Source organism: Nicotiana tomentosiformis, chromosome 5 (assembly GCF_000390325.3).
Source record: "Nicotiana tomentosiformis chromosome 5, ASM39032v3, whole genome shotgun sequence".
Classification (NCBI taxonomy): Eukaryota; Viridiplantae; Streptophyta; class Magnoliopsida; order Solanales; family Solanaceae; genus Nicotiana; species Nicotiana tomentosiformis.
Window position 1 is genome coordinate 24838524 of NC_090816.1, and position 71760 is coordinate 24910283.

Consider the following 71760-nt stretch of genomic DNA (forward strand, 5'->3'; position numbering starts at 1 on the left):
TGTTCATTCAGCATAGCATTGCTTACGGAGGAGTCTTAGAGCGTTGGATGTTATTCCTGATGTCAGCTATTCCATGTAATACCATATTGTGCCAAGTGAGTTGTGAGACGGCTTGATTATTCGCCCATGTGTTCTGATCCTGAGTAGCTTGTGGTGTTATATGAGCAAGATGGCTCTCGAGATGTAGGTCATTTATTGCACCTTAGTCGTGCTTGGGTTTTTGTAGCGAATGGCACTATTCGTCTCCCCATGGTTGTATTATGCACTTGGAGAGCTTGTGGTCGATATTCTGGCATCACGTAAGTATAAGCATTACGGCGTGATGGGTATTTCCATATTGATTATTGTATGGATCAGGTGGCACGCTGCCATGGGTATATTGTTTGGATCAGGTGGCACGCCGCTACGTATATGTTGTGTGGATCGGGTTGCGTGCCGCAACGATATCATATTTGGATCATTTTGCACGCCGCAATAGTGCCATGTTTGGATCGGGTTGCATGCCGCAACGATGTCATAATTGGATCGGGTTGCACGCCGCAACAGTGAGCTTTTAAGTATGGTTCCTTATACTTATTTGTGTGTCTTGTTTCTCATCTCTGAGATGGATCCATAATATCGGTTTGGCCGTTTTATTCGTTATGCGGACTGGATGGTTGTTTGCCAGAGTTCGTTCTTCCCTATGGGTCATATTCGAGTTGTAGCTTGTTGGTGCTTTGATGGCGTTGTATGAGATTTTTAACGGTGTTTGAGGTGGCTATTGCCCGAGCAATTGGTACTGGGTGAGACGAGGTTATTGAACCTGAGATCAGTGCGATCGGAGTTATGTAGGGTATATGAAAGAAAAAATATCGTTATTCGGTTCAGAATGAGGTAATAGTTCTTGTCAGGAGGAGAGACTCCATGATTTATTGATTTGGCAGGTAGTTATGAGTTTCTACACATCTCTTTCATCGTGGCAGTATTGCGAGAGTTGGAACAGGGCTTATATGTGTTATAAGGTATATTGCGGGCATCGGATTCGTGAAATTGCAGTTATTGTGGTCGGATGATGTAATTATGGGCAAACGACTTATGTGGTGCATGGTGTGATTTTTGCATAGGTGCATGATCATGTTTTGGTACTGTATGCAGTGATTGATGTGGTGTTCGTATGTTAGAATCGGGTCTCGTGGAGAATTTCGGATGTTGGAATTTGGTTCTACGGCTTGTTAGCTAAGGTTACAGAGAGGATCTTCAGTCTGGCTCGAGCTAATATGCTCACATATATTGTGGTGGCATGGGTAGGTGCACGAGATGTTAATAGTAATTTTGGACAACTCCGAAACAATTCTTGGCACATTCGAGGACGAATGTACGTTTTAGTGGGGGGAGAATTTAAGACCCGACCGGTCGTTTTGAGCTCTAGTGCATCGTTCGGCGGTTTGAGGCTGTGAGTAGCTTCACTTCATATTTTATGACTTGAAATTGATTTAGATATATATATATATATATATATATATATATATATATATATATATATATATATATATATATATATATATATATATATATATATATATATATATTAGGCCGAGCCATATCACCTTGAGTTGTTGGCAAGTTATTTGAGAAATGGTAAAGGTTACATTCACTTTATGCTCATGTACTGTATTGTAAGCACGTGTCTCGTAATTCAATAAGTTCCTTCCTTTCTTCTGGAGCGGGCCGAATTCCTCGACAGTATAATAGATGCATCTATGGTTTGTGTCGGTCGACCCTCGGCAGTGTACACATTATTCTGGATAGGACAGTACGACCTCGGCATAATCATGGGTCACTAGCAGTCCGAGTATTCACGAGATTTTCCTTCCACTGATGTGTGGCTGTTTATATGGTATTCCTTATCCGTTTGATACTGGCACTTGATACATCTGAGTTGTTGAGATAGAATACGAGACTGAGAAATTCATATCTTTAAAAGAAATTTTTGGAAGATTATGTAACTTTCAGTTTTACCCCATTATTGTTGTTGTGCTTCATATCTGCTTATGATTTATCATATTGCTTTATTAGACCTCTAGTAAGTGTCGATGTCGACCCCTCGTCACTACTTCTCCGAGGTTAGGCTAGATACTTACTGGGTACGCGTTGATTTACGTACTCATGCTACACTTCTGCACTAAATGTGCAGGATCTAGCAGGTTCAATTGGTGGTCATCTTGACGCGTAGGCGCAACTATTGAGGAGACTTTATGGTGAGCCGCATTCCAGGCTACATATCGCAGTCCACCGAGTCTCCATCGTGCTATTTACTCTATCGTGTCTTATTTACATTCCAGACAGACGTTGTATTATTATTGTACTCCTTAGAAAATGCTCATACACTTGTGACAGCGGGTTTTGGGGTATTCTAGTTGATGCTTACGGATTTGCATATTATTATCACTCTATTTTTATGCATTACTAATTATGTATGTACCTGTAATTTTAAAGGTGTAAATTTCTTTACTTAATAAAATTTATTATTTCAAAAGTAATAAAATGCACAATTAACATGATAGTTCACCGTTGACTTGCCTAACGGCGACGTTGGGCGCCATCACGGCCTATAGTAGGCTTTGGGTCGTGACACGTTGCTTCCAAGTTTTCCCGTAGCCTTTTGCCTCTCCAATAATCTCTCGCTATAATGTATCCCCCTAAGAATAGGTTTAGAACCTCTTTTATACATGTTGGAGGCGTGTAGGGTTGAAACTACCAAGTCCTAGTCGAATTATGATGAAATCCGCCCTTGGGTGTCCCCCTCTGCGCCTGGCGCGAACCTGGACACCAATCTTTTCCACTTTTGTGCTATGCTGCCCTTGGCGTTTTGGTTGATGCCTGACGCGAACCTGGGCACCAAAGTCATACTTCCTCCAAATTCTTCCGTTTTTACTTCAATTTGCATGCAAGCTTTTCAAATGACTTCCAATTGACTCCTACACATATAAATACCATTATTAAGCTTGAGTCACAAATATTCACACCAAAGTTAACAAGATCGAGGCATAATGCAATACAAATTACATGCAAAAATATGAATTTTTAACCTAATATCAGCAACTCTTTAAAGTCACTACCTGGTGTCATTTCTACCAACAAAAAAAACCTTTATAATTAAGGCGATTGACTGAAGTAAATATGCTCAACTATTCGGTAGTTATATTGAGCAAGAGTATATAATTATTATCGTATGATGGCTCGCTTTCCCTATTTCAATGGGATTCCTCCCATTTTCTTTGTTAAATTATCTTATATTTAAAATTTACTGGTTCAATTAATCCATAGTTGCGATGAGTATGCTCACTAAAGAGATAAAGTGCTCCATGCTGATAGATTTTTTATTCCAAGGACTTGAATCAAAGACCTTGATTAATGGGGAAAGTAAATATGAGATTACTGGTTAAGGCCGTAAAGGTATTTCAACCATCATACCACACCCAATAGTGTGGTAGTACTGTTGTGATTCCTAGAGGCGGATCTATTCTTAGGGTGGGGATCACTGGCCCCGTATATGTATGTATTTTTAGGCAGTTGTATATTGGTTAATTTGGGGGGCCAAACTTTGACTTTTAATGCGTTGTCTGGGTTCGATTCTCACTTCATCATTTGTTCAAATATTTATTCAATAGTGGTGCTCCGCCATAGTATTTAACATCATAGTCAGTGATGATTCACATAGTTGTTTGAAATTTGATTTAAGGATCTCAACCCTATTTTCATCTGTATTTGTAGCTAAATATTTATTCATCGGTGGAAATGAAACTATGCATAGGGATAAACGGTAAACAAAAGAAAAGGACAGAGAAATAGAAGCATTTAACAACTTGGGTAAAGTGGAAATTTGCAGCTAAGAAATAGCAAAAAGAATCAATTACAACCAAAATAAACAATGTTTAAGCCTCAAGCTTAATTACTTTCAAATGTAAGTATTACTTTATGAGATATAAGATACAAATGTAGAGTTAACATCATGAATCTTCATGTAATCAATAGAACTCCTTTTACCATCCTGCTTGGGGAGCTGGAGCTGGACTTGGAACAGGTGAAAGAAAACTTTCAAACATCCCTATAAGAACAACAAAAAATTATGACTAAGTATAAGAATTTGATCAATTAAATGTGTGATGAAGCAAAGAACAAAAGTAATTGGCACTGACCACACAAAAGAAGGTTTTGAGGTGGTTGCCTCTCCTTAGCAGGGTTAGGATTATCGTCGAAAACTCTAATAAAAAGTTCTTGTCCTAAGTACCAATTCTTCAAGTGTTGTGATCTCAAGTTCCACATTCCAGGATTGTCAAGGAAAACATATACTGCTGTCCATTTTCCAGGGTAAACTTGGACAGTGGAACGAACAACAGGATCGAAGATGTTGTACGTTTCACGAGCTGCTGGTGTCCAATCTCCATTCCCAAATCTGGGAGAAAGAAAAGGTCATTACATGGCTCAAGTAATCAGTCGCTACTACAGTCAAACCTCTCTATAACAGCCTCGTTTGTTCCTATATTTTTTTGGCTGCTATAAGGAAATGCTCTTATACTGGACATATATTATAACATAGGATAAAATCGGCTCCGAGCAAAACTTGGCTTTTATAGTAAATGGTTGTTATATAAGGATACTGACATACTGTTATAGAGAGGTCTGACTGTATGTCTATTTGCTAGCAAAGCCGAGATATTCTATGTTTATTTAAATTCTTTAAAGGTGGAGATTGGATAAGGCTTACCCTACAACATGAAATCCAAAACCATCCAAATGCCAAGAGTCCATGACATCAAGATCATTATTGAAGACGATTTCTAGCCACCCTTTGTGGATCCCAGACACAACAGAAGCTCCATAAGCAGCAGCGTCATTCACCGAGTGAGTGGGAAATTGATCTAGTTGGTAGACACCAGATCCATTCACAAAGAAATCAGCAAGTTTCAATGGTGTCTCTGGTGTGAGATAGGATACGTTGTTGACTACATATCGTGGCCAGCCATTAATTTCACCCTTTGAACCGTGAAGGATAAAGGTTTGAGTCAATGTCACATTTGACACATTGAATGTTCCTTGTGGATTAGGCCTTGCAGCTCCAGTTGTCAGGTTCCACCTATAGTACACATTAACTACAATGTTTAATAAATGAATATACAACAACAACTACGCCTCAATATCATATTAATTGGGGTCAGTTATAACGTTCAAAGAAATGCTTACGTGATAGATTTGGCTTGATTGACAGAAAATTCGATATCAAATGGATCAGGGCCGGAAGGAAGAGGGCCACTAACTGTTGTCAAAGAATTGGCATAGTGCAGGATTCCTATTCCTTCAAGAGATTTGCTATCACTAGATTCATTACTTTTATACATTTTAGGAGTTGCTACCATGAAATAATCAGCTTCATTTTGATCAGCAGTAACGAGAACAGAATACGATTGGCCAACGTGCACATCGAGAGAATCAAGTGTTATCTGGTTTGTGTAAGACCCTTCTGTCTCAACCAAAACCATCTTGTGGTTTTGAATTCTGAAGTTAAAACTCATGACTGTTCCAACATTTGATATCCTGAATCTGTAAGTCATTCCTATATGCAAAATATGAAAGTAAAGGATCAGGGAAGGTGATGAGATATCAGATTCTTGAATCAGAACAAGATAAACTTTTGTTCTGTTTTACCTTTTGTTACAGTAAAAGACTCGTGTCCTTTAGAAATTGCGAGTGCATAAGGTCCTTTACCATTCATTAGGATTGCATCAGGGACATCGAAGAGCTGACTAGATTCCCTGTCTTGTACAGAGGACCTAAGAGACTGCTTATTGCAAGACACACGAGCAAAAAAAAAACTTTAGTTGATTAACGTGAAGGAAAAATCAGTTCCAATCTAGAGTAGTGAATATTATATAATTAATTAAATAAAAATGTGTCCTCTCTAACAGCTCTAAGTGTTTAGATGACATGGTCATATAATTTAACATGGTATCAGAGCATATATTCATGTGAAGAGGCGTGTTAATGATATAGTTAAGTAAATAAAACGTACCCTCTCTAACGTACAGTTAACTTTTTAGATGAGATAGTCACATAATTCAAGATAGAGATTATAGTGTTGTTTACCTTGTAATCAGTACTAAACCAGTCGCCAATCAGGATATCAAACTCAGCTTCTGGTTTTAGGAATGGGACAGCTATGACGTTGCGATTATTGACTCGAATTGGTCCATATCCTCCAGCAACCTTATGAAAGTTGATTGAAGGGAAGTAGGTGAAAGTTCCAATTTGGTCCTTAGCCTGAAACACATATGTCCAGTTTGTTCCAGGTTCAATTGCACAATTAGTGCCAGAAACTCCATCTTGCCATGAATTTAGCCTCTGTTGGATGCCATTCCTTTAGAAGAAGAAAAAAATAAACATTTTATTAATCCTCAGGTTAATGACTCATTTCTTTCGTATTGATACCAAATTATAACAGGCACTAAGAACATAGTATGTGCATACCATGTTATAAGTAAGGATTCATCCATGTTATTGAAGACATTCACATTTACAACATCATTAGTCGTCGCATTGATCAGTGGTCCAGGGAACATCCCATTTATAGTGATAACCTGTAGCATAGAATCACTTTCTTTTGTCATTCCAACAAGTCAAAAGTCAGATAAAGAAAACATCATTAATCCAATGAGTTTAAGTTATATACAGTGACAGTCAAAGAGTTCTAACACTATAAATGCAATTAATACTCTATTTTTCATGTTACCATATTAGACTTGATATCGAGAATTGCATGTTGTTGTAGACTTGTAAGTCTACTTAAGAAAAACTTATTTACACCGTCAGTGCACAGAACATAAACACTTATTCTTCGAACAAGTCAAAAATTGGATAAAGAAACCGTAAAAAAAACATATTAATTACGACAAGTGATCGAGAACACTTACAGACTGAGGAGATGACAAAGGATTGATAGTTGTATCAATGGAAACAATCCATTCATGATATATCTCAATGCAAGTTACTCCACTAAGAAACACAGCAAGTAATATAGCATAAACAAACAGTCCCTTAAGAAATGCCATCATATTAAAGGCACTAAAGAAACTATTCAGTTTTCTTTCTATGAAGGTAATAGAAAGAGTGATTTTCCAGTGTATATAGGAAAGGGAATGATACTGGTGAAGTTTTCTAAGAAAATGAACATGAATATTAGGCAAAGTGGACAAGAGAATAAGCCAAAATAGATTGTTTATGGCATCTGTAATAGTGGAATGCCGGCAAAAACATGGAAAGAAGAAGAAGTACATTTGCCAAATTGCAAGGCCTAGTTAACTCCGTGGTTCCTATCTTTGATTCCTCTCGTATTTTGTCTCCTTAAAATCTGAGAGCTAGAATGAAATATTCCAGCAAAATGGCCTTGGACAGTTTCAAATCTTTCATATTTTGAAATTTAAATGTGATCTTTCATATTTTTTTATTTATATCACATCAGATATAAAAACTGGGTACGAGTAAATATTAGGTGTAAATAAGTTTTTACCCTTGTCCAGAGGTTGATAGGGTCGCGACCCATGTCATCCACATAATTAGTCCACAATCCATAATCACGACCCATGTTTATTTAACATCATTTTGTAAAGTAAAGGTGTCAAAATGGGAAACTCGCAAGTTTGATTACCAGCTTGAAAGATCGGTGCAAAATTTAGGGAGCTATTAGGCTATTTTGCCCTTTTCATTTATTGTTTTTTCTTTTTACATGAAGTAGGAGGTCATGGACCTTAACTCCTCATAAGGTATTGGAGTAGGCATAAACATGGAAAAATGACATTATATAATCGCTCTCGAAATAATAGTCGAAAAATATATATTTATATATAAATATATATTTTGTATATTATATATAAAAAATATAAAAAAAATCATACACTTTTTTCAGCTACCGGATATAAATAATTTTAGTCGCAGGCTAAAAGTGATCTTTGTCCCATAAACATTCTTGTATAAAGATATTAGGCAGAATAGCATGGTGGACACTTATATTTGTTGGCATTTGACATCCCAATCCCTAAACTCAATAAAGTTTTATCCAGGCACTTATAGTTATTTAAAGCCAATATTTTAAACCCTTCTCACCTCGCGTGTTCTTCAAATCTCTGACATGGATGACACATCAATAGCCGCGTCAAGTTTTCTGTTACACATCATTATTAATTTATTTTTCACATTATTTTAAAATTGTTCATTTTCTTTTTTTTTTATACCACCATTCCCTCCACCTTCCTCCTCCCTCACAATTTTTATTTTCCATTATTCCCAATATATTTATCATTCAAATTCGTTATATTTAATCACAAATCTTAAAAATCTCCTAACCACCACCGTGTGTGTGACCCCTCTTCGACCATCCTTCACCTACAAAGCTTCTTCACAACCAACACTCCACCATAGCATCACCAATCAACCACCAAAAGAAGAACCGGCCATCAAAATGACCACCCGAAAGACCAACATCACCCAAACAATTTTGAAATTTCACTACAGGAAAACTAGAATATAGGTTTCACCGAGCGATCTTCTTTCACTATTTCTATTTCTTTTCTTTGCAAAGGCTATCTTCCAAAGTAGGGAAATGGGAATGTGAGAAAAAAAATTCCTCAAAAATTGCTGCAAATCTGGTAGATATTTTGAATCTATGGCGATGAGGGTTGTCATTGTTTGGATGAAAATATGGTGGGAAGGGTTCTATTGTTGTGGGTTTTGGGTTAAAATGGGGAATAGGAGTAATATGAAGAAGAGAGGGAGATAGAGAAAAGGGGCGTGGGAGGGGGATCCTTGGTGGACGGCAGAACGTAAGAGAAAGAGAAAAGTCACCTATTTGACCTTTTCTTTCTTTTTCTAATTTTATTTTTTGCATTTTTCTTTTTTTTTTCCCTATTTTAATCATAATTTTTTTACGTTCACAATCCTTATACGCGTGAAATACACGATTTTGTCTTGTTCAGCAATTAGGTTGACACATAAACTTGGTCAATAGCCAGAGGCAGAGGCGAATCTAGGATTTGAACCTTATGGGTTCCTAGTATTTGGGCAAAAGTGATACTTTAAGCAAGTGAGAAAGTTTTTTAATGTTGGCTGGTTAGTTTTTAAAAGAAAAAGAGAAACAAAAAAGTGCCTATGGGTGTTGTTTGGTGAAAAAAATAAAAGTGACGTTAAGAAGTGTTCAAAGGGATTCGAACCCCAGCCAAATAGGGAGGAATATAGCTTAAGTTGGTTCCTTCGTTTCCACTGGACCAACACCAGATTTTGCTTATGGGTTCCAAACTAAAAATACTTATATATTTAATAAATTAATCAATACAAACACAAGGCTCGGATAAAAATTACTGGGAACCCGGGAACCCACACCCGATACTATGGATCTGCCCCTGGTAAAAATTTGCGATTGATTCAGTCACTGACCATAATTAAAAAACTAAATACAAATTAAATGTTTCGATTGATTCCGTCGGAAAATTAAATAATAAAATTAATTTTTAATTAATTATTCTGACTAAAACAGTCGTAAATATTGAATATTAATTAATTAAAATTTTCAGAAATTCTCCATTTGCGACTCATTCAGTCGCAAATCTTAATTAATTTTTTTTAGAAATTCTCAATTTGCTACTGAATCAGTCGCAAATCCGGGTAATTTCTGGTAAAATTTGCGACTGATTCTGTCGCAAATCTGGATAATTTTTAGCAGAATTTTGTTGTATTTTTAATTACATCACCTGTCAAATAAAACAGCCAACCAAATACCTAACAACCAACCAAATACCTAATATAACAATCCAAATCCAATATTTACTACAAAACGAACAGTAATATTTATAACAATCCAACCATCTAATAAAACAACATAAATTAAACATGTCTCTAACTTCAACTCTAAAACATTCAAATTGCCTAGTCAGACTCGGTCTCCTCCTCAGGCTCAGACTCGGACTCCATTGCAGCTCCTTTCTTGCTTTTCTTTTTTAACAATTTTTGGATCAAAACCTGAGTTGCTTGAAATTCTTGCGACATTTGATCCACTTTTTGACGCATAGATTCCATATCTTCTTGGAAAATTAATGCCCCAGTGAATAATGTTGCTGGTAGACGACTGGAGGATGGTTGTACTTTAATCCCTAGACTCGACCTTTATTTATTATTTTCACGAGAAATAAAGAAAAGAAAGTAAAAGAAGTAAGAAAACAAACAGGCAACTTTCAAACTAAAATAAATAATTACATAATATTTATACCTTTATTCACGCCACCAGCCGCATGTGTACAAATTGCAGTCATATCCTCCGGGGCCGGCTGAGTTTCTTCAGGTTGAAAATAATACACGTTATATAAATAAAATAAACCAAGAGGGAAAAATAATATAGTGTTGGTGTTGGGATAATACAAATGTCTCTGAAGCACGCGATTCAACCCATCCTTCTCTTGTGTCGTCCTTCTTCTTCTTCTTCTTCTTGTGGGTCTCCGCAAAGACCTTAGCATAAGTCACATCTCCCCCGCGTTCCTTTTCCTGAAAATTAAGAAGTAATTAGAGATGTGTGTGTGCGCGCGCGCGTGTGTGTGCGCGTGTGTGTTCAATTTGCATACTTGTAAAACTAAGAATATCCTTCTCTTGTGTCGTCCTTCTTCTTCTTCTTCTTGTGGGTCTCCGCAAAGACCTCAGCATAAGTTACATCTCCCATGCGTTCCTTTTCCTGAAAATTAAGAAGTAATTAGAGATATGTGTGTGTGTGTGCGCGCGCGCGTGCATGTGTGTGTGTGTGTGTGTGTGTGTGTGTGTGTGTGTGTGTGTGCTCAATTTGCATACTTGTAAAACTAAGAATATTTTATAATAAAATTACCATTCTCAAACGATGGGTTAAAAAATTAATAGTTACTCCAGTATGCAACGCTCCACCCTTAGTAGAAGCTCTGTTTAACTTTGCTTGTTTACTCTTCTTCTTCCACTCAAGGGTGTTCGACTACGCCAAGAGCTGACTCCAGATATCTTCACGTATCCAATCAGGCTTGGTGCCACATCTCCTAGCAACATGATGTGAATATGTTATCTGCTTTTGTACTCTCTTCTCGAAGTTCTCATTCACCAGATTTTCTAGTGTAGGCTGACATACGCACCTAACTTGCAAAATTGAATAAATAATATTAGACGAATGAGGATAAGTATTAATAAAAATTAATGTATTCTTTTCTTAAATTGTTGCCACATATTCATTCTGATCTGGTATAGTACCTGACTCCAGGAATTTCACTGCTCATGAAAAAATGATTTCATAGATTCCATCACCATATGCTCGGCCTGAAAGGATGGGTCGAATCGCGTGTATTGCCTCTAGAGATGCATCATCCTTATAGAATAATATGCAACCATTCTCATAGCAATGAATCCTTTCTGATGAAAGATCCAACTTGAAAACTTTTTTTTTTTTTGCCGTGTAGAAATCTTTGAGTAGGTCAATGTTATGCTGATAAAGTTCATTCATAAGTCCAATGATAGAATTCATGCCCAATTGAGAAATAGAACTATCCGACTTAATCTGAAGTGATCGAACAACAACAGATAACTTGGAATGCATTGAGCCTTCATACAACGGACAACTAGCTTCCTCTAACTCTTTGAAGAACTTCTTAGCCTCATCATTTGGTTCAGATTGAGCCCCCGGGAACATCTCAAAGGCATCCTTCATCATGTCATTGAATCTAGAATTTTCAACATTATTCTCCACTACGGGACTACCCTCCTCACCACCAAAAGAATTATGAAAATTAACATCATTTACGCTATCAAGATTCTCCCCATGAGCAGTCCATACATAATAATTTTCCATAAAATCCTTTTTAAAAAGATGACATGTAACAACATCTTCTCCCAATAACTTAATACACTTGCATTTCACACAAGGGCACCTAATCGTTCCTTCAATACGAAAATCATTAAGTGTCCTTACCTTAGCAATAAATCCAGCAACCCCTTCTTTAAATCCATCCCTTAACCCCACACGATTAGGATGATTCCTATTATACATCCACTTACGATGCGCAAATGACATCTACACAAATTTAAAAAACTTAAAATTTATAAGATATTTAAAATTATTTAGTTTATTTAAAGTAACACTCGAAATCTTATATTTATCCCTATTCTATGTTATATAAATCTCTCAAAATATAAATTAAATTTAAATAGCTTCTTATATGCTCATAAAGTCCACACATGGATAATAATTTGCCAAATCTATAAATTCCTTTTAATGCAGCAATTATTAATTTTTAAATTTAATATTAGTCCATTTAATAAATTAGGAAGCGATAATAAGCTTAACTTCTTAAACTTAAAATTAAAGTTTTAAATTATAACTATTTAATACAATTCAAAATCATTCTTCTCTAAAGTTAACAATTTCACATATACATAAACTTCGCAATTGTTAAAACCGCGTATAGGTACTAACCTCAATTTTAAAAGTGAATTTAGTTTCACGCTTAAATATTAATACATCTATGGCAATTCTAAAAATAAATCTATGGCAATTCTAAATAAACATCTATGAAAATTCTAAAGAAGTTTCAAATTTAATTCAATTAGGGAACTAAAAATTATCTAAAACCTAGAGGCAAGATTCCTAATGTAAATGAATTCCTAATGTGATTTTCAAATCTGGAGCAGAGATATAAAAATAAAAGAAATTTTGATTCCTTAGTCTGTTATAACGTGGTCATGTTACATTGAACAGGACAGTAAGTACAGCTGATTGCATTGCTTCATTTTGCAAGATATTCGTTCCAGATCCAAAAGGAATGACAGTTCAATTGTTTTTTCCAGGATGGTAATTTTTACGGAATAATAATTACTCTTTTAGATCTTAAATATTAAACTGAATGTTTTTCAAATATTTGATATCTTTGAAAAATCTATGCTTGACTCTTAATAAAAAGAAGTGTGGACAGGGGGGCGGGGTTGGGTAGAACAAAGGGGTGAGGGAAGGGGGCGGATATGGGGGATGGGTTTAACAAAAAGAAGGGTTGGGGAAGAAGAGAAAAAAGAGTGACATACATTTTCCGGCGAGCAGCGGCTGTCGAACGGCCGGGGGTCTGAAGGTCTCAATGGAGGAAGAAGAGAGAAGAAAGAAAGAAAAGAGAAGAAGAAAGAAACGGGGTTGGGGCTGGGGTTTTAAAAGAAGTCTGTGACTGATTCCGTCGCAAAAATAGCGACTATTTCGGTTGCAAATTTAAAAACTTAAGTTGACCAAATTTTAAATAAGGTTGCGTCCATTTCGGTCGCAAATGGTCAAACAAAATAGTGTGACTTTAAGTTTCCAACCGAATCTATCAGAATTTTTTATCCCAGATTTTTGTGCCAAACGTTGTGACTAATGTTGTCGGAAATATAGTCTAAAGAATTTTAAAAAAAATATAACAAATATTATTTTTGAAATTTCCGGCCGGATCAGGCGAAAATTTCTGACTAATTTTTCCGGTCGGAAGTTTTCAGTCCCAAGTCTGTTGGTTTTTAGTAGTTTTGCCCCTATTTAACTTGTACTCAATTTTTAAGAAAGATAGTGTCACGACCCGAAATTCCACCACAGGTTTCGTGATGATACTTAGTCTCTAAGACTAGGTAAGCCGATTACAATAACAATTCAAGCCTTTTTTTTAATCAGAATTTAATACAGGTGACGGAACTAAAAGCGAAAATAGGCCGTCACGGCAATAATTATAACAACCTCCCAAGACTAGTAATATAGAGTCACGAACTCTAACTGAATACATGAAATGATCTCAAGGATCTAAATACAATACTATTCGAATAATAACTGATAGTACAATAAGAATGAAAAGACTCCAAAGGACGGCGATAACCAAGCAGCTCTACCTCAAATCCTTGCGATCAACAAACTAACTCTGCCCGAGTCTGATATCTCCAATACCTGACTCTGCACAAAAATATACAGAAGTGTAGTATAAGTACACCACGATCGGTAACCAGTAAGTATTAAGACTAGCCTTGGTGGAGTAGTGACGAGGTACAGTCAAGACACTCACTAGTCAAATAACATGTGCAATATAGCAGTATAACGATAATAATGGAAAACAGGAAGTAATAATGGCAACAAGAATCAACCAGTAATATAAACAAACAAAGCACCAAAAACACCATAAATATTGTTCAACCAAATAAAGAACACAAGGTTAACTAATTAATCGAGTCTTTCAAATGCAAGTTTTTCACAACAAATTCAATCTGTGATATCTCACCTCATAGGCATAAAACACGGGTCTCAACTCACTATCAAAATCTCACGGCACCTCGTGCCCACATCTCAAATCAAAATCTCACTGACAACTCACATGCCAATAATATCAATATGTGGATCCGCACGGACAATTCACGTGATGCACGGATAACTCACGTGCCAATAATATCAATATGCGGATCGGCACCGACAACTCGCGCGTTTCACGGACAACTCATGTGCCAATAATATCAATATATGGATCCGCACGGACAACTCACTTGCCAATAATATAAATATGTGGATCCGCATAGACAACTCACGTGCTGTACGGACAACTCACGTGCTGCACGGACAAATCACGTACCAATAACATAATCCGCCTGGCGTATTCACAGGCTCACAATCTCAACATGAAACGGATAGTACCAGAGTACATGGACATAATCAATAAATGTTAAGTTTCGTACTCATGAGCTAGTATAAGTAGTATGTTACAGTGTATGCATGTGCAAGTATACTACTGCAGCCCAAATCAACAAGAAATGTCAAGTACATCAAATAGCTCATGAAAACAACAAGTCAAGTTACTCAAAATATGTAACAAACACAATGAACATACATTTCTTAAAATTAATTTCAATATCACAACCACACCAAGCCTTCGATTCAACAACACTGAGTACAATAACAACAAAATGACAACAATAGGAATGAGATGATTAAAGAAATATACCGAACTAAGGCAATTAATGCATCACAGAAAAAAATAAGGAATATTATAATACAAAACAAAACAACCAAACACAAGTGCACCAAATCAAGAAATATCAACAAGGGCACTCCAGAGGCACCGCCTCGTAGTCCCAAATCATAAATAAATTCATAATATTTTCTTATATCTCCGCGGGAGCCTTCACATTTAGTTTTTAAAAATTATTTTTCCCGAATTAGCATCTCGCGTTTTAGCCCACCTTATCACAATGCATGGCTTCTAGTAGTTCCCCTACTAGCCACGCATATCAAGCCCACCTTATCTCACCGCATGCGTTTCAACACCCAGATATTATACCACCGCATGCGTATTAATATCGTAACATATCACAAATCGCACTTCAAGTGCCCAAATATTATAACTTACCAAAGAAATCAACAATAACAGTATTCTTCATAATAAGAGCCCACAACTCAACCACAATGTACACAAAGTCTCAATAACAATAACATGAACTAAAAGGTAACTCAGCAAGAAACAACGTCTCCTTTAATCACAACCTCAAGTAAATAAATTAATGACTATTTATAAATTAAATTCTCATTTAAATAAATTTTAGTTAAAAATCAATTATAAAAGTGTTTCCACAAAAGGGCAACTTAACAATAAAAGTATTCACGAAATGGTCAAAGTAGTAATAATTCTAAATAAGCATATAAGAGCAACTCGACAAGTAAAGAATGTACATGTAACTACAACTTCAAACAAGGCATGTAATAGTGGACATGGCGAATAAAGGTATAAAAATATGCCAATAATTTTCAATTAAATACATAAAAGATGCCTTATATTTTAAACCTATAAAATTTTTCACATATAAGCCCGAGTACGTAATCGTCACCTCGCGTACACGGCTTTCACATTACACAAATTCCACATATGACTCAATGCCTAAGGGATAATTCTCACACACAAGGTTAGGCAAGATGCTTACTTGGCGAAGCTAATCCAATACTTTAAATGGCCTTCGCAAGTGAAACGACCTCCGGGCGGCTCAAATCTAGCCAAAATAATTTCATAACATCAATAAAATTCGTCGAAAATAATTTCGGATAATAAAACGTCAACATTTAATTTAAGACTAAAAATTCAACCCAAAAGTCAACGCTGGGCCCGCATTTCAAACCCAATAAAAATTCACAGAATCCGAACACCCATTCCGATACGAGTCTAACCATACCAAAATTACTCAAATTCGATCACAACTCGACCTTAAATTCCCAAAATTTAGTCTAAGTTTTCACAAATTTTTCCCAAATTTTTAACTCAAAACACTAATTAAATGATAAAAATAACAATGGATTCGTGTAATATAGCCAAAACCGAGTTAGAATCACTTACCCCGATGAATTCTTTGAAAAACCCACTAAATATCGTCACAAACCGAGCTCTCTAGGTCCAAAAATGAAAAATGAGATGAAAATCTCGTTTATATGGTACCACGCCTGGTCTCCCAAAGTGCTGACCGCAATTTTTTTTTTGTGGTCCGCACTTTCCAACTTCCCTGACCGCGATCCAAATTGTGAGGTCGCACTTCAGCGTTAATTGTACCACTAGGCTTTAGTAAATTGACCATATCTTTCGGTACAAATGTCTAGATAATGAATGGTTTAACGTTTTGAAAACTATACTCAAAGGGATACAACTTTTATTTTTGGCCAAATTCCTTATAGATTAAAAGATATATGCTTCCGAAGTCAGATCATCAAACCTACAGATTCCCCCTTCTGCGATCCGCGATTTTTCCACTACGGTGTGCACATTGTCCACTGCCTCCGCACTTTGGGAGTTTGCGGCTGCACGTGGGCTTTACCTCAGTACTCCAAAAATGTGCCTTCCGCACTTCAACTGCTCCAGAACATATCAAAGTGCCGAAATGCCCAAACTTGTTCAAAACTCACCCAAAACACATTCGAGGCTCCCGGGACCTCGACCAAACATACCAACAAGTCTTAAAACACAATACGAACTTACTCGAAGCCTCAAATATCATCCAATAGTATCGATTCAATGAATCGCAACCCAATTCAAGCATAATAAAAACTAAAGAATTCGAACTTCTACAATCAATGCCTAAACCTATCAAATTAACTCTAATTAACTTCAAATTTTGCACACAAGTCATAAATGATACAACATACCTATTCTAATTTCCAGAACTAAAATCTGAGCCCGATAACCACAAAGTCAACTTTCGGTCAAACTTCTAATTTTTGAACTTTCATCGTTTCAAGCCAAATTCAACTACGGATCTCCGAATCACTATCCGGACATACTCCTAAGCCCAAATCACTATACGGAGCTATTGGAATCATCAAAACTCTATTCCGGAGTCTTTTACACACAAGTCAAACTCCGATAAACTCTTTTCACTTAAGCTTCTAACACAAGAATTGTTCTTTCAAATTGATCCCGAATCATCTGAAAACCAAACTCGACCACACACGCAAGTCATAATACAAAATACGAAGCTTCTCGAGACCTTAAGCTTCCGAACAGGACGTTAATTCTCAAAATAATCGATCGGGTATTTACAGATAGGCAACTTCAAGAACTTTCCTCCTGATCCTCCTTTTTCTTCTCCTCTTCTTCTTCTTCTTCTTTTTCTTCTTCTTCTTCTTCTTCTTCTTCTTCTTCTTCTTCTTCTTAGTTGATGTGAAAACAAAGCTAACAGTGAATTTATATGATGTTTGTGAGCATGTATTATGGTGGTTTATGATGTTTTACAGTAGTGAGCTCCTCCTCTTCTTCTTCTTCGCACTTCTTCTTCTTCTTCTTCTTCGCACTTCAGACCTATGTGGCCTTAAGTGCATCTTAAGTGCAATTTTTGTACTTTAGACTTAATTGGCCTTAAGTGCATTGCACTTTAAACTATAAGTAATTTTCAAAAAGCACTACAGTTTCACAGTTAATTACAACCCGCAGCTATTGTTTCGATTTTTATCATTCCCAATTTTTCCTTACTAGGCATCTGTATTCATTGTATTTGTTCGCGCAACAAATACAGCATGCGTCTACTGTATTAGTTCGTGCAACTAATACAACATGTATCAATGGTATTGTCACGACCCAAAATCCAACTAGTCGTGATGGCACCTAACCTAACCCGCTAATTAAGCCAATTAACAACTATCCAATTTAATGAGATAAATAAATAATAAAATAACTGAACCTTTATACACTTCCCAAGGACTGGTAGTACAAATCATGAGCTTCTAAGATTTTGAATTTACAAAACTGGTATGAATAAAATACTTCATTTGTTTGAAATATACATGAACAAATTAAAAATTCTAAAGCTACCATGAACAAGAGGCAGCTATGATCGGATCGCAGGTACATCTTCAATACCCGCTCCCGCCATACACAGCAAAATTAGCATCCGAAATTTGCACGCAAGGTGCAGAAGTGTAGTATGAGTACAACCGACCCAATGTACTCAATAAGTAATAAACCTAACCTTAGGTTGAAAGTAGTAACGAGATGGGATAAAAGTCAGAGTCCAACACCAATAACCAGTAACAATTCATGACAATATAATGAAAGTAACACAAACAGTAACTCAACAATAAAGTGCCCAGCTCGTCCACAGTTCCGGAAAATAGGCATTTGCTTTTCAAGTATAACAGTAAAACTTAAATCTTTTGCCGAAATCACCGAAATATGAGAAATTTTGAAAACTGTAATTTTTCCCAAAAATTTTCTTCCACAATAAAAAATTTCATTATCAAATGGCATGAGGAAAAATGCATCTCTATGCATGTATGTCAAATGTGCATGTCAAATGCAATGTAACACAGTGATACAACCATATGCATACTCTCAGAGTATCAATTCACTCAGTCCTCCCAGTCACTCAATCCTTACAGTCACGCATGCCTCACAGTCACTCAATCCTCCCAAATCATTTGGCACTCGCACTCGCACTCGCACTCAGTAGGTACATGCGCTCACTGTGGGTGTGCAGACTCCGGAGGGGCTCCTTCAGCCCAAGCGCTATAATACGACAATCTGGCCTGTTATGGCGTGCAGCCCGATCCATATAATAATAATGTGTATAAAGACAATATGGTCTGCTGCGGTGTACAGCTCGATCTCATAAATATCCTAACAATCAGGCCCTCGGCCTCACTCAGTCATCAATCTCTCCAGTCTCTCGGGCTCAAAATGTCATGAAAATCAGCCCAAAAATGATGGTATGATGTATCAATAATTAGCAACAGAGACTGAGATATGATATGAAATGAATGAACATAATTGAGTATGAAATTACAATTTAAACAAATAATTCAATAGCAATACGACCTATGTGGGTCTCAATAATACTAGCATATAGCCTCAACATGATTTTTTTTTTTACATGAGTCTTAGCTCAATTTCTTTAGCACATAAAAATACATGGATAATGCCAAGATTATTCGACTACATAGTTCCACGGAATCAATTGAGTCACAATTTCTACGGCGTACGCCTTCACGCCCATCACCTAGCATGTGCATCACCTCCAAACCAATCACATAACAGGTATATTCAGGGTTCATACCGTCAACACCAAGTTTAGAAATGTTACTTACCTCGAACAAGCCGAATCAAATGCCGAGCAAGCTAAACAATGCTCCGAAAATTTAATTCTGCGCGTATCAACCTCTGAACGCCTTCCTATCTCCTCAATTCAAGCCAAACGACCAGAAACTAGTCAAATAATGTACAAATTAATCAAAATATACTCTAATGCTTACAATTTAACAATTTATAAAAATTTCCAACTCCGCTCAAAAAGTCAACTATGGGGCCCACTTCTCGAAACCCGACAAACCTCACAAAATCCGATAAACCATTCAATTACGAGTCCAACCATACTAATTTCACTCAAATCCAACTCCGAATCGACATTCAAATCTCGAAAATTTATTTTATGAAATAATAGACAATTCCTCCCGATTTCTCTTTAAAAATCAATAATCCAACGCCGAAAACGAAGATTAATTCATGAAATATATTCACAATCGAGTCAAGAATACTTACCCCAATTCGTAGGTTACATTCCTCTCCAAAGTCGCCCAAACAGAGCTCCAAAATCCGAAAATGAGAAAAAGAACCAAAGACCTCGAAATATAGCTTCTGCCCAGCCATCTTCGCTTTTGCGAACAAAAGGGCCACTTCTACGGCGTCGCTTTTGCGACAAACCTCCACTTATGCGGAAAGCACTGGAACTCCGCCCTTCCGCACCTACGCAATAGGACCCGCTTCTGCACAAGCGCAAGTGCGACACACGTTGCGCTTCTACGCACATCGCCGCTTCTGCGATCACTCCTTCCGCGTCTGAGCTACCGTAGATGCAGTTTATTTCCTCGCTTCTGCGGATGTCTTGCTCTAACTTCACTTCACTTCTGCGTTCACATGACACATTTGCGGCTCTGCACCTACGCCTAATATTCCGCAGGTGCGGTCACACCAGGTCCAGCAAAGGCCAACCATCACACATGAATGAAAACAATCTGACACACGTCTGTAACTCACCCGAGCCACTCGGCACCTCGACCAAACATACCAACAAGTACCATAACATAATACGGACTTACTCGAGGCCTCAAATCACACATAACAACATCGAAATGACAAATCGCACCCCAATTCAAACTTAATGAACTTTAAATTTTCAATTTCCAAATCTCATGCCGAAACATATCAAATCAATTTGAAATGAACTCAAATTTTGCGTACAAGGCATAAATGACAGAACGGAGCTACTGAAATATCCAGAAATACTATCCGAGTTTGATATCATAAAAGTCAACTCCCGATCAAACTTATAAATAATTCAAACCTTCACATTTTTAACTTTCGCCGGTTAGTGCCGAAACCTTCTAGAAATATCCAAAATGAAATTCCAGGCATACGTTCGAGTCCAAAATCACCATCCGGACCTAACAGAATCATCAAAACTCTTATCCGAGGTCGAATACTAAAAAGTCAAACTTGGTCAACTCTTCCAATTAAAACTTCAAACATGAAATTCATCATTCCGAACTAATTCCGCAACACCTAAAAACCAAAATCAATGATTCACACACGTCATAATACATCATATAAACCTACTCAAGACTTCAAATAGCTGAAAGGAGCGTAAATGCTCAAAATGACTTGTCGGGTCGTTACATTCTCCCCCACTTAAACATATATTCGTCTTCGAACGTGCCAAGAGTTGTTCCTAAGCCTTCAAATCACTACGCCACCTTACCACGCACATACCCGGGGTGATCCCGCGTCACCCTGTTCCATATAGGCCTGACCAAATAACATTTTCTAAAGATCCTTAATTCAACCTTAGCTCATAAACCTTGGATACCAATCTCTAACATTCGAAATTCTTTTCAAGACCGAATCTCACATCTACACATTGTATAAGTCTGAACATGCTGTAATAAGCCATAGCTATAACCCAAGATGTAATCACATGGTATACCACACAACTCACATACTCGCAATAATTTCTAATCACTGTAGCTGCTTAAAAACAAACCTGATACCGGTGATAAACCTCATGTCAAACAAAACCTCATTCCAAAACCTTCGTACACTACTGATAATGAAAGAAACACGCAGAATCTTATAACCACTTATCAGATCAACAAGTCATGGAGCTTTCCCTCGTTCGACAAGGACCATAGCCAATTATCTAAGCCAACTTCAAAAATTATTCTTCCAAACACGCCGAAATCAAACCTGACAGTACCCATTCTAGTTTTAGTGACCTTATATTATTAAATACAACTATTCCACAGACACGCCACACTAATATAACTCAAGCCACAAACTGCACAATCCGTGCACCCAAAAATGGAAAAATGTCTCAAAGAAGAGAACTGTTTCGCAAGTTCAACAAGCACCACCACAACCGCAATGCTATGAGCTCATCATACATAGTAGAACCAAGACACACGAATCTAATAACGGTAACCAGATCTCCTAGAGCTCACATTAACATCAACCTCACTGACAACTCACATGTTATAGTATCAATATCTGGACCCGCACGGACAACTCACATGCCAATAATATATATCGTCTGGCATAATCACAGGCCTCCAGTCCAAGCATATCATACAGGTGCAACTATACAAGTACACATGTATGTGATAAATGAAATAAGATTCCCATGCTCCTGGACTAGTATAAATAATACACCATAGTGTAGGCATGTGCAAAGTGTGCTATCACAGCTCAAATCGGCAAGTTATCGCAGAAATAGTAACTACCAAGTTTATTCAGGGAATTAGCCTCTTTGTAACCTCAAGTATGGCTCAGATAGTTCTCAACAAAGGTACGAATACGAGAACATTATAACTTTACGCTTAACAGTCAACTCAAGGCATATCATAGCCTAAGAATTCTTCTGAGTATGAATACTTGCCCCGATGCTCGCACATGAGCTCATACCTCACATATATGCGCATTCATAGTGCGTAGCTATCACAAATAATTAACGCAACTAGTGCCTCCACTGAGTTTAAATAAAATACTCACCTCAAACAGGCCACAACCCCGAAACAATATGCTTCTGAGAACTCCCAGTCTCTAGATTCATAGGACACATGAATCACCATAACTGATCCCAACTCTAGCACTTGAATGACAAACACATCTTTCATGCACGATCATCCCACGAGGAATACTTCTATAATTCTTCCGTGCCACATAGAAAAAATTTGAATATCAGCAGTCGATCAACTAGGTGAGTACAGCAATACCAATGAAACATCCGTAAGTCAAAACACAGTGCACCTTATGAAATGCGCACCCATCACAGGAAATACCAAGTAGTGATAAATATTCATCTAGTCATATGAAACCGCCCATGTTGTCTAAGAATTCATGAAAATCCCTTCAAAACTGAATCGTATACTTGCGTATGCAAATCTCAATCTCATTCCTCGCGCCGCCTCTATTAGGCCATTACATGAAAACACGAGAACCTCATTAACACTCTAAGTCACCAGTATAATACATCCCCGGTTAGTTAGAAACCTTCCATTTGCTCCTATCCAGGTGGAAATCACAATACACAACATGTTCCTCACGCCTGTAGAAAATATCTGTCTCAAACCGTGATAGAAACTATCGAGAACTCTTCGAAACCAATTTGCACATAACCAAGATATTAGAGCTGAATCTCCCTAACTCTACCAAGCCACGCAGGTTGTCAAATCCGAGAGTATTGCCAAAAAATACCCGTGAAGCCTCACCTCATCATAAGAACCAAAAGAACCGAGCATACCATTACCATATTGATCCAGCCAACTACCCAGTCGTCCTATTTTCTCCGAGTTTCTTCTGAATTACCCTCAAGTTGACACTTCTCCTTGTCAGAACACCATGATCCTTACCCAAAGCTCACTACAAGACATCCTAACATAAAATCACACCGGCCTAAGGCCCATAAGCCGTTGTATTCTTCCTAAGCACCCCCATAAATACCACAACCGAGACACCCACTCTGAAAAGACTTTATGTGAATTTAAAACTGTTCCTTTTTTTTCCTTTTTTTATACTAAAATGTTGAAACCATAGTCATACATAATTACCGCAAGTCCCGGTACCATCCAATGTAAATAACCGATTCTAGCGACATACAAATCCGAATAATTCTCAAATGCTACATATAAATCTTTAACTCTTTAGAATTTCCTTGAGAGTCATCTACTCTGCTCAAATCCAAATTGCACCGCCCAAACGAGCCAAAAGACACGTACTCTATTAACACAACAACACTCAAAGAAGTAACCCTGCCTTAACACCACCGATCTAATTCATACTTCGTGCGCACTACATCCTTCATAATTAACAACTCACTCATCCCATGATTTTCATATACTCATAAAGTGCAATATAACCTGTATCCAGGAATTTTCTTTCTCTAGTCATCCTCGATCTCATCCTCTGCAAGTTATAACGGATCCACAATTATACCTCACACCCAAAACTAGTATTTAACACATAACCATGAGATCAAATTGTCAATAGCAGGCTCCCCCACTTGGCTCAAAGCCATAGAACAAAACACTCGATAACTCATAACACTCATACTCTATTACAGCCAAAAATCCCGCACTGAAAATCAACCAAGTACTTCATAAGCTCATGCAACACATACCATACAGTACCTCAATCATCCGCTAAACTCGCATTCATCTTTGTGACAGTCAAGTCAACTTTTTCAACCAATCCAAACTCAAATCTCAACATATATACCCCGCTGGTAGAAAAGAAACTCTCCACATAACATTATAAGGAACACACCTACGTATATTACTCCGCATGAGATAACCCACCTTCTTAGCCTCAAACTGGCATCTTTCTATACCATTTTACAGCTACAACTACTACGTAATCACTTAACCTCACTGAGTTTGAGCTCATCAACAAGATATGGAAAATCTACTTCGCTCCAATTAAACAGTATGACAGATCCTTCAACACACTCACAACTCGAGACCGTACGTCACATCAAGACAGAAATCAAGCACCCAATGGCCCTTTTTACATCTCAAGAAAACTATTCTCGTCACATTCAAACCATTTGAACACATCCCGCAATCACATCATACTCATCATATAGCCATTCCACCGCTCATCGAGCCACAAAATTGACTCATAGGGACACTACCGGACATATAAGTCCAAAGGTACAAGTTCTCATAACTGAAACTACCGAGCCTAAGCTGCGGTCTAAACCTGGCCTCAAGTCCTTCAGACTGGCCCATCACCAAAATACAGAAAACACATCCCGTACCTCATTTATATAATCACAAGCCGTCAATGCACAATTGACACCAAGCGTTCACATACACATACGAGTGAGTGGAAGAAATTCAAAGAGATACGCTTCAAGCTGAATCAATGTCGCACGATAAAGAAAGAAAGATGGGAAGCTTATCCTAAATGCCTTGTAGCCTCTCGAAGATAGGTATGAATGTCATCATACAAATCCGCAAGACTCTACTAGACACTTGCTCATTACTTGTAGAACCTATGAACCTAGAGCTCTGATACCAACTTGTCACGACCAAAAATCCAACTAGTCGTGATGGCACCTAACCCAACCCGCTGGGTAAGCTAATTAACAACTATCCAATTTAATGAGATAAATAAATAATAAAATAACTGAACCTTTATACACTTCCCAAGGACTGGTAGTACAAATCATGAGCTTCTAAGATTTTGAATTTGCAAAGCTGGTATGAATAAAATACATCATTTGTTTGAAATATACATGAACAAATTAAAATTTCTAAAGCTACCATGAACAAGAGGAAGCTATGACTGGATCGCAGGTACATCTTCAATGCCCGCTCCCGCCATACACAGCAGTATCAACATCTGAAATCTGGACGCAAGGTGCACAAGTGTAGTATGAGTACAACCGACCTCATGTACTCAATAAGCAACAAATCTAACCTTAGGTTAAAAGTAGTGACGAGCTGGGACAAAGGTCAGAGTCCAATGCCAATAACTAGCAACAATTCATAATAATATAATGAAAGTAACACAAATAGTAACTCAACAATAAAGTGCTCAGCTCATTCACAGTTCCGGAAAATAGATATTTACTTTTCAAGTATAACAGTAAAATTCAAATCTTTTGCCGAAATCACCGAAATATGAGAAATTTTGAAAACTATAATTTTTCCCAAATATTTTCTTCCACAATAAGAAATTTCATTATCAAATCGTATGAGGAAAAATGCATCTTTATGCATGTATGTCAAGTGTGCATGTCAAATGCAATGCAATACAGTGATACAACCATATGCATACTCTTAGAGTATCAATTCACTCAGTCCTCCCGGTTACTCAATCCTCACAGTCACTCAATCCTCCCAAATCACTCGGCACTCGCACTCGCACTCGCACTCGCACTCAGTAGGTACCTACACTCACTGTGGGTGTGCAGACTCCGGAGGGGCTCCTTCAGCCCAAGCGCTATAATAAGCCAATCTGGCCTCCTGCGGCGTGTAGCCCGATCCATATAATAATAACATGTATAAAGCCAATATGGCCTGCTGTGACGTGCAGCCCGATCCCATAAATATCCTCACAATTAGGCCCTCGGCCTCACTCAATCATCAATCTCTCCAGTCTCTCGGGCTCAAATATGTCATGAAAATCAGCCCAAAATGATGGTATGATGTATCAATAATTAGCAACAGAGACTGAGATATAATATGAAAAGAATGAACATGACTGAGTATGAAATTACAATTTAAACAAATAATTCAACAGCAATACGTCCTCTGTGGGTCTCAATAATATCGGTATATAGCCTTAGCATGAATTGTTTTACATGAGTTTCAGCTCAATTTCTTTAATACATGAAAGTACATGGATAATGCCAAGATTATTTGACTACACAGTTTCACGAAATCAATTGAGTCAAAATTTTTACGGTACACGCCCACACGCTCGTCACTTAGCATGTGTGTCACCTCCAAACCAATCACATAACACGTATATTCAGGGGTTCATACCCTCAGCACCAAGTTTTGAAATGTTACTTATCTCGAACAAGCCGAATCCAATGTCGAGCAAGCTAAACAATGCTCCGGGAATTTCATTTCGCATTTATCAACCTCTGCACGTCTTCTTATCTCCTCAATTCAAGCCAAACGACCCGAAACTAGTCAAACAATGTACAAATTAATAAAAATATAGTCCAATGTTTATAATTTATTTATAAAAATTTCCAACTCCGCTAGAAAAGTCAACAGTGGGACCCACTTCTCGTAACCCGACGGAACTCATAAAATCAAATAACCTGTTCAATTACGAGTCTAACCATTTTAATTTCACTCAAATCCAACTTCGAATCGACATTCAAATCTAGAAAATTTATTTTATGAAACTATAGACAATTCCTCCGATTTCTCTTCAAAAATCAATAATCCAACGCCGAAAAAGAAGATTAATTCATGAAATATATTCACAATCGAGTCAAAAATACTTACCTCAAGTCTTGTGGTGACATTCCTCTCCAAAGTCGCCCAAACCGAATTCCAAAATCCGAAAATGAGAAAAAGAACCAAAGACCTTGAAATATAGCTTCTGTCTACCCATCTTCTCTTTTGCGAACAAAAGGGCCGCTTCTGCGGCGTCGCTTTTGCGACAAACCTCCGGTTCTGAGGAAAGCACTAGAACTCCGTCCTTCCGCACAATAGGGCCCGCTTCTGCGCAAGCACAGGTGCGACACACGCTGGGCTTCTGCACACATCACCGCTTCTGCGATCACTCCTTCCGTGTCTGTGCTACCGCAGATGCGGTTCATTTCCCCGCTTCTGTGAAAGTCCTGCTCCAGCTTCACTTCGCTTCTGCGTTCACATGACCGCATTTGCGGCTCCTCACTTGTGCCCAATATTCTGCAGGTGTGGTCACACCAGGTCCAGCGAAGGTCAATTATCACACATGAATGAAAACGATCCGAAACACGTCAGTAACTCACCCTGGCAACTCGGGATCTCGACCGAACATACCAACAAGTACCATAACATAATACGGACTTAATCGAGACCTCAAATCATGCATAACAACATCGAAACGACGAATCTCACCTCAATGCAAATTTAATGAAATTTAAATTTTTAATTTCCAAATCTCGTGCCGAAACATATCAAATCAACTCGGAATGAACTCAAATTTTGCGTACAAGTCATAAATGACATAAAGAAGCTACTAAAATTTCTGGAAACACAATCCGAGTCCAATATCATAAAAGTCAACTCCCGGTCAAATTTGTGAACATTTCAAACCTTCAAATTTTTAACTTTCATCGATTAGTGCTGAAACCTTCTAGAAATATCCAAATGAAATTTCGGGCATACGCCCAAGTCTAAAATCACCATCCGGACCTAACGGAATCATCAAAACTCCAATCCGAGGTCGAATACTAAAAAGTCAAACTTCGTCAACTCTTCCAATTTAAAACTTCAAACATGAAATTCATCCTTCCGAACTAATTCTGCAACACCTGAAAACCAAAACCGAAAATTTACACACGTCATAATACATTATATAAACCTACTCGAGACTTCAATTAGCTGAAAGGAGCGTAAATGCTCGAAACGACTAGTCGGATCGTTACAAGTATTCCTTCACGTAACGAATACACAAGGCGAAATACAAAAACATATGAATGTATACAAGTATACAAACAATAAAAAATATATTGTACACTGTACATAAACTATATCAAATGAATTCGTTCATACATAATAATTGTATCCATGAATACAATTTTAATGAAAAAATTGTATCAATGGAGAAGACGACACAGATATGCGAAAAGAAGAAGACGAAAAGAGGTAGAAAAGGGAAAAGAGATAGGAAAAACCATGGTCGTCGTCCTCTGCCATAAACAAGCCACCACTAAAACCCCAAATTAGACACACTTTAAAAAATAGAATAGAGAAAGGGTTGTCATAGCTCACTGAAACGCATGAATTTAGAAAGTCGAGGAAATGAATTAAGAGTTTAATCAATTGGATACATGAATTTATATTAGGGAAGTGCGTGTGAGAGTGAGGCTTACGCCAGAAGTCATAAATTTGAAGCAATGGATAGAGAGGGGACGGCATGATAGAGGTAAGGAAGGGGAGAGATGGTGGTTAGGGTTAGAAATCTTTCTTAGATAGGCTATTTGATATAAAATCCAAAAGATAGCTACGTATGATAATCATTTTAAATTGTATTTATTTATAGTAAATATAGCGTATAAGTTAGTTATGCCATGTTAATTTTTTTTAAACTAATTTTTTTTCGTTAAGTTCAGATCCGATACGTTTGAAGTTGATCCTAAAGTAAGTAGACATACAATTTTTTTATACAAAGTAGATATAAGTTCAATGGCGATCCCATAATTGATTATATATGCAAATGCTCCCGAAAAAAATCATTTTATGTAACTTTAATAATCCTTTTGTGATGATATAGCTATATAAGAAAGATTCGAAGAGATTTATAGCCTATTTGGCCAAGCTTCTTTGAAGGCCAAAAGTGTTATTTTCTATAATAAAAAAATGCTATTTTCTTAACTTAAGGTGTTTGGCCAAACTTTGTTTTTTGGAGAGGGGAGGGGAGTACTTTTGAGGACAAGCAGAAAAAGTAGTTTCTCCCCCAAAGCAAAAGCAATTTTGAATTTTTTTTTTCTACCAAATATACCCTTCACAAAATATATAATGACTTTTGGGTTGAATTTTCATATTTGTTGAGTGATCTTTTGATATATTTAAATCATCTTGAAAGAATAAAATACTTTTCAAATTTATTTTTATATTTTACTTAATAAAAAAATTATCGTCTTTAATAATAAATTTTGATGATTATTTATTTACTTATATAATATTAACTATTAAGTACATCTCTTCATGTCATTATTCGTAATTTGATACTTAAAAACTCTTTTTAAAAAGTTTGACCAAACATAAATTATTGCTCAAAATTATTTTTAAATTAATTAATCAAATACAAATTACTTTTAAAAAAAATACCTTTTCGAAAAATATTTTTTAAAAAAATACTTCTAAAAAATAAGTTAATTTTTCCTGTTTCGCCAAACATTTGTTAATATTCTGAGTTACACAGCTAAATAATTACCTGCCATGAGCAGAGGTGTGGCCCTTGTTCCAAAAATAGTAATTGTAGTATCCTTTTGTCTTCTGGAATATACCATGAAGTTTGTACCACCATCCCCATCCTCCCTATATATCCAACTTTTATTTTATTTCAGAAATAGCAAGCATTAGTATTTTATGTTTTACTTCAGAGACAGGGCAACCAAAATTTGGACCAATCAAATTGGGCGGTGTGGTTATGATTTTAAGAATTTGAACACACAAAAATATCTTCCATTTGGTGGGGACTAGGCTGCAAACTTTCAAAAACAAGTTTGCATGAGCAAGAAGGGAATAGTAGAAAAACCTTTTGTGAAACGTACTCCATATTTTATGAAAATTATTTTTAATTTTTTTATATTTAGTTGTTGAGTAAAAAATAAATATTAAAAATTAGGCAGCTGTTCTACAATAAAAATATTATTGGGTGTGCGAACAAAATCTCATATTGATAGCTGAAAAGATTGAGAGCTTACATATAACTATAGAGATCTCTTAATAGTATGAGGTCTTTTAAGAAAAACTGTATTAGCTTGATTCAAAGTGCACAATATCACACTGTGTAAGCAGTGTCGGCTCCCTGGTGAAGCAAGTAAGGCACCCATTTTTTATAATAATAAATTTATAGATTTTTTAAAAAACAATATTGAGTACTTTGAGTAGAAAAGTATTTTTTCATATAAAAGGAAAGATAATTTTGTTATATTTGTGAATAAATCATCAATACTAGAATGATTATTATGGGATATATGAATAGTTGTAAATTTTTACACTTTCTTATTTTGTCCAAGTCACAATTTCTCTTTTCTTTTCTCCTAGCAGATTACATACTTTCTCTTTAATTTTTTCTTACTTTTTTTCTCCAAGAATTTAAAAGTTCAAAAAGTTTTAACGGTAAAAATTTTAGATCAATAGGTGATGTGAATTTAAAAAAATAATGTCTTAATCTTGAATATTCCGTAAAATATAATAGTCACTCTAATATTGATGGTTTAGACTTATTTTTTAAATTAAAAATATTTAAAAAATAGTTAAAGTAGAAAATAATACTCTAAGCGACATATTCAATCAATTAAAAAGATTTAATTCTTTTTCAAATATTTATATTTCTTTTTTTAAAATGTTAATATTTTCTATAGTAGTTGCCACAGCAGAAAGAGGTTTTTTAAAATTAAAATTGATAAAATCTTGCGTAAGATCAATAACTCTCAAGAAAAATTAAATGAGTTGGCTATATTATTATTCGAAAAGAATTATTAGAAAAAAATGATAATAAATAGAATTATTAAAAATTTTGCATCTCAACAAAGCTAGAAGAATAGATTTTTTTTTTTTTTGGAAAAAGATATTTTTTATTTTTTAAATTTAAGGCCTTCGAATGAATTTTGGTTTTAGGCCTTGAGCTGCCCCTGCGTGTAAGAGCATCATTGGCCGTTTTATAGCCCGTTTGGCCAAGCTGGAAAAGTCAGCTTATTTTGAGAAGTGTTTTTTTTCAAAAGTGATTTTCAAAAAAAAAAATTGGAGAAAAGCAGTTTGTGTTTGGCTAATCAATTTGAAAAGCACTTTTGAACAATAATTTTTGTTTGGCCAAGCTTTTCAAAAAGTACTTTTATGTGTCAAATTACAAATAAGGACATGAAGAGATTTGCTTAATAGTTAATGTTATATAAGTAGATAAATAATTAAAAATTTCTATTATTAAAGATAATAATTAAGTTTTTTATTTTATTTAAGTAAAATATAAAAATAAAATTGAAAAGTACTTTATTCTTTCAAGATAATTTAAATATATCAAAAATCATCCAATAAATATGAAAGTTCATCCCAAAAGTTATTTTATATTACTTAATAATTTAAAATAAGTAAGATTATTTTGGTATATATAATATTTTGTAAAGGGTATTTTTTATAGGAAGAAAAGTCAAAATTGCTTCTGCTTCTGGGGAGAAGCTATTTTTCTGCTTCTTCAAAACTGATTCTGCTTCTAGCCAAAAGTATTTTTTTTTTTTTTTTAAAAAAAAAATTTGGCCAAACACCTCAAATTGAGGGAAAAAGCACTTTTAAAAAAAATATATATTTTTGGCATGCTGAGAAGCTTGGCCAAACATGCTATTAGCCCAATAACTATTGTTATAATCTTTTGGCTTTTCTCGGGGTCAAGGAAATATTAAATATCTATATGGTAAAAAAAAAAACACATTAATAAATAAAGCCAAACTAATGAATCAAATAATAAGATTGCTAGATTACTTGTTACATCTCTTATTTTAATATCTTTTCTTCACGTAGTAATCCAACATGAACAAAGAACATTCTATTTCGTCAAAAAAAGATTATTTTAAGTTTATTGGAAAATTGTATTTGTTATCAATTTTAATTTATTATAAAAATAGAAAAAATCGAAAATATATTTGAAGTATAAAGATTTTACAACCTTAGAAAAGCCTAACATGTCATAGTCAGCTAGTTATCATTTTTATCAGGTAATTAATAATTATAAAAAATTATTTATAGTTATTCTTATAAATAATGTGATTTTTATATATATATATATATATATATATATATATATATATTCTAACGGGTGGCGAGCCAAAAATAAAGAGAGAAAAAAAGTCATGAATTAAAGGTTTCTTAAGGAACGGGCAATAGAGATTGCTTTGCTTGTACTTCTTTACTTTGAATACGCATTGGTGCCCTTTATTTCATACCTCATTTACACTCACTTCTTTAACTACTCAGATTAGTTTGCATTTATTTTATTCTTATCCTCAAAAAATATAAAATATAAACCTGTATTTAATGTTTTTTGCATTTTGGTCAACTTGTGATCCAAGCCATGCACCACGTAAAGAAATATAAAGGAAAAAGACGACGTAAAAGTAAAGAAAAACTTGCATATTAATGTCATTTTCAGTTACGATGGATACAAAAAATCTAGCTTTAAAAAGTTTTTTTCCTTTAGGTAATGGGGTTTGGCTTATGTGAGAAAAATTGTTTTCCAATGACCAAAGATATCATGACGTTAATTTCCATTGAACAATATATTTTCCACTTTGTATTAATTATTCATCTTACTTCTTTCGGAATTTTTAAATAATCTACTCCCTATATTCAAAAGAAAAATTAACCCAATTAGTCGCCCACCCAACCACCAGGGGCGGATTTAGGGGGGGCGGAAGGGTGTTCACGGGAACCCCCTTCGTCGAAAAATACACTGTATATATAAGGCAAAATATGTTTTTTACCTCTATATATTATATTTTGAAACCCCTTGACATAGCCCAAAAGCATAGCTTAGTGGTCAAGGGGGTTCAAAATCTTTGTAAGGTCATTGGTTCTATTTTCTCTAGCTACAACCTTTTTAACTTTTCTCTTTTTTGAACCTCCTTAGCGAAAATTCTGTCTCTGCCACTGCCAACCATTTACACTAAAAATAGCCGGTGGAGGTATAATATATGCATAGTTTATGTATTATATGTGTATAGTTGTATATAATCAATGTAAAATCTATGTATATGACTAAAAAAAAGTAAACAGTGAATGTGGCAAGCTATTTGTGTAAAAATCCCCTATTTTTTGTTTCAAATCCTTTTATTGTATTCAAGTTATCTCAAGGAGATATTTAAAGAAAATTAAGACAAATTTGAAAATGGGTGAAAGTAAACAATATACAACAAACGAATACAATTTTGCAATTAATTATTGTACAAAAATTACTTACTTTAAATGTAATGTGGACTAAGATTTCTTTACAAAAAGGAAAAATATTTACACATACGTTAAAATTATGTCTAAATTCGTTGAATTTATATAATATTATATAACATAATTTCTATGATATTTTGGAAGATTTTCCAGTTGTAGAAAATAACTTACTTTAAAGGAAAAATATTTACATATAGTCAATTAAAAAATATGCCATAGTAAATTTACTTGGTGCGAATTAATATTAGTAACGACTAAAAAACAACAAATTCAATATATTCATTAAAAAAAAAAATGAAAACATCCCTAAAGTAATGTTTACATTTTCAACAAAAAAAAATAGTGTTCCTTAGTTTTGACAGGTAACGCCACCTAAGTACATATCCACAGGTCACTTTTGTCCCCCATGAATGGCTTATCTTTCTTAGATTTTCGATTTCCGTGTTAAACAAGTCTCTACTCTCTTCCCTTTCCTTCACCCACAGGCTATCTCAATTTCCCCCATTTTCACTTTACTTCACTTCCAATCTTCTCAATTCTAATATCTATCTATTTGTTTCTGTATTGGGTATTCTTAAAAAATCTCATTTTTACATTCTTGGCTTTCTGGGTGTGTCTAGTTTTGTTTTCTTTTTAATTTTGAGGCTAAGAAATGGAGCAAGAAGGGTCACTGGTGGTGGCGGCGGCGGCAGGGGCTGTAACGGTGGCCGCTCCGGCACCGGCGCCGACGTCTTTGGCGCCGGGGTTCAGGTTCCATCCGACGGACGAGGAATTAGTGAGGTACTATCTGAGGCGAAAGGCATGTGGGAAGCCATTCAGGTTTCAGGCTGTTACTGAAATTGATGTTTACAAATCTGAACCTTGGGAGCTCGCAGGTTCAATTCAATTCCTTTTTTGTTGATTTATGTCGTTATTTTGTGTCCGGTTTTCTTTTATGTTATGATTTCTTTGTTTATAACGCTTTTTTATCTGTTTTAATTTCGTGACTTCTTTTTAATATTTATTTATTTATTTTTGGTTTGGTTTGATTGAGTTTTCAGGTTTAATTATTTCATTCGGAATATTAGTGTGTTTCTGACATTTCCAGGTTTATTGAAAACTGCAATGCTGCTCTTCTATATGAATAACATCTCTTTTTGTCAGCAGAGCCAGGATTTTTCACTAAGGGAATTAACTCTTTGGTTGTGTCAAAGGATTCAATATCTATATATGTACATAAAAAAATAAATTGATCTTAATTTTCCGATGAAGGGGGTTCAGATCGCCTCCTAGCTGGGCTGTTGTATTAGTCATTCTTCTGTATGTCTTTGGGCTAGTAATAGTGGCGTAGCCAGGAATTCTAACGAGGGGATTCAAAAACATACAAATTTTCATACTGAGTGAATGCATTTAATTTTTTGTTACCCTATTTGTACTATGTAACTTTCGGACGAAGGGATTCAATTTTGAACCTCCTTTAACACACTTAGCCACGTCACTGGCTAGTAATTAGTTTGTCGTGTTATGAATCCACCTCCCCCTTTTCCCTGAATTTGGCAGCCACTTTTATGAATGGCCTTGTCATATACGGTGCAGAATATTCATCGCTGAAGAGCAGAGATCTAGAGTGGTACTTTTTCAGCCCTGTGGATAAGAAGTATGGTAACGGTTCTCGACTTAACCGAGCCACTGGCCAAGGCTACTGGAAAGCTACTGGGAAAGATCGTTTTGTTCGCCATAAGTCTCAGACCATTGGAATGAAGAAAACACTTGTTTTCCATAGTGGTCGAGCTCCTGATGGCCAGAGAACAAATTGGGTAATGCATGAGTACAGGCTTGCAGACGAAGAATTGGAGAAGGCTGGGATCGTGCAGGTGTGAACTAGCTTTTTTTGTGAACTTAGCTACTTTCCATATTGAGTTTTGAATCTTAAAAGAATCTCTTTCTGTTGGTGTGCGAGGACATAGGATTCCTTTGTGCTCTGTAGAATCTTTCAAAAAAGTGGTTTAGGACCGCCAAATGGTGACAGATATGCACCATTCGTTGAGGAGGAATGGGATGATGATATAGCCGTGATTCCTGGAGGAGAGGCAGAGGATGATGTGGCGAATGGTGATGAAGCACGAGTTGCGGGCAATGACCTTGACCAGGTACTGTTTCCTTTTCAGTACAGACCTGTTAGATTGCTGAAACTTTCCACTTAAATGAATGAATGTCTATTGCCACTTGTTTTACCGTTGCTGTTGATAAGGATCAGAAGAACAAAAACAAGAAAGTATGAATGCCTATGTTGTCGGTGTAGATATAATGCTATTAATTGCGTACTTTGTTATTTAGTCGTTACTCTTCTTTTCTTAGTTGGAAACTCTTTTCTAATTTTTGTATTTGCTCTTCTTTCTCCTTGTATTGCAAACTTTTTGCTATATTTGTTAGTTGTAGATAACGGTTTAGAATCTTGTTTTACCATCAATGTCGATAAGGAATCAAGAGAACAAAGCAGAATAGTACAGTATGAATGCCAATGTTGTCAGTGTAGATATAATGCTCTTAGTTGCAAACTTTGCTATTTTGTCGTTACTCTTTTTTTCTTAATTGGAAACTCTTATCTATTTTGTCTTTGCTCTGCTTTCTCCTTGTTTTGCAAACTTTTGCTATATTTGTTAGTTACTTAGTTGTAGATAACGGTTTAGAATTTGGTTTTACCATCAATGTCGATAAGGAATCAAACAACAACAACAACAACAACATACCCAGTATAATCCCACGGGTGGGGTCTGGAAAGGGTAGTGTGTACGCAGACCTTACCCCTACCTGGAGAGATAGAGAGGCGGTTTCCGATAGACCATCGGCTCAAGAAAAGATGGAAAGGAAGAAAAGGGAAGAAGAAGAAGAAGAAGAAAGAGGGGGGAGAAAGAAAGAAGAGGGAGACAAAAGACGATAAGGAAAAAGAGGAGAAAATGTAGCATCAGTTAGTAACAATCAGGGAGCAACAATTTCCGGTAAAAGGGGAGAAAGAGTAGCATCAAATAGTAACAATCAGGGAGCAACAATTTCCAGTAGCAATTATCAAAAACAATGGACGTGGTTGCTAAGTACCATATATAATAACAAACTAGAAGGAAGTAACAAGACCGGAAAGTATGAATGTCTGTGTCGTTACTTGTAGATTTATGCTCTAAATTGCAGCATTTTGCTGTTTTGTTGATGCTCTTCTTTCTCTCAATGTTGCTCTATCTATGTATTATTTATTGGAATTGTTCTGGGAAAATTGAATAAAATGAAAAATGATTTCTGTTAATGTGGTGGTTTGCTAGAGCACTTAACGGTTTAGCATCGTGTTCCACCTACCTTCCTTATAAACCCCATGTTCACGTTGACATGTCATTATATTCCAATTGAAAAGCTACTTCCTTTAGCCTTTTAATTGAATTTGAACATCACAACAAGCAATTTACGTCTTTGTCAATAACTGCTTCATCCCCACAACCATGACTACTCCAAGACACAAAGTTCAAATCTTAACTATAGTGTGTTTTATAAAGGTGGATCTCCAGCTATCTTGGACATCAGCTTGTCGGGTGAGATTCTAGGAATTGTAGGTGCAATGTTGCTTGTAAATTGTAATGTTGATCGTGAAGCTACAGAAATAAGCTCTCAAAACCACCCCTAGATTGAAAATTTTGGCAAAGTGGACTTTAATTCAGCAAGTTGTATAGGTCTGTCTTAGTACGCATCAGTAGGGGAAAAAACTCCTTGGTGATAGTGCTGTTCTTGATTCTCAGAAGTAACTGGCAAGCTAACTTGAAATGGTGAAGATTTTATGTGACGAGTGAAAGCTCTTGAAGACACTGCTGATTATTATTCTCTGGATTTCAATCTTGTTGAATACTCGAATTCTCTACTAGAATGTGAAACATATTATTCTTGAGAAATATAGCTGATCATTTTCTAGTGCTCTCACAATTTTTACTTTGTTTTTATTGGGATTTCACCTTGACTGTCTTTTGCAATTAAAAAGAAGTTTATGCATTTAGCTGCAAAACTTCATGCCCTTCTCTTCCTTTTAGTTGTCACATTCATTAGCATGTGTACATTTATAAACTTGAAGTTTATATGTCCCATATAGTTTTGAGCATTTCTCATTCGATAAACCCTGGGGCATGCTTAACTTTTTCCAGTTTGAGATTTACTTTGCTCGCCGCTAACTGTTAACTTTTGACAACAGGATGCTCTACGCAAGGCTCCTCGCTATATTGAAAACCTGATTGAACCCCAAAGTCTTCCATTTGTTTGCAAGAGGGAGAGCTCAGAAGATGCTGAACTTCTCTCTTTAAGCCAAAGTAAGAGATCCAAGCATGACGATCCAAGCTCTAGCCGTGCAAATGGTTCTGAAGATTCAACTATTACTAGCCAGGATCTACCAACTACGATGATGACGAAAACAAATTGCTCCCCTACTCTCTTAGGATTCCCCTTGTTAGAGTCTCTTGAAACTAAGGAAGGCCAGCCCTCTAATCCCCCTACTTTTGATTCCTCCAATCTTGAAAAATCCGTGCCTCCGGGCTACTTGAAGTTTATTAGTAATTTAGAGAATGGGATCCTAAATGTCTCTATGGAGAGGGAGACACTGAAGATTGAAGTGATGAGAGCCCAAGCCATGATCAACCTTCTTCAATCGCGTGTTGATCTTTTGACTAAAGAGAACGAAGGCATGAGAAGAATCGTCCGAGAGGGTTAGGCGATAGCATTTTTTCAGTATATTTTTGTTTGTAGTTGTCAGCTGAGACCCTTATATCACAATTCTGTAATCTCTTACTATCTTCAGGAAGAGGAAGATGGTAAAAGAGTGGTTGAGCTGTTTATGCAACCTATGTAACATATCTGTAGTCTTTGCTGTAACCTTGACCAAATGTGCCATTTAGCAATCTGCAGTTTTTGTTTTTTATATCTGTTGCATTGGTTTTTATAAAAGTTAATCAGGGCACAATCTATGGCTCAAAATCTTGCTTGAAACTCCCAACACACTCTTTAGCAACAAAAAAAAAATAGTTATATTAGAACGATAACGGAGTGCTAATCGGAAATTTCCAAGTTCAAAAGACATAAATATGAAAAGATAACCTGTAGCATCATGAGAGTTTTTGGATAAAATGTAGACTTGATATTTGATTCAAATATCACAATAATATAAAGAATGAGGAAGAAGAAGAAGAAGAAAACATCTGTTGAATTTGTGATAAGGTTTTTGTTTTTATCATAATCTTCCTTTCTTTGTTTTGCTCCTATGATAACTTCTGAAGTTAGGCTTTGACAAGCTTAACTTCATACATAAACGTCTGAAGTAAGAACAAATTATTTCTAAATAATATTGACTGAACTTCAGATAAAAATGTCAGGAAGTTGTTTCTGTCAAGCTAAAACTTCAGACAAAAATAATATGCAAACTTCAGAAATTTTATATGAAGTTAGGCTTTGAATAGGCTAATTTCAGATCCATTTTTATGTCTAAAGTTTGCAATTTCATAGGCGAATTTTTTGAACTTCAGACCCGCTAGTCGAAAGTTGATCCTAAAGCGAGCAAACTTACAAATTTTTGTACATTACTTGTATAACTTTGATGGTGGCACAAAATTCGGGTATATTTGCACTAATCCCCATTTCCTCCTGAATCCACCTGAAGCCCAAGGTCACAAATATTAGCGTTTTCCAATTTTAAATTGGATACATAGAACCTACTATAATAATTCAGTAAGGCTATAAATTTATATCAGAACCTAATTATATAAAGAAAAATTTAAAAAATAAGATTCGATTCGGTGTCAGTTTCAAAGAACATTGATATTTTTATGTATCTATTAATTCCCACCAACATATGTACTATGTAATTCTACCTAGCATTGACATAGACAGACTAATTATCTCATAAAATTTTCGGGTGATTGAGTTTCTTGCCGTATATACACCGAATATATGCACAGTTGATTTTCATTTAAACCCTAAATAAATCATTAAGTCTTCACGTAGTTGTCTTTGTTCTATTTTTGGAAGTTAAATTGTAAAAAAAAAGAAGCAAAAAGAAAAAGAAGGGTCCAACTAACATAGTAAAGTACTTACTATATTCGAGCATTTGACATTATGTGTTGCTTTTGTTTTGATCCAAATTAAGTAGATTTTCATGCTGTTCATGATAGCTTAGTACCACAAAGTCACTCTCGATGTTATTGTTTCATTGTATTTTACATAGGTAAATCTAAAATCTAGACAATGTGAATTCTAAGTTAAATGAGTTGTCTTAAGATATATACTTCTTCACTCTCATTTTATATAGTAATACACTTCACTTTTTATTTTGTTTCAAAAAATATAATATATAATTTTTTGAAAATTATTTAATCTTAATATTTTCATCTTATCTTTAATATCCTTAATAACCTGACTTCCTAGGATTGGCTTAATATTTTTATTGAAGGAAATAAACTGCATAGCATGTGGTTGTGGAATTTGAAATTTAAGGGGTCGTTTAGTAGGATGTGTTAGGAAAAAAATGCATATTTTATTAATAATTACTTACTTACTCTATTCAATACTATTTGTTATACATAACAAATTATGACATTAGTAATACCATAATTTTAATATATATATATAACTGCCCTTTCAAAACTTTTAATTCATCAAACCAAATAAGAAATAATCTCAGCATAACTAATCACATCAAGACTAATTCCAACATTAACTAATACTCTACCAAACGATCACTAACATGTAAAGTAGTCTTATATACCATACCAAACGACCCCTAAAGTACTCTTATGTGCCCTACCAAACGACTCCTAAAGTATTTTATATATGTTTGACGTACATGTTAAGAATATTTTTTTAAAAAATTAAATTTATGTCCATCGAACGTCACCGCACAAAGTGAAAAGAAGGAATTACCTAATTTTATCTTTTTATTTTTCTCACATATACTATATTTTGTCGATATGGAAAAGTAAAAAAAAAATAAGTCATTGATATTTTATTGGTGCAGTCCATCAAAACGTGTCAAAGCGGTAAGTATCATACGTCGCAGTAGCGTGACCCGCACCAATTCTATAAAGTCATAGAAATTATACTTTACCAACTTTTCTAATATCCAATTACAACAGCTCAACCAATGCCATCTTTTCATCTTCTTAATTCTTTCAATTTTCTCTCACTTTAAACCTTAAATAAATTTGGACGCATTTCGACTATATATTAAACTGAACAGTTTGTTACTGACAAATTTTGATCTTTTTTTTTTTTAATCGGCGGTTGATGGAAACAAGGCGGTCGAAGAATTTGTTGGCGCCGGGGTTCAGATTTCACCCGACGGATGAGGAATTGGTGCGGTACTATCTCCGGCGAAAGATTATTGGGAAACCCTTAAGATTTGATGCAATATCAGAGATCGATATCTACAAAGTTGAACCATGGGACCTTCCTGGTAAAAAAAGCCCTTCCTTCATTCTAGAACCTTCTTTTTTTCCTTCATTTTTTCAGTTGCTGGATTTTTGCCGCAAATTCTTAGTGTTTACTTGTTTTTGGTGAATTAGGATTATTGACAGATCTATGAAATCACACCTAATGAATTTATTCGCCGTGTACGTTTGACCATTATGTGAACTTTACACAGAGGCGGAGGCAGGGTTTGAAGTATCTATGGGTTTTGAAACCCACCGAATTCATAGCTTGTCTTAATTACTGGATTTACAATTAAATATTTATACATATTTAATGGATTTTCTAATACAAATGCGACGTATAAGCAAATGTTATTGGGTTTGCTCTAACCCGTAGCTAATGATCTAGCTCCGCCTCTGACTTTATATACTCCCTCCGTGCCATGTTATATGACATTGTTTGACAGGGCGCAGAGTTTAAAAAAAGAAAGACTTATGAAACATGTGGTTTAAATCATGTCATAGATATTTGTGTAGCTATAAATCATCTCACTATGGGTTGAATGAGAAGTTTAAAGTTAAATTGTTCCTAGATATAGAAAGGTGTCATTCCTCTTGACACATCCTAAAAAGAAAAGTGTGCCATATAAGTCCCAATTCTTTTGACTGGACACAGAGTTTAGAAAAGAAAGAAAGATTTTTGAGAGTCTGTGGTATAAAACATGCCATAGACATTTGTGTGGCTATAAAATCTTATCAATAAGGGTAGAATGAAATGTTTAAAGTTAAATTACTTCTAAATATATAACTGGATCATTCTTTTCCGGACAGACTAAAGAAGAAAGTGTACAACAAAAAATGGGATAGAGGGAGTAATAAATTCTCTAGACACCGAATAGGGAATGGATGTAGAGGAATTATATAGGCAAATTCAACTAAGTTGGGTGGAGGACTGATTTCTTGAGTGGTAAATTTCCGACTTAAATGAACAAGATTTCATCTCCAGAATTTTTGGCAGTTCTTCTCTCTTTACACTTTCTGTTTATAGCTTGAAGGCCTATAGTTCTTCACTCAGCTTCACGTCTCAACTAACGTAGAACTGCTAGTTCGCATGATAAGCATTTTTGAACTGGTGTGGGAGCTCTTCCTTCAGAAGATCACCAAAATAGTTCTGACTCGTCCTATTTGCCTCCTAGCAAAATAGGTTTGGCTTCATCTAGTTTTCCAAATTTTGAGACTTGTTCCGCTACCTACTCGAATTTTTAATGTTCAATTGAAAGTTAGGAGATTGGCTCGTGATTCAAATTTCTATTCAGAGTGCTCAGTCGTGTCTATGCCTATGTTTTGTCAGCAGCACCTACCTTCATGCATCTACGTTGATCATTTATGTATAATATGTATAGTATGAACGTGGATTATGAGCCAAAGGACTAAGATTTACATTAAGTATTTTAGGTTTGTCCGTTAAAATTAACAGGTAAAGTTGTCACCATGTGACTAGGAGGTCACGGGTTCGAGCCGTGGAAACAGCCTCTTGCAGAAATGCAGGGTAAGGCTGCATACGATAGACCCTTGTGGTCCGGCCCTTCCCCGTACCCCGCGCATAGCGGGAGCTTAGTGCACCGGGCTGCCCTTTTTTGTTAAAAATTAACCTATTAATTTTTTAGCTGAGTATCTAGAGTATATTCTTATCTTTTTTCTCTTTTTATTTTTATAGCATGTCGGATCATTTTATCCTCCAATCGTATTGTACACAGTGATAAATCACAACCTTGTAAACCATTGTGGATTTATTTACTAAAACATCTGATTATGCTTTTACTGAATTTGTCTTTATATATTCACGAGCTCTAGAGTAAGCTTAGCATAATGTTATCGGTGTCTTAGGTATGTCGAGGCTGAAAACAAGAGATCTGGAATGGTACTTTTTTAGCATGCTTGATAAGAAGCATGGTAATGGAGCAAAGACCAATCGGGCGACGGAACGAGGCTACTGGAAGACAACTGGAAAGGACAGAGCTGTCCATCATAAGTCTAAAGTTGTCGGGATGAAGAAGACCCTAGTTTATCATAGTGGTCGGGCTCCAAAAGGTCAGAGGACTAATTGGGTTATGCATGAGTACAAACTAATTGATGAGGAATTGGATAAAGCTGGAATTGCTCAGGTGAGATCATATGAACCTGTGGTTGTGCTTGTTCAATGCAATGCTTCCTGTGTCTCTCAACCCCTCTCCTAAACCTGGTGCTGCAGGGAAATGGAGGGAGATTGAAAATAAATTGTGAACTCTGTTTTCTATCAGGAAGCTAGAAGGAGATAATATTCTCCCTCCATCAACCCCCCCCCCCCCCCTTGCTTCCTGATTTTTGCGAGCTGGCTTACATTCTTGAGCAAGATGATGCTTATTATTTTGTTATTTATATATAATTGTTTTTTCTTCCCTTCTCTTATTTTCTTCCTCTGCTTTTTGGTGCAAAGGATGCATTCGTGTTATGTAGAATCTTCCAGAAGAGTGGTGCAGGGCCAAAGAATGGGGAAAAGTATGGGGCACCTTTTGTTGAGGAGGAATGGGAGGATGATGAATTAGAAATTGTTCCCAAGGAGGAGGCTGCTGACGAAGTTGAATTTGGAGATGATATCTATTTAGATGGACATGACCTTGAGCAGGTATATCCATTTATGATGTATATTTTTCGTTTCTCTTTCTTTTCGGTAGTTCCTTGGTCATCTGAAAAAATGGTTCAGATTTGCTCCCCCCCCCCCCCTCTGTCACCCACATACGAAGCCCGACAAATCATGTTTGCATTCAAGTCTAACATGCAAGAAATGTTAACTTTCCTCGAAACTTGGATACTGGAGCCGCCCCTCTACCCCTCTCAACTTAAATACTAGCTGTATAGTATGCTAATCTGAGAAACAATTGCAGATCTCTTATTATCAATTAACGTGATAATCAACCTTATATTACTGTCTTATGGTGTCTTGCACCAAAACATGATTAGACGGGGAATTTATCAATGCCAATTCAACTTTCTTTCTGCCTTTTCTATTGATGAGTTTGACTTTGGGAGTGAAATGAATTTGAGTGCATTTTCTGTTTATGTGCTTGTGAGCCTACTTCTGTGAATTTCCTGATTTCACATATTTTAAAGCTATGGCCTATGAGCAATCAATTCCTGTATGCAAAGATATTACTGGTCAGTAGGAGATTGGAAATGCTACTACCTAAGTAATTTTCCTTAGTACTATTGTGCAGTTATCTTATTAGCTCGTTGTAGGTTGTGTTATATGCTCTTTTAAGAGCAGAGGGTTTTCCAAAAGCTACACAAGTGCTTTCGCTTCTTTTGTGCACTTCTTTCATTTGAAGCGAAGTAGTGGCAACTAAGGTGGAGAGATGATAGGGATGAGTTTCAACTGAAGTAGCTAGTGTTTCTCTTTCTTTCTTTTTTTGGATGGGCCTTCAGTGTTGTAGTTCTTAAATTGTTAGTGCATGTAAAATGGGTTGTAGGTTCAGTGAAGTTGCAAGAATGGCATACACTTTCTGTGATTAGTCTGAATATCTTTAGCCTTGCCGCCTCTTGAGCCTGTTAGTAGGATCTTTTTTCTGATATCTACTTGAAAAGTTTTGTATGAAGTTGGGTTAGAACTCTGAGTTGATGAAGCTTTTGGATGCTATATCTTGAGTCATCATGTCGTGTACATTCAAATAAAAGAAAACAAGGATAGCAGCTCGTTTCCTGTTTCACACAATTATATTTGGATAAACTTGCTATCTATGTTAGATAGAGGTTATATGTATCTTCTCATTTTGGTTCATGTTTCTGTTGCACCAGATTCTTGGGACTGACACACCTGTGGATGGTGCTCCACCTCCTTTCAACCGCTATTGCGAGGAAAATGCTAGCAACAGTGGGGGAACAAGTTACTCCTTTGAAGATACAGAAAAATGGCTTCAGCCACCAGACGAGCAGGAATCATTTGATCCTGCAATTGAAGAGAATGCGAGTGCAAATCCAGTCAAGCATGAATTCATGAGTGAACCAAGCAAGAATGTGAACTCTGAAGATGTGGATTACTTGTTTAATGAACCAATTGAAACTGCAACTGATACCCTTCAATTCAATGATGGGGCATTCCTTGAAGCTAGTGATCTATCAAGACCCATTGATACGTCAAGTTTTGACATGCTTGAGGAGTACCTTACATTCTTTGATGCAGACGATGACTTCCAGAATATGGGTTTCAATCCGCCAATGATGATTGGAGGTGATGATCATGTTTCTGACTTAGCATCTCTGGCTGACAAGGTAACATTACTTACTAACTCCACTTCATGTAATTGTCTTGTTCTTGTCTTCTTGAAGCTTAGCTCAGTACTTTCATGACAGAATATTGGCGAGGTAGCTGACCAACCTATTGCACCCAGTGAAGAGCCTACCGATCAGAAGACCAATGTTGCATCATCCTCGAAACTGGAACCATCTAAATTTGGATCAGGTAGTGATAAGGGTTCTATTTGGACCTTAGTAATGATAATTACTTTAGAATATGTTACTCTTTGGCCTTTGAAGATTTGCTTAATGCGAATTTCAGTTAACGACCACAATTCTTTTCTCAAGATAACATTTTTTACTTATTTTCGATATTGCAGATTATAAGTATCCATTTATGAAGCAGGCAAGCTGCATGTTGGGGGGTATTCCTGCTCCTCCTGCATTTGCTTCAGAGTTCCCTTCAAAAGATGCAGCTTTCCGTATGAATTCTTCCTCAGAAGCATCCAGTTCAATCCATGTCACGGCTGGTTATATTCAAATAAGGAACATAACTATGAGTGGGAATGGAACAGATGGGTTGGTGGGCAAGCATGGGAATTACAACATTCTCCTATCTTTTGGCTTGTCACAGCATGCTGATAGCTCCGCTAGCTTGGAATCAGTAATTAGTATTCTTCCTGGGAAGACAATTTCGACGGCATCCTGGTGCTGGTTCTATTATCTGCTCTCTTGGATCCTTATTCTTTCCATGAGCTTCAAAATTGGGACCTTAATTCGTGCCATTTAAGGCTTCAAAAATATAGGAAGCTTAATCAAACCGGGCTCAAGCTAGTTTTTACTTGTGAAATTCTTGGTAGGTTATCTTGATATTGACTAAAGTTGCATCATTATACATGATATACCTATATTTTAGTTTTTAGACATAAAGCGCATTGGTGAATACTGTGCTGTTGACATTTATGCGATCAAACATTAGTAAATTAAGTGTTGCATCGCAGACTTCACGGTGTAGCTTGGAAGCTGCAAATACTCTTTTACAGTAGTCAAAGACTGTGATTTTACATAGAACCAATGTCTTTATTTCAGATCTTCGCCATGTCATTCGCTGTGGATTTTCATGTTGTTTCTGTTCCATGTTATTGCCTGCTATACTTCGCTGTTTCTTTGGTTTTTTGCAGCTACATGAGCTACTTAAAAGACCATCTTATTAGTTACTAAATGGTGTCGTGGAACTCTTGGAAAAGAAAGTTAACAAGCAAATTATGTTGCGTGTATTCAAGTTTTATTTATCACAAAAACCGCCTACAATGCAGCCGATATGACTTAAACATGTTTTTAACATCAAGCAAGATTGTTAGAACAGAGCAGTTTCTGTCGGTAGAATTTAAGTTTTATTTATTGGCAAGTGAGAAAAAGTTAATCATAAGTTCGGTGTAACTTGAACGGTTTCAACTTATGGGGATCTTTGGCAAATACCCATGCAGGGAAATTATTTACCCGCCTCTGCCCATGTGATTTGCCCCCTACCCATTTTTTTTTAATACTCAGTCAAAGTCAACCAAATGAAGTCAAATTAAGCTACTAAAGCAAACAAACAATTCAAGCCATGTCAGGTCAAATCAAGCTAAGCTAAGTCAAATGGATAATTAGTTTTATTTGAGTAGGTATATATTATAAATAGTTTTCAAATAGGTGAGAAAGGGTAATTATTTTAAGCTCAATAAGTATTTTGCATTAAAAAAAATTATTATAAAAAGTCATCTTGTCGGTGAGGGGTTAGGTTGGACCCCTACCTGTATATATATATATATATATATAATAAAAGAGGACGTAAACCTTAGCTTCCAATGCCTGATGGTATGGATTACTACTTACATGCGTCAAAAAAGGTAATGTTGAGGAGTACAGCTCCTTTACATTTTGTACTCTATGAAAATGTACCCAAAAAACTATGAATATAACACAATTATCCATAATCAAATGAGAAATGTCTTGTCTATGCTTTGATCCTAAAGCTTGGCCACCCATTAATGTCATTCTTCAAAAAGCTTTTGGCTACCAGGGGGAGAGTCAAATCCTTTGTGAAGAAAGAACTCTGCTTTATGTGTTCAGCCCCTAGCTACTGTCAACATTGTCGAAAACAGGGGCATGAAGAAGTAGAATGTAGAAACAAAGCTACATATCTAATGTCTAAAGCTTCTAAGAAAGAGCAGAAAAGCATAAAGGATATTCAGGAAACAAATGATGATGAGTTTAAGGAGGTTACTGGAAAGAAAAACAAACAGACTTCTTAGAAGGGGCAAGGTGTTGTTATCAGAGAACTAGATTCAACAAACCAGAACAGGATAAAAGATCTAGATGAGGGGTCAGGAAAGGGTCGGGGTAGCACTCAACAAATTCAAAGGGAGGCAAATGCAAATAATAAGCAAAAAATGGACGGGAAGGGTGCATCAGATAATGAAAAAGAAGTAGAGCAAAAGGAAGGAGACAAAGAACAAAATGTAGAACCAAAAGCTAAGGCTAAAAGAAGAAGGAACAAGAAGGTGAATAAAACAGTTCGCTGGGAGGATCAAGTAGTAGCTAACGAGGAGCCTGTTGAATCTGTTTTTGTAGCTCAAACTTCAGAGTGTGACCAAATTCAAACTAGCCCCTCATGTAGACACAACAAAGACCAAACACAAGTCCAAAATACCAAGACCAACACAATCAACCATAACATAGATAACCAAAAACAAAAAAACAAAACATAACCAGCCAAAAAAACCTGAATCAGATCAAAATAAAGGCCAACCACCCAACTTTAGCCATATAAAACCAATAACCACAACAAAGAACCAGCTAAAACAACCAACCACCAGAAAAAGAGATGCACATTCAACTGTTCAAAAAGAGCAGAAGGAGGAGGTGGCAGGGGAAGAAATGTCAACTGATGAAGGCATAGACACTGAAGAAGAGGAAGAGGAAGACACAAGTGAAGAAGATTATGAAAGTGTGAAGGAAAACTCTACCTCAAGTGATGGAGAAGTAGAGCAACTACTATAAGTTTTCAACCCCGTACCAGCAGATCCTGAGGTGGCAGTGATTTTTGGAGAGATTATTGAGAATATGAATTTATCACGTAGAGGACTTCAATCGGCTAGGGGAGGAAAAGCCACAAGAGGGAAAAAGGAGGAAGAACAAAAAATCAGGCTAAACGCCATACAACTGTGACCAGATCACAGTCCAAATCATCATCATCCATCTAGTTTTAATGATTATGTCCAATATAGGCTATGCATTAATAATGTTTCGACTTTAAGTCAAGTTCAAATGATGGCTATTATGCCAAATTTTGTGAAATATCTCTATGTGCCTTAGACTCTAAATTGCTCGCATGTGTACTACACACCTTGATTTGAATTGTATTTGTTGTTGATGATGATAATGATATTTGAAATTGATAAGGTGAGTATGAAATACTGAATATGGCCAACGTGCCAAAAATGATCTTATAATTATGGCCATTAGTGCCAATGAAATGAAAAGATGTGAAAGTAATATGAAATGCGATGATTGATATAAAAAGGTTGATGTCTCAAATAAGGCAGCCTAGCCGGTCGGGTCGTGATCGGACACCATGTCGCACACATGGTGGTAATTGTGCTGAAAATTATAATTGAAATGGTAATTGTGGTTGATGTCCCTAATGGATAGCCTAGTCGATCGGGTCGTGATCGGACTCCGTGTTAAAGACGATGGTATTGATATTGAGAGTAATTGTTGTTGATGTCTCTAATGAGATAGCCTAGCCGATCGGGTCGTGATCGGACTCCGTGCTGAGAGTACGGTGGTATTGGTATGGGGAATAATGATATTGTGAATAATGGCATATTGATACTAAAAATCTCCCAATGTGAGATATGAAAATTAATTTGAACAGTGTCTTGATCCTAAATTGAGGTTTGATGTTGATTAAAGCTTCCTTTGATATTAAGTTAATATTATATGTATTATTTGTCATTCTATTGAGAGAGTGTTGAGAGGATTAAGGTTGGGGTGGGTAATTAAAATGAGGGGAATAAATGAGGTACGTTGATCTTGAAAGATCAACGACTGGAATTTAAAATGAACGTGGCGGGTTAATTAAAATGGGTACCGACCGGGTCTTGTAAAGGGGTCGTTTGACTTTGGGTTGGGGTTACTAGGCTAAGGTGTTGGGCTATTTTTTAGCCCGAAAATTGGTTTAAAAATTGGGCCAGCCGTTTAAACACACATAATTTATCAAAATAATTTATAAAAATAATTAGTAAATAAATAAAAATATTTTATGTACTAAAATGATTTAAAATAATAATTTAGAATTATAAAAATATAAAAATGCTATTTTGACGTCAATAATATAAATAAGGAGCATTTGTATATGAATATAGGCTATTATTGCAAGATTGTGCAAATAGCTTTAAAATGCTAATGTAATTATATTAAAAAAAATAAAGTGAAACTATTATGAGACATATATGAGGATACAAAATAGTAATTTTGGATGACTAAGTCATCACAAATAATTCAAAGGGATAATTACTAAATATATATGTAATTTAAATGCAAGAAAATTAATTTTAAAGCTCTAAAAACTATGGAAAATTATAAAAAGTGCTTGTATAGATTTGTAAGCTAAATAATAATGAAAAAAAAATATTTTAAAAGTATATATATTATTTTAAAAACTATGAGGGCAAAATTGGGTATCAACAGCTGCCCTCTTTACCCGAGAATGATGAAAGAGTTGTCGGGTAAAGAAAATGATGACTAATTTTGGCCGAATTGAATGAGGTATGATATGATTTGAAAAAATGGGGTCCGAACCCTGGTTCCTAAGTTGCCTACATATCCCTGGTGTTACGGAAATCAGGCCGTGTGTAGTTCTGGATCCTACGGCGAACGAAACCGAGGGAGTTGTTATAAGAATGATCGTATGTTTTTAGAAAGGGTTCTTTTGGGCAGGACAGTATCGGATGAATTTATGCGAAATCATGAATGTGAATTTGAAATGTTGCGGATATATCACTGAACAAATATCTGAACGGTCATAGAGTGAAAGGCGGGAATTGATGGTGGTCGATTATGTTTGAAATAATTGCAGGATGTGAACGTTGTGAACGGAAACCGGAGCGAAGATTGCTCCCGTTTGGAGAACAGTTACCTCCTGGATTACCTGCAAAACTTAAAACATGTCGCATGCGAATATATACGGGTTATTGTGAGAATTTAAACGTGATGCAAATTCCCTTTGGACCATGAAGGTTGTCTTTGGACGGTGAGGATGATGTCCTTAGACCATGACGTCCTGGGCCATGAATCGTGTAATAAAGGGATTTGCAGGCCATAAAATGATATCCTCGGGCCATGAGGATGGTGCCTATGGACTATCACGCCTTTGAATAATGATGTGCACTTTTGAGAGATCCTTAGTCCATGGAATGGTGTCTCCCGGCTATGAGGATGATGCCTTCGGACTATGGCGCCTTTGGACAAACTGGCGATGTTTCAGCCCATGAAATGTAAAGATATGATGCTTGGTCATATGCGAAATGAGACAAGAAAAGGCTTAGTCTTGTATAAGATGAGGGCAGTGCTTAGCCCTAGGTGAGTAGAGGATAGTGCTAGGTCTTAGATAGCGTAATAGAGATAGTATTTAATCTTATGGGAGGAAAAGGTAGTGCTTAGCCTTATGCAATTAGGGAGGCAATGTTCAGTCTCGATGCGAAGAAAAGCAGTGCTTAGCCTTATGCAATTAGGGAAGCAATGTTTAGCCTCATGCAATTAGGGAGGCAATGCTTAACCTTATGCAAGAAAGGCAGTGCTTAGCCTTATGCAAGAAGAGGAGACAATGCTTAGTCTCATGGAGATAGTGTTTAGTCTCATGCGATTAGGGGAGACAATGCTTAGTCTCATAGAATTAGGGAGGCAATGCTTATCCTCATGCAAGAAGAAGAGACAACGCTTAGTCTCATGCAGGAAAGGCAGTGTTTAGCCTCATGCAATTAGAGAGGCAATGCTTAGCCTCATGCAAGAAGAAGAGACAATGCTTAGTCTCATGCAGGGAAAGGCAGTGCTTAACCTTATGAAATTAGGGAGGCAATGCTTAGCCTCATGCAAGAAGAAGAGATAATGCTTAGTCTCATGCAGGAAAAGGCAATGCTTAGCCTTATGCAATTGGAGAGGCAATGCTTAGCCTCATGCAAGAAGAAGAGACAATGCTTAGTCTCATGCGAATAAAGGCAATGCTTAGCCTTATGCAATTAGGGAGACAATGATTAGCCTCATGCAAGAAGAGGATGTAGAGCTTAACCTCATGCAAATGATGAGAAGGCGGTGAGAAAATAAAGTATTTCTTAGCTAGAGGTGTCTGCGCTAGGTAATTTGTCGCCATGAAGGTAGTGACTTGATGTATATGCGGATAATGTTGTTTTATCGTGCCTGCATCTAAAGAAAAATTGTGAATTTTGTGGGGGCAAGGTTGGTTCGTGCTTTTGTCTTCTTGCTCGACCTTTCCTCATGTCTTGGGATCCAGTTTAAGTTACCCTAGGCAACATTGGGCAACACTTGGCTGTCATAGAAACAAAATTTTTGAAAAATATGCAATGTATTTGATAAATATAGTTATTTGAAATGTAGTAGTATGCGACATCAAATAATTTAGATGAATCGGTGACTGTGACACATTTTAGAGACATTGCGACCTCATCCCCCTCAAAATTCTACCCCAGTTTAAATGCATACTTCTGACAATACTTTTGGTTGTTCCGCATATGACGGAGTTGGCTGAACTTGCGATCTTGCCCCAGTTTTTGATCGTGGGGAAAATGAAGATTTTATTAAGATGTGACCGAACCCACAGGGCTGCCTACGTATCCCTTCTTAAACGGAAATCAGGTCAAGCATAGTTCAGTTACATTAAGTGAAGACATGTAAATAATTCTAAACATAGTATCTCTTGATTGTATCCGAGTTGATAGGTTTTGGCCAAATCTCTCCGTCCATTTCTGCAAGTATGAGTGCTCCTCCTGTTAGTACTTGATGAACCATGTAGGGACATTGCCAGTTGGGTGAGAACTTCCCTTTGGCTTCCTCCTGATGTGGGAAGATCCGCTTTAGCACTAACTGCCCCGGTGTGAATTGTCTTGGTCTAACCTTTTTATTGAAAGCTCTTGCCATTCTATTCTGGTAGATTTGATGGTGACATATCGCATTCATTCTTTTGCCATCGATGAGAGCTAGTTGTTCATATCGGCTCTATACCTATTCTGTGTTGCTGAGCTCAGATTCTTGTATGATTCTTAGAGAAGGGATTTCTACTTTGGCAGGGATAACTGCTTCTGTACCGTAGACCAGTAGGTAAGGAGTTGCCCCAGATGATGTGCGAACCGTGGTACGATACTCGAGCAGAGCAAAGGGCAGCTTCTCGTGCCATTGTTTGTAATTGTCTACCATTTTCCTTAGTATTTTCTTGATATTTTTGTTGGCGACTTCTACAGCTCTATTCATCTACGGCCTGTATGTGTGGATTTCTTATACTTGATCTTGAAAGTTCCACACATGGCCTTCATTAAATCACGGTTGAAATTGGCGGCGTTGTCAGTGATGATTGACTCTGGTACTCCAAACCGACAAACAATGCGATCCCGAACAAAATCTGCGATGACCTTCTTAGTTACAGCTTTGTAAGATGCGGCCTCAACCCACTTTGTGAAATAATCTATGGCCACTAGAATGAACTTATGCCCATTTGAAGCAGCGGGTTCGATTGGACCGATAACATCCATGCCCCAAGGGGAGAAAGGCCAGGGTGCACTTGTTGCATTGAGTTCATTAGGTGGCACTCGTATCATATCAACATGTATCTGGCACTGGTGACACTTCTGGACATACTTGATGCAGTCTGTTTCCATAGTCATCCAGAAATATCCTGCTCTTAGTATTTTCTTGGCTAAGACAAAGCCATTCATGTGCGGTCCGCAGGTTCCGGCATATATTTCCTCGAGCAATATGGATACTTTCTTGGCATCGACACAGCGTAATAATCTCAGGACTGGAGTCCTTCTTTACAGAATTCCTCCGCTTTGAAAGAAATGGTTGGCTAACCTTCGGAGTGTGCGCATTTGAGTATGAGTTACATGTTCCGGATACTCTCCCTTTGCCAAATATTCTTTGATGTCGTGGAACCAAGGATTCTCGTCACTTTCTTCTTCAACATGAGCACAATAAGCCGGTTGTTTATGAATTCCTATTGGGATAGGATCGATAAAGTTCTTGGATGGGTGTTGTATCATGGAAGACAAAGTGGCCAATGCTTCTACGAACTCATTTTGAATCCTCGGAACATGTTTAAACTCTATCTTCGTGAACCTCTTGATCAGCTCTTGTACGCAGTACATATATGGTAATATTTTGGTGTTCTTGGTAGCCCATTCTCCTAAAATTTGATGCACCAAAATATCGGAATCTCCAATCGCCAGCAACTCCTGAACATTCATGTCAATGGTCAACCTAAGTCCCAAGATGCAAGCCTCATATTCTGCCATATTGTTGGCAGATGGAAACCTGAGTTTTGCAGATACCGGATAGTGTTGGCCAGTTTCTGATACTAAGACAACTCCGATACCCACTCCTTTGTAGTTTGCAGCTCCGTCAAAGAACATTCTCCAACCATCATATGCTTCGGTGATATCTTATCCTACGAATGATACCTCTTCGTCGGGAAAATACGTTTTCAATGGTTCGTATTCTCCGTCCACAGGATTTTTTGGCAAATGATCTGTCAATGCTTGCCCTTTTACCGCCTTCTGAGTTACATAGATGATGTCGAATTCATTCAGTAATATCTGCCATTTTGCTAACTTTTCCGTAGGTATGGGTTTCTGGAAGATGTATTTCAGCAGATCCATCCTTGATAAGAGATATGTAGTGTATGCACAGAAATAATGTCTCAACTTTTGAGCTATCCATGTTAAAGCGCAGCAGGTGCGCTCCAGCAAAGAGTACCGGGCTTCGTAAGGTGTGAATTTCTTGCTCAAATAATATATTGCCTGCTCATTTCTTCCAGTTTCATCATGTTGTCCCAAAACGCAACTGAAAGCTCTATTCAGTACAAACAAATAAAGCAGTAGTGGTCTTGTAAAGCGGTCGTTTGACTTTGGGCTGGGGTTACTGGGCTAAGGTGTTGGGCCATTTTTTAGTCCGAAAATTGGTTTAAAATTTGGGCCAGCCTTTTAACACACATAATTTATCAAAATAATTTATAAAAATAATTAGTAAATGAATAAAAATATTTTTATGTACTAAAATTATTTAAAATAATAATTTAGCATTATAAAAATATAAAAATATTATTTTGATGCCAATTATATAAATAAGTAGCATTTGTATATGAATATAGGCTATTATTGCAAGATTGTACAAATAGCTTTAAAATGCTAATGCAATTATATAAAAAAAAAATGAAGTGAAACTATTATGAGACATATATGAGGATACAAAATAGTAACTTTTGGATGATTAAGTCATCACAAATAATTCAAAGGGATAATTACTAAATATTTATGTAATTTAAATGCAAGAAAATTAATTTTAAAGCTCTAAAAATTATGAAAAATTATAAAAAAATACTTGTATAGATTTGTAAGCTAAATAATGATGCAAAAATAATATTTTGAAAGTATATATATTATTTGAAAAAATATGAGGGCAAAATTGGGTATCAACAATGAGTTTACTGTCGATTTACATAGATTAAGAAGAAAGGGGCTGACGATGGAAAGGGAGAGAAAGTGAGGGGTTCAGATAAGTGGGGGAGGTAAAGGAGGAGAGATAAATGGGTACATGAGATTAGAGATGAGTAGCGTGAAGTGGCAGGAGGGGAGGGGGTCGAGTGACTTGGCAGCTGACATGGAAAAAATTGAGGGATTGGGTGCCACGGTGTAGATCCGTTAGGGTTAAGGGCAATTCTAGAAAGTTTGTTAAAGGTAGGGGTGGATCTGAACGAAAAGTATAACGGGGGACAAACTTAAACTATATACCATAGTAAAGGGGCAATTTTGGACATTTTCCCTTTGGACAAACATCTAAATTGGGTATTATTTGAAAAAATATGAGGGCAAAATTGGGTATCAACAATGAGTTTACTGTCGATTTACATAGATTAAGAAGAAAGGGGCTGACGATGGAAAGGGAGAGAAAGTGAGGGGTTCAGATAAGTGGGGGAGGTAAAGGAGGAGAGATAAATGGGTACATGAGATTAGAGATGAGTAGCGTGAAGTGGCAGGAGGGGAGGGGGTCGAGTGACTTGGCAGCTGACATGGAAAAAATTGAGGGATTGGGTGCCACGGTGTAGATCCGTTAGGGTTAAGGGCAATTCTAGAAAGTTTGTTAAAGGTAGGGGTGGATCTGAACGAAAAGTATAACGGGGGACAAACTTAAACTATATACCATAGTAAAGGGGCAATTTTGGACATTTTTCCTTTGGACAAACATCTAAATTGGGTATTATTTGAAAAAATATGAGGGCAAAATTGGGTATCAACAATGAGTTTACTGTCGATTTACATAGATTAAGAAGAAAGGGGCTGACGATGGAAAGGGAGAGAAAGTGAGGGGTTCAGATAAGTGGGGGAGGTAAAGGAGGAGAGATAAATGGGTACATGAGATTAGAGATGAGTAGCGTGAAGTGGCAGGAGGGGAGGGGGTCGAGTGACTTGGCAGCTGACATGGAAAAAATTGAGGGATTGGGTGCCACGGTGTAGATCCGTTAGGGTTAAGGGCAATTCTAGAAAGTTTGTTAAAGGTAGGGGTGGATCTGAACGAAAAATATAACGGGGGACAAACTTAAACTATATACCACAGTAAATGGGCAATTTTTGACATTTTCCCTTTGGACAAACATCTAAATTGGGTATTATTTGAAAAAATATGAGAGCAAAATTGGGTATCAACAATGAGTTTACTGTCGATTTACATAGATTAAGAAGAAAGGGCCTGACGATGGAAAGGGAGAGAAAGTGAGGGGTTCAGATAAGTGGGGGAGGTAAAGGAGGAGAGATAAATGGGTACATGAGATTAGAGATGAGTAGCGTGAAGTGGCAGGAGAGGAGGGGGTCGAGTGACTTGGCAGCTGACATGGCAGCTGACATAGAAAAAATTGAGGGATTGGGTGCCACGGTGTAGATCCATTAGGGTTAAGGGCAATTCTAGAAAGTTTGTTAAAGGTAGGGGTGGATCTGAATGAAAAGTATAACGGGGGACAAACTTAAACTATATACCATAGTAAAGGGGCAATTTTTGACATTTTCCCTTTGGACAAACATCTAAATTGGGTATTATTTGAAAAAATATGAGAGCAAAATTGGATATCAACAATGAGTTTACTGTCGATTTACATAGATTAAGAAGAAAGGGCCTGACGATGGAAAGGGAGAGAAAGTGAGGGGTTCAGATAAGTGGGGGAGGTAAAGGAGGAGAGATAAATTGGTACATGAGATTAGAGATGAGTAGCGTGAAGTGGCAGGAGGGGAGGGGGTCGAGTGACTTGGCAGCTGACATGGCAGCTGACATGGAAAAAATTGAGGGATTGGGTGCATTGAGAATATGAAATATCTTTATACCAACGGATTAAAGTAAACTATAATAACGGTAACAATCTATAATATGTCTAATTTGATGAATTAAAAAATAAAGTAAAAGAACGTGTTGTAAGAGGTGGTAAAAATATATCGATAGTATAAAAATTCTTTAAACTCCCATTCCCATTGCATATAGGTTAGAATAAAATTCAAATTTAATTCTGTTGAGGTTAAATGACTTGCTTTACAGAGTCCATTCCCTAGTGCAAAGAATTTTAGACACGATTCAAATTCCAAAGTGAGCACTAAGAATTTGACCAACGAATTCACCACCTTAATTAGCAATTATAACATCACCTATTCGTTGGACGTTAATTATAAGATGCGGAATCATGATGGACTTTGCAATATTGCTAAGGATTGACGAGGACGACGATGACAACAACAACCCAGTAAAATCCTACTAATGGGGTCTGGGGAGGGTAGTGTGTACGCAGACCTTATCCCTACTCCGAAGGAGTAGAGAGACTGTTTCCGAAAGATCCTCGGCTCAAAAAAATAAAAAGACAAAATGACAAAAATGAGACAATATTAGTATCACAACAATAATCATAGGATAAATAGGAACACCATGAAATCTACAAGAATGATGCAAAGCAAAGGGAGACAATATTAGTAAATATTAGTATCACCACAACAATCATAAGAAAAATAGGAATATCATGAAATCTAGAAGAAAGATGCAAAGCAAAAGCGATAGCTAGTAAATAGGACATGCACTGAAAAGCGAAATAGTAAGCCACAACATTGCCACTAGCTATCTTAGACAAAAACCCTACATGGCTAGTCTCACAATGGTATGAAGTAAGGCACGACTCAACTATCTCCTAACCTACAACCCTAATACTCGACCTCCACATCTTCCTACATGCTAAGGACTGACAACGATATATGATTATCAAGTCTATATGCAAGACGGGGGGGGGGGGGGGGGGGGGGGAATGTAAGAATAAGATAGAGCAAGTGCAGCTAATTAATTGACAATTGTCATATGTTATGTTGCTCGAACTCGTCAAAAATGTCGATGGGTATTGTATGTCGAATCTTTCAAAAATAGAACTTTTAAAAATCTAATATAATTAAAAAAATATTTTTGAAGAATTCGAGTAACATAGAATATAGGCCTAACTACTGAACGTCACCTTCCTAGAAGGATAGCTTAATTTTCCAGTTGTAATGCTCAATCCTTCCAAATTTATATGACATTATTTTCATTTGAGATATCTCGAGAAGTTTGACCATTTGACAGTAGTAATTATTCTAAACTGCTGATTTAAAATGAAACTTTAGGGAATTTGGACTCACCCAAGATTTGTCCCGAGTGCAGGCAAACTATATATCGAGGAGTTAATTAATACATTGATAGGTGAGGCAGTCGCTTCAAGTTGTGTTTAATGTCTTGGATTGTATTCCTATAACACTTGTCTTGTACGCCTAATATACTACGTAAGTTAAAATAAAATTTAAAGTTTGTAATTAAACAAACATTGTCATATAAAATAAGATAGAAAAGTAAGAAATAAGCGAGCAAATAGTACGTCTAAAATATCACGTCAACCATAGAAGACAAGAGGGCGATTTTTGAAAAGCATTATAAGTGAAGCCTTGGCGAGAAAAATTACTAGCATCAATATTGATGGGAGATAATAAATATCGATCAAAATAATTAAGATATGCACACGATAGTTGGGACTTGGGACATCATGTACCTTACTTTAAAAATGAAAAAAAAAAAAGGTATTATAATAAGACTGGATTGTTAATTTCAGGGGCGGAACTAGAGTATTAGGTATATGTTCGATCGGTCGAATTCAATAACTTTTGTTTAAATTCTATATTTGTATTAAAAAATTTATTAAATATATATAAAATAATTACGAATTCAGTAACTAAGACGAGCTATGAATTTCGTAACAAGTTCAAAACAAAACTCATAACTTCAAATCTTATTTCGGGGGTCGGCTGATTGAGGGGGTGCTAAGGTGCTATGATTGAGTTTCAAAGAGAAAGCAAAGCGTGCTGTGGCATATGGCCACCACAAAGCAAAGGAAAGAAAGAAAAGCAGACATTTGTCATTAAAAGAGTGAATTCCAAGAAAGAGGCAGAAACCTCCATTTCTCCGCTCCCACTAATAACCATTGAGATGAAAAGGAATTTAGGGTAGGTGAGTTAGTGGCTATTTGTGGTCTTCATTGGTTCTTAGGGCTTCCCAAAATTCCATGTCCAAACCCTATCCAATCAAAAGGCAACATATGTGAAGAACTTCTAGTAACCCTTTCTTGTTATTCAATCAACTTTAGAAGAATCTTTCCCTTTTCATATTGGACCATGGACGCACCTTTGACAAGGGTATTTCTAGTCTACCATAGTTGTATATAACAAGCGCAAATCTCGAAAGTATTGGAACGAAATAAACTTAATAGAGACGAATTTATATAGAGAATTAGTTCATATACAGTCAGACATCTCTATAACATCATTCATATATAACAGTAATTCACTAAAAAGAGCAAATTTCATTTATAGCCGGCCGGTAGAAAATATTATCACTCGCTAGCCATGAATTGATCTATACAATTTATAGCCCCAAATAAATTATAATGGCTATAGCCTAAATTGATCTTCTCTGCATACTGTGTAAAGCCTAAATCGTTCATCCACTTCTCATTAAAGCTGCTGCATGTTCCTTAGACTACCGTTGGTTTACTCCGAATTAACTTCATCATCCATCGAATTTTCTTATTTTTTTTTTGAACAAACATTTCCTGTTGGTTCTCATTAAACAATTGTAAGGCCTAAATCGTTTATCCACTAGTAGAAAATATGTGACTTGGTCATGATTAATTTTTGTCCTAACCTCATCATGTTTGGTTTTTGCTTCTGTGCACGCTAAAGCTAATAAGAAGCAAGTTTAAGAGCTGGAAATATTATGTGTTCTTCACTTTGAATGAGGGATTTATATACGCAAAGTACTTATAATTAATTGATTTCGTTGATGCTACCTACGAGGTTTCTGTGTTTTTCGAGTTGATGGTTAAGGACTCAAAACCTCATGTATTGTAGACTAGAATAACAAGGGGAAATACTTTATACTCTCTGCATTTTATTTAACTATTTTAACACGAAATATAATAAAGAAAGAAATATATTCAAAACTTGTAGTTTTAAATATGCCATAGTATTATTTTTTTTTTGGATAATAGCGTTCGGGATACATTAAGGATACATTGTAAAATGCACGATACACTTTATATATACAAAATTTATACATCGTAGAACAATCTATACACTTTGAATACACAAAAGCGCTCGGGATACATTAATGATATATTATGGATACATTGCAAGATGCACGATACACTCTATATATAAATTTTATGCAATGTATATACTAAATAGACTGTCACTATACAAAAAATATACTAAAATAGACTGTCACTATACAATTTATATACAATAGACTGTCACTGTACAAAATAGACTGTCACTATACAAAAATATAGTAAATAGACTGCCACTATATAATTTATATACAATAGACTGTCACTATACAAAATATATACAAAATAGACTGTCACTATACAAAAAAGATTGTCACTATATAAAAAATATATAAAATAGACTGTCACTATACAAAAAATATACAAAATAGACTGTCACTATACAAAAAATATACAAAATAGATATTTTCGGGCTATTAGATGCAATAAGTTTGGGCCGAAGGGCCATTTCATGTCAGTGAGAAAAAATATGGGCAATTAAAATTTTGAGGGGCTATAGAGGGTAGTTTTCCCCACTAAAAAAGTCAAGTTTTTTGAGAACTGATTTTTTAACTTATATTTTACCTCTTTATAACAACTTTTTACCTATAACAGCAACAACCATATTTATAGCAGAACGCTCTTTGTAAAATTACCCCTCTATAACAGCCATATAGAATCTTTAAAGTTACTAATAATAATTCTAAATATATACACACAATCTTTTTCATTTAACTAAGTTTCTATTTTGCATAAGACATAAGATTTCAAGATTTGCACATGATATCTTTTCCATTGGACAAATGCCAAAAAATATTTAGATAGAAGATTTAATTGTTAAGCTCTTAGATTGTTTTCAAGGGAAAGCTATTGGATACTTTTTTGCTGAAAATTTGAACAAAAATCTTCACAAATTCAAGCGTTATATTGCTAGTAAAATAATAAAATCTATGAAAGAAGCTACAATTACAAAGTTCCTCCATTAATCTTGAAAGAATTTATTTTCCTAAGTAGCTTTAAAGTGTGTGGTTTAGAGTTTAAATTTTTATACGTTTAGTTATGAATTTATTAATAATGTATTAGCGTTCTTCAATACTTAACAAGTGAAATATGGAAAAATAGTTGATTTTGGGATAATTTTTATCTATAACGGCCAAAAAAATTTAAACCTCAAATGTTGTTATAGGTATATAACAGTCATTCACTATAAAAGTCAAAAACTATCGGAACAAACAAGACTCTTATAGAGATGGTGGACTATAGTCAAGACATAATTGATTGATTGTTGCAAACAATGTAGGAGCACTATTAATTAACAAAACTTTATCTTCATCTTCATTTTTCTAGTTGCTTCTCTAAATTGACCCCATAAGATAATAGTACTACTATATACATGGTTCTAGAGAAAGTGATACTAAATCCCTTTCAATTTATGTGAACTTATTTTTTTTTTAGTCTGTTCCAAAAAGAATGACCCATTTCTAAATTTGAAAATAATTATGCTTAAATTTACACAATTCTACCCTTAATGAGAAACTTTTATAATCACACAAATACTCTGGGGCCCTTTTTGAATTGTTTAGGACCACAAATTCCAAAAAATAATATTTTTTCTTAAACTCCGTGACTAGTGCATTGCGCCAAAAAGGTTACATGGAGAAATAGAAGGAAATACATGTATAAGATCATATAACCTGTACCTAACAAAGAATAATATTAAGCTCTTCATATGGAGGTCACTAAAATTTGTAGTCAAGTGAGGACAGAATGACAGAGTGGGAATGTGTCTGAATCTCCTTGGCCCCATTATCCTAAGTAGAAAATGGGAGCAAACTGTATTCATCTCTAATAATATAATTTTGCATGAAGCTAGATAAGTTTATATTATACTTTTAATTATAATAATACAGCCACCTACAATACTAACACCACTATCTCAAATAAACACGTTCATATTTTCCTCTTCCAATAAATTAAATATATATTTAGAAAAACCATGCAACTGAAAAAAGTTAGATTTCGGAGTGCCTATAAATAGGAAGACTACCTTAAACTTGTCATTCACGATCATAAGTATTTCCTCTCTTGCCAAGTGACACGTTCCTTAGAAATATTGCATTAACACAAGTAATTATTATTCTACTTGATAATAGACTGCATTTGGAAGTTTAGAATGGGGTATTCCAAAATTATAGGAGCAGCATTATTGATATTGCTCTTTGTTGATCTTGCTTTTGCTGCAAGATTTTATGGCGCAAGAGGAGGCGGTGGAGGTGGCGGAGGTGGAGGAGGAGGTGGTGGTGGTGGAGGGTCAGCCTTGGGTGCAGGTTCAGGTTATGGTTCAGGGTATGGCTCTGGGGAAGGCTCTGGATATGGTGAGGCTGATGGAGTGTTTGGAAGTGGCGGAGGTGGTGGAGGTGGCGGAGAAGGCGGTGGTGGTGGTGGTGGTGGTGGAGCAAACTCGGGAAGGGGTAGTGGCTCTGGATATGGCTCAGGGTATGGATCGGGTGGAGGAATAGGAAGGGGTGGTGGTGGTGGAGGCGGAGGTGGCCAAGGCGGTGGCGGTGGTGGTGGCGGCAGCTCAGGAAATGGTTCAGGATATGGTTCAGGTAGTGGTAGCGGTTCTGGTTATGGAAGTGGTGGTGGAAGAGGAGGAGGTGGTGGTGGTGGAGGAGGAGGCGGCGGAGGAGGAGGTAGCAGCAGCGGCAATGGTTCAGGCTATGGTAGTGGCTCAGGGTATGGATCAGGGTCTGGAGGCGATGAACCTTGAAGTATTAGATGAAGTTCGTTTAAACATAATTCTATTTTTGCATATGGATTTAGAAGTTTGTGAAATAAAATGCATGGTTTCACTTGCCTTATTTCTGTGGTTGGGGAACTTTGCATGAGTGAGTGTAATGAGCTTTTCACTGTATATTTTATATTTGCATGTTCAATACCATAATTTTCTGGCTTTGGTTAATAAATATACCCGTAATGAAATTTTCTTTTAGATGTGTTTGGTACAACATTAGTCATTTTTCAGGAAAATTCACTTGTGAGCAGAATGTTATAAACACTTACACATCATTATTAATCTTTAATACTAAATGATTTTTCCAACAGTCCAATTTACTAAAATGAATGCAGTAATTAGTCATAGAATGGAAGTGCAATTCTGGAGCTTACCCAAGTCTAAACTGATTCTCAGGCGAATTATAAATGCAGACTATATATAAAGAGAGAGAGACTGTATATATATATAATTGTTTCATATATTGTTGCTAATTGATGCATAAGCTTAAATAGATGTTGATATTGATGCCAATGACCATTTCTCTACAAGACATGGTAAAGGAATAAAAATAATGTATCGAACCGATCCAAGAAGCCTCTCATCTCACCTCAATGTAACCTACTGAAAAATTACAACTGTATCGAATGGTTTTATTGCCGTAAGCTTTTGTTTCAAGAGAACAAAATTCATGCACTGTTCTCTTTCACTGAAACTTCTCGTCTGCCATGGATCAGCCTTTCACAAACTCATCACTGTATAATTGTCAACATAGTTCCAAAATCACCACATGAAATTCCAGCTATCCATTAAGAAAATAATAAACAAAAATCTAGAAATAGAAATCACCCACGTCACCTCTCAGAAACTCTAGCTACTTTCTGAGATATCATGGACTCGGCCATGCTGATCGCTCTTTGAGATCCTGTAATAGTTACCTTCCTGCAAAAGTCCGGAAGTTTTTTAAAATATTTGTATGCTATTTATATACTACATATATCAACACGCAAACAGAACAAATAAATCGAGGAAATCTTACCTGTCTGAAGTACCTGAAATGAAATCACCCCTATCTGATATCTTTATTCTAGCTCCACTTTGCTGCAAAGACAGCAGATACTTTAATTAGAACATATAGGACAGGAAAAGATTGCAACTTCTTTACGCACCTGACTGATCTCCATTATACTCCTTCCGTTCCGGCCAAGCACTAAACCAATATGCTCATCAGCAACACCAATAGTGACAGAATTGTTCCCATCTTCCTGCAAAACCACCGTAGTGCAGGTCAAAACTGATATCTAATCTGACAGGTTTAAAAATTTTAAAAATAAAAAGCAGAATCTTATCCAGAAACATGATAAGAACATTTCCATTATCAGCTTCAAAGCCAATACAAAGAAAAAGAATAAGTTGACTTCAAGTAAAAACAGGTTGCAAATCCAGTCAAAAGCATTAGGGCCAAAAAAATTGTGTCCTCACAGAATTAGACTGGACGTTGTTCTGATATCTGTTAGCCGGAAATCTCCCTCCGACTCCATTTCGTGGTCCATAGTTCATTCCAACATAAACTGCTAAGAAAATAGGCGGAAGTAGAAGTAGAATTCGTAATCAGAATATGACATTAAAAACAACTTTTAGATGCTGCATCAACTACTACGATGATGTCCTAAATAAAACACCTAATAATTTGGAAAACATTACAAAAGAGATGGCCATTACTGTAGTAGAAAAGTACGCCAAACAAGAAACTAGTACTGTCTTCCCTCCAATAATTCATTTACATGCCCCATGTACTGTAGAAAGCGCTACCAAAAGAATTGCACAAGCACAGATAATGATTAACACAGGGGAGCAGATCCTATTCCTCCTGAGCTATCACTTAAATGGAAGTATTACAAATTAACTAAATTTGAACAATACCTGCATAAGGAAACGGAGCATTCATGTTCTGTATATAATGAGAGTCTTCAGCCAACTTATGTAGAATCAATTCAATAGCCCGCATCTGCTCCCCAAGAGTTCCAGTCACTATTACTAACCTATCATGCAGTCCTGGAAAATTGTCATCCTGAGATGATATTTTTATGCCAGCATGAGAGTCTTCAATAAATGCCCTGGAAAAGAAAACCATATGTGTTAACACTAATTTGATGATTTCGTCGACCATCTTTGTTCTGCATCTCAAAGTTGTACTTAGAATATAGTAAAACCTGTTCTGTTACCTTTCTCAAAAAAAAAAAAAAAAAAAAAGTAGTAAAACATGTTTCCTTCATATAATTTTGGTCGCAGATGAAGTTCACGCACTTTCACACTATGGTTACAACTTCATTAATTAAAATAGTCAGTGCTGTCTAAGGGAACCCAGCCAGATCAACAAGAAGAATTGAACCAAAGCTTCTAATCGAACATACAATTTGTTTTAAAGGGGTAATAAACTAGGATGCAATGCTTGCATGGCTCACGCAGTTGATCAAACTTTACTTAAAGTGAAAAATGGGAATATCTTTCTTGTCAAGGTAAAGTCAGCTAATTCATTCCAGCGCAAGGCTATGCCACTGCATACTCTATAAAACTGCAAATGCAGGTTGATTATTATCATTATTAAAAGCAAATCAAGCATCTCCAGATCAGTAAATCTTTGCTCGGTGGAAGAGCTAGTTATTTTAAATGAGTTATAAGACTATGAAACCTGCATGCATTTTCAGGAGCAACGTATTTTGGGGGAGGGGGAGCAAGCAAAATGCTTATAGGACAAAAAATTAGGAAAATTCATACTTTATCATAGCTCCTCCCTTCCCAATAATTCCACCACAAGAGCTGTTGGGCACAACTAGTCTAACTTTTGATCGCGGGTCAACATTACCACCATCTTCAACATAAGACTGAATTGGAACAAGATAGTTGTTTTAATCAATCTGTCAATAACAGTACAGCAAATAGGATTTAAAACATGATATTACCTCACATAGCAGTTTATTAAGAATAAAATCAACTGCCTTGAGTACATCTTCAACAGGCCCAGATACCATTACAATTCTATCCATGGTACCAGGGAAAAATTCATTGTTGCGTGACAACTGAATTCTTGCCCCAGAACGAATCTGAAAATCACTGATTGTTGAGCCACCCTTTCCAATAATTGAACCAGCCTCAGCATTTGATAGAAGGAACTTGACAGATATTGTGTTCTCCTCATGGTCTGGAAATAACACAAACACAAAGGAGAAACATCAGCATTAAGTCAGAAGGGAATGAGAATCTGTGGCATAATCAATTAAAAAGTTTGAACAAATTACTGTAAACATGACGAAAGAACTTGATGCTCGAAATAATAAAATGTAAAATGAAATCATATACACATTGCTAGTGTAATGATACCAAGCATCTTTACAGGCATAACCCCTAGTAAATGAAAGAGAGTTAGAACGTATCCTTACTTCTCAAAAGCAGCAAAAAAGACACATTCTTGTTTTAGGTACAAAACCGATAAGATACATGATCTCTCACTACAGCCCATTAAGCACATACTATCATCACAATGCAGGAAATCAAGTCAACCAGAAAATAATCAGACAGCATTTGACACATAGTTAAAAGTATATGCAAAATATAATTTTGTAATTACCAAATCTCTGAATATGAGGAAAAACAATGTAGCAGAAAGATAATTCTTTTAATTGGTAAATCTCAGCCTGTTAAAGACATTTCTTCTCGCCACAAAATGGATGTAAGATTAGAAATGCCTACAAAGAATTATGCCCATTCACTGTCTGACATGGTTCCTTTGACCTTAATGAAATTGCTGCTTTTAAGGTAAAACATTTGGCATAAAAGAAAGTGACTAGGAGGACTAGAAAATTATTATTAGCAATGATGTTACTGAACCTACTAGGTTGCTTAACTTGTAGCTTTTGTACATGCTTGAACCTCCTTGTTGCCTCCTTTTGCCACACAACACTAGTCTGACTTATCAAGAGGGGGAGGAATAGTAAGAGACGCATCACCAAGGTGCATTGACGCATCAAAAGAGAGTTCTTTTCCCACGGCTATATAGTTAATAATGGTAACAATGCAGTTCTGCAACACAATTAGATGCGAGACAGGCTTTCGAGATCAAGCACCTTTTTTGTTTAGTATTTCCGGAAGCAAAAACTTCTCCTCCAATCCGTAATGTAATGTGTTTGAAAGACAATATTCTATTTGGAAATCAATAACGACCTCATTAATAGCAGCACATATTTAGAATGTCAAGGCTCCACGTAAGGAATCAAAATGCAATGAAGCTCAGTGAGATACATTATGTGACAAGGATCAAAATCTTTGTCAAATAGTGTGTGTCTTTAATCAGAAACACCATGTGACCAGGATTGCAGCTCTCTCAGCTAAATATGAAGATGAAAAATGGAAAATGAGCCTTCATCTCAAGACATAGGAGAGGTCATGCCCTTCCAAAAAGTTATCATAATATCTTTTATAGAAGTTAAGGCTTCCTTCCAACAGAAACTAAAAAAAATCAATTATACCAAGAAATGCTTCTCAAGTTAATTAACACAACTAAGCTAGCCAAAACTGTTTTCGTCTCAAGACAACAAACAGGCACGCTGCACAGAAATGAAAGAAGCGCCAAGACATCTGGTTGAAATCTCAGACTTCAGTCCAGTAAATACCAAGCTTACTAGTCTCATTCTAAAGGGTCCACCTCACAAACAGAATATTGAGCATGCAACAAAACTACGCAGTTATGTACTGTATGCAGGGAAGTACTTATCATGGTTGAACCAAACATCCCATCATTAATTCACAAACTGTCCACAAACTTGCAAGCTTCAATTATCCTTATGGAGTGTTTGGCTTGAAGCCCAAAACACTCATTTTGAATTTAGTTTATCAAAATTGAAGGCAAAAAAATCCTGTTTTGCATCACTTTTTGTAATTCTAAAATTGAAAGACTGACATCTTTTCTTATTTAACTCCCTAAATTTCTAAATGATCCTTTTTTTTTTTTTTGGGGAGGGGGGGGGTTGTCGATTGTTTGGATCTGATGGCCGGAAAATCCACCCCCTTCAATCATACAGTTCGGCATGGACATGCTGAAGCTGAATATCATCAAATTAAAAGAAAGGAGCTGTGCCAAAAGATTGAAAAATTTGATCCTCATCATCCTAATTCTACATGCCCCATGATAAAATGGAGACCACTTCCTAAAGATATTGACCTTAGGGTTCACTTCAATGACAAAAGGGATACTCAACACCTTCAGAGCAGATACAGGACAATACCAATGTGTCCCATGTCGAGCATGCAACAACAACAACAACCCAGTAAAATCCCACTAGTGGGATCTGGAGAGGGTAGTGTGTACGATCTTACCCCTACTCCGAGGGAGTAGAGAGACTGTTTTCGAAAGACTCTCGACTCAAGAAGACGAAAAGAGACAATATATCAGTACCATCAACAGATACCATAGGAATAATAACAGCATCATAAAGACCAGAAAATAGATGAAAAGCATCAGCCAATAAATAGACCCGACACTATGAAAAACGAAAGAGCAGTGAGAACACAACATTAACCACTGGCAGTCTAAGACAAAAATCCTACAAGACTAGCCTCACGTAGGTACGAAGTAGAATGTCGAGCATGCTCAACATCAAATTATCCCAAAATATCTTGTACAAGCTATTGCAAAACCCTCTGGAAATTGAAGTGAAGAATGTTAGCCCTCCTATAAAGCATAATGTCTAGCAACGAATGTATGCGCAAATGTCCGAGCAGGCACTTCTGCCTATTCAGTCAAGGGAAAAGGGTCAAATTTACCCTTCTACTTTCAAATATTGACTACATTTACCCTCCATTATACTATCCGGTCAAATTTACCCTTACGGTTATAGTATCTGGCCAAATTTACCCCTACCTCTAGCAAACTTTTAAAAATTACCTTCACTTCTAAAGGCAACCCATAATAGCCCTAGAATATGTACTCGCGCGATGCGCGGTGAATGTAAAAGAAATTAATCATAACAAATTATAATTTTAAACACTATCTATAGCAAATTGTCTATTAATACTAAATTTATAAGATGTTAAAAATAACTTCTAAAAAAAGTTTAATATAATACTCCTTTCTATTAAACATACTTGGAGTTTCTCAATTGTATTAATCGAAACATGAACTAATACATTCATGTTATTCCAAATAAAACAAATTACGTACTATACATAAATTATAGCATTCCACAAAAACACAATCAAATATTTATAGTACTAATTATATGCTTCTATAAATGTTTCAATGGATGTTTCAGAGATATTATTAGCAATTAAAATAGAACAAATTCTATTTCTCCAATTTTACTCTTCCCAAAAAGTATGTATGGAATCTGGACTGTATCCACTGCACTGATGTGAGATCAGCTTATTATATTTGAACTCCAAAGATTTTCATTAATCGTAATAACAGGAGAGTACATTAAAAAAAATTATTAACTCTAGGAAATATCCAATCACCACTCAAGAATTAGTTAATTGATCAAACCAACTTACGTATTATTTTATCCAAAAGAATACAACTACTAAAGTTTAGCATCAGAAGAATGTAGTTTAAGCTTCTGTATGGTTGAGGGTTTTTTTGTGGCCATTTACTCGTTCAATTAAATCAGAAGTCCTTTCATCTATCTCGGCAAGCTTTCCATTGTCAGGAAGTTTTATTCCTCCTTTCTATTTCTCCCCATTGCATAATTAAGTTCATTAAATTATTTTCTTCAATATAACAATGTAGCATTTCAACCTAGTTAAGCTTTAATTTTTTTGCAACAACTGACTTCAAATTGTCAATGTAGCTGCTTGAAGCAAAAAAAAAAGTGCCTTTGATAAAAGAAAGTTGGGAGATTGTGGGTAATCATTAGAACTTGGGGTAATTTTTAAAAGTTTGCTAGAAATAAGGGTAAATTTGGCAGCAATACTGCGTGAAAGAATTTGATCACCTAGTCCATTTGTATCTGATCAGGTTCTACTTACTCAAGGTACTTTGCATGACCATGTTACCTTTGGTCCTAACTGCTATACATAATATTTTTTTATGACACTGAAGTGGAAACTGAGGATATGGATGTTCAAGACAAATGTATCATATCCCCGCATCCTTGTTATTCCATCTATGTTCCAAAGTGAATATCTTTATCCTAAAACTTACGCAGCAATTAGACGGTATGCACACCCTTAGGAAGAATTGTTTTGCTTAGAATCCAATAGAACATTGATACAACTTTTCAACAATGTCTTGAGGAGGTAGGCAGCCAACTTCAATTGGATTGTTCTCTGAATGTTCCTATTTTCTTTAAACCTGGCTAAGAAGAAAGAAATGAAACTCATCTTGATATGACTCATTCAATCTTTTATATTTAGTTTTGGAACTCTTTTGTATCACTATGGGTAGTCGATAATCTTTTTTTCATGATAGTGGTGTCTTTGCCAGCTTGCATGCACCTCTACTATTCATTGGACTTGCGCGCACCTGACTATTCCACTATGTAGTTGCTACCTCCCACTAGCACAAGTATCGGCTAACTCTAACCACCAGGCTTAGGCAGATGAGAAGAAATCCTTAATCTCCAAAGTTTGCACCCACTTCAATGTCCACAAGGCCACACCATTGAGTGCATTATGTTTAGTCTACAATCTCAAGGTCAATACCGAAATATTTCTACCTTATACATTTTTTGTTTCCTCTATCTTAACTTAGCTTAGTTAGGTTAGATTGAATGTGCTACCTACCTCACGCATTGCTTCTAATTTCTTTCTTTGTTTAACATAAAGCAGCCACCTTTGTTTTAAAAAAAGGATAATTGCACTTTCGAGCCCTCAGTTTCTCATTTTGGTCCTTGTGATATTTCACTGCGCATATATTCCTTGAATTTATTTCATCGTGCATGTATTAGCTTGACTTTATTAAAACGTGTGTTATTAATTAATTCAACAGTTAATAATTGTTAAATTTGTGAAGATTCTATCAGAAGAATCAAAAATGCATATTTCAATTAATTGAAGGCCGAATGTGCTTAACAAGATATCACAAGCATCAGAATCAAAATTTGTCCATATATAAGGGAATAAAAGTGCAAATTCTCCATAAAAATCTAAAGGAACTTGCTCATGTTGCAAGTTCACACAGTTTCAGCCGTAAATAGTCAACAATTTGCAAAATCAGAATCTAAAACCGCATTATTAATAAAATTTAACAACAGCTAAACAACATAGAGCAGATCCGAAACCTGAAGAAGGAGGAGGAGAGAGAGATTTGCGAGGCGAAGAAGAGTGCTCCTGCAGACCTTCAGTAGACGAATTGTAGTCAGATTGTGCTCCTCCTTCCATTGCCATTATTATCAGAATAAATTATGTGTGTAAAAATACAGAATTTATAGAGAATATATGGAGAAGCAGAAGTTGAAGCTGAAGATGTGATTATGTAAATATCTCTCTGAGGAAATGGAGAGAGAGAGTGGAAGCATATGCTAAGGAAGTGCTAATATAAAGAAACTTCAAAGAGAAATAGACTTTTCTTTTTTCGTTTTTTATTTCTTTTGCAACTTGTTTCCCCTTTTGTTTTTGCCAATAAAACCCTATGTACAGTAATTTACTTCGAGGTACCCTATCTGATTTTTCTTTTCTTACACAAGTTTATCGAGTGAATTTGTAGGTTACAGTAGTCAAGTTGTCATTGGATTTGAACTCGTGTGAAAATGATTAATAATTTCGTACTTTCTTAAATTATGTTTAAGAGTCTAAATAACAGATGCTTTAAATTTTTCACAAAAATTATATTCGAAATTTAGACTCACTTCTTCAAGTTTATTCAACAATGATGATTATTTTTACAATCTAATCTTCACCATCCAAATTTTATAAAATTAGTACTCTAACCATGATTTGAGCTCCAAACATAACAACAAACCAAATTTTG

The 71760-nt window shown here is 36.1% G+C and overlaps 7 protein-coding genes across 10 annotated transcripts; 4 read left to right on the forward strand and 3 right to left on the reverse strand.

Moving 5' to 3' along the window:
- Nucleotides 1-3850: 3850 nt before the first annotated feature.
- Nucleotides 3851-8823, reverse strand: LOC104116356 (monocopper oxidase-like protein SKU5). Of its 2 annotated transcripts, none has more exons than XM_009627194.4 (8): nt 8137-8823; nt 6505-6614; nt 6124-6394; nt 5686-5818; nt 5224-5593; nt 4748-5116; nt 4179-4435; nt 3851-4087 (listed from the first exon to the last, which is right to left on the reverse strand). In XM_009627194.4, exons 2-8 carry the CDS (start codon nt 6594-6596, stop codon nt 4023-4025), a joined length of 1557 nt encoding a protein of 518 aa, XP_009625489.1. In that variant the 5' UTR covers nt 6597-6614; nt 8137-8823; the 3' UTR covers nt 3851-4022. The 2 variants fall into 2 exon arrangements, with proteins under 2 accessions (XP_009625489.1, XP_033517246.1); XM_033661355.2 differs by lacking the exon at nt 8137-8823 and adding an exon at nt 6948-7137.
- A 24989-nt stretch (nt 8824-33812) lies between these two features.
- Nucleotides 33813-38354, forward strand: LOC104116355 (NAC domain containing protein 50-like). The gene is made up of 4 exons (XM_009627192.4): nt 33813-34305; nt 35006-35283; nt 35377-35559; nt 37635-38354. Exons 1-4 carry the CDS (start codon nt 34083-34085, stop codon nt 38145-38147), a joined length of 1197 nt encoding a protein of 398 aa, XP_009625487.1. The 5' UTR covers nt 33813-34082; the 3' UTR covers nt 38148-38354.
- A 2194-nt stretch (nt 38355-40548) lies between these two features.
- On the forward strand, nt 40549-46193 carry LOC104116354 (NAC domain-containing protein 78-like). The gene is made up of 6 exons (XM_009627191.4): nt 40549-40880; nt 42724-43001; nt 43313-43501; nt 44668-45141; nt 45223-45331; nt 45486-46193. The coding sequence occupies exons 1-6, from the start codon at nt 40712-40714 to the stop codon at nt 45893-45895; spliced, it is 1629 nt and encodes a 542-aa protein (XP_009625486.1). The 5' UTR covers nt 40549-40711; the 3' UTR covers nt 45896-46193.
- A 1347-nt stretch (nt 46194-47540) lies between these two features.
- Nucleotides 47541-48150, forward strand: LOC138892041 (DEAD-box ATP-dependent RNA helicase 27-like). Its single transcript, XM_070175732.1, has 2 exons — nt 47541-47763; nt 47882-48150. Exons 1-2 carry the CDS (start codon nt 47541-47543, stop codon nt 48148-48150), a joined length of 492 nt encoding a protein of 163 aa, XP_070031833.1.
- A 5042-nt stretch (nt 48151-53192) lies between these two features.
- On the reverse strand, nt 53193-53789 carry LOC138892042 (uncharacterized). The gene has a single exon (XM_070175733.1). The coding sequence runs from the start codon at nt 53787-53789 to the stop codon at nt 53193-53195; it is 597 nt and encodes a 198-aa protein (XP_070031834.1).
- Nucleotides 53790-62198: 8409 nt separating this feature from the next.
- LOC104101696 (putative glycine-rich cell wall structural protein 1) lies at nt 62199-62795 on the forward strand. The gene has a single exon (XM_070175734.1). The coding sequence runs from the start codon at nt 62199-62201 to the stop codon at nt 62793-62795; it is 597 nt and encodes a 198-aa protein (XP_070031835.1).
- Nucleotides 62796-63261: 466 nt separating this feature from the next.
- LOC104101692 (protein BTR1) lies at nt 63262-71407 on the reverse strand. 3 transcript variants are annotated; one of them, XM_009609185.4, is made up of 9 exons: nt 71072-71407; nt 65762-66000; nt 65577-65683; nt 64722-64915; nt 64281-64369; nt 63968-64063; nt 63838-63899; nt 63657-63740; nt 63262-63553 (listed from the first exon to the last, which is right to left on the reverse strand). In XM_009609185.4, the coding sequence occupies exons 1-9, from the start codon at nt 71175-71177 to the stop codon at nt 63532-63534; spliced, it is 999 nt and encodes a 332-aa protein (XP_009607480.1). In that variant the 5' UTR covers nt 71178-71407; the 3' UTR covers nt 63262-63531. The 3 variants fall into 3 exon arrangements, with proteins under 3 accessions (XP_009607480.1, XP_009607479.1, XP_033513396.1); XM_009609184.4 differs by having other exon boundaries at nt 64281-64372; nt 71072-71311; XM_033657505.2 differs by having other exon boundaries at nt 63523-63553; nt 63652-63740; nt 64281-64372; nt 71072-71311.
- Nucleotides 71408-71760: the final 353 nt, after the last annotated feature.

Coding starts and splice junctions, on each gene's coding strand:
- LOC104116356 (XM_033661355.2), bottom strand. CDS start 7,088: ATGATGGCATTTCTTAAGGGACTGTTTGTTTATGCTATATTACTTGCT. Junction 5,819..6,123: donor GGTTTAGTACTGATTACAAG/GTAAACAACACT, acceptor TGCAATAAGCAG/TCTCTTAGGTCCTCTGTACA. Junction 5,117..5,223: donor AATCAAGCCAAATCTATCAC/GTAAGCATTTCT, acceptor TGTGTACTATAG/GTGGAACCTGACAACTGGAG.
- LOC104116355 (XM_009627192.4), top strand. CDS start 34,083: ATGGAGCAAGAAGGGTCACTGGTGGTGGCGGCGGCGGCAGGGGCTGTA. Junction 34,306..35,005: donor TGAACCTTGGGAGCTCGCAG/GTTCAATTCAAT, acceptor TATACGGTGCAG/AATATTCATCGCTGAAGAGC. Junction 35,560..37,634: donor CGGGCAATGACCTTGACCAG/GTACTGTTTCCT, acceptor TTTTGACAACAG/GATGCTCTACGCAAGGCTCC.
- LOC104116354 (XM_009627191.4), top strand. CDS start 40,712: ATGGAAACAAGGCGGTCGAAGAATTTGTTGGCGCCGGGGTTCAGATTT. Junction 40,881..42,723: donor TGAACCATGGGACCTTCCTG/GTAAAAAAAGCC, acceptor TCGGTGTCTTAG/GTATGTCGAGGCTGAAAACA. Junction 43,002..43,312: donor ATAAAGCTGGAATTGCTCAG/GTGAGATCATAT, acceptor TTTGGTGCAAAG/GATGCATTCGTGTTATGTAG.
- LOC138892041 (XM_070175732.1), top strand. CDS start 47,541: ATGGACGGGAAGGGTGCATCAGATAATGAAAAAGAAGTAGAGCAAAAG. Junction 47,764..47,881: donor AATTCAAACTAGCCCCTCAT/GTAGACACAACA, acceptor AACCTGAATCAG/ATCAAAATAAAGGCCAACCA.
- LOC138892042 (XM_070175733.1), bottom strand. CDS start 53,789: ATGTTCTTTGACGGAGCTGCAAACTACAAAGGAGTGGGTATCGGAGTT.
- LOC104101696 (XM_070175734.1), top strand. CDS start 62,199: ATGGGGTATTCCAAAATTATAGGAGCAGCATTATTGATATTGCTCTTT.
- LOC104101692 (XM_009609184.4), bottom strand. CDS start 71,177: ATGGCAATGGAAGGAGGAGCACAATCTGACTACAATTCGTCTACTGAA. Junction 63,900..63,967: donor GTATAATGGAGATCAGTCAG/GTGCGTAAAGAA, acceptor CTGTCTTTGCAG/CAAAGTGGAGCTAGAATAAA. Junction 63,741..63,837: donor ATTTCAGGTACTTCAGACAG/GTAAGATTTCCT, acceptor GGACTTTTGCAG/GAAGGTAACTATTACAGGAT.